General features: G+C 45.7%; 3 protein-coding genes across 3 annotated transcripts; all 3 read left to right on the forward strand.

Annotated features, from left to right (window-relative positions):
• Window positions 1-209: 209 nt before the first annotated feature.
• LOC104063941 (lymphocyte antigen 6E) lies at window positions 210-4,706 on the forward strand. The gene is made up of 3 exons (XM_009566222.2): window positions 210-347; window positions 3,664-3,783; window positions 4,223-4,706. Exons 1-3 carry the CDS (start codon window positions 296-298, stop codon window positions 4,429-4,431), a joined length of 381 nt encoding a protein of 126 aa, XP_009564517.1. The 5' UTR covers window positions 210-295; the 3' UTR covers window positions 4,432-4,706.
• Window positions 4,707-9,826: 5,120 nt separating this feature from the next.
• LOC104063940 (lymphocyte antigen 6E) lies at window positions 9,827-17,030 on the forward strand. The gene is made up of 3 exons (XM_009566221.2): window positions 9,827-10,033; window positions 14,591-14,710; window positions 16,410-17,030. Exons 1-3 carry the CDS (start codon window positions 9,982-9,984, stop codon window positions 16,616-16,618), a joined length of 381 nt encoding a protein of 126 aa, XP_009564516.1. The 5' UTR covers window positions 9,827-9,981; the 3' UTR covers window positions 16,619-17,030.
• A 29,592-nt stretch (window positions 17,031-46,622) lies between these two features.
• Window positions 46,623-57,366, forward strand: LOC104063938 (lymphocyte antigen 6E). The gene is made up of 3 exons (XM_009566218.2): window positions 46,623-46,779; window positions 51,682-51,801; window positions 52,938-57,366. Exons 1-3 carry the CDS (start codon window positions 46,728-46,730, stop codon window positions 53,144-53,146), a joined length of 381 nt encoding a protein of 126 aa, XP_009564513.1. The 5' UTR covers window positions 46,623-46,727; the 3' UTR covers window positions 53,147-57,366.
• Window positions 57,367-65,420: the final 8,054 nt, after the last annotated feature.

Genomic DNA, 65,420 nt, shown 5'->3' on the forward strand with positions numbered 1-65,420 from the left:
TCACATGTTTGAATCAGATAAATTGGTCCCCAAATTAACAACGCAAACATGATCAGCAGGACTAGGCCCTGGAAGAAAAGATTGGATCTGAACGAGACATAAAAAATTCTATCCAGAGCCTCGTAATAGGTTCCTACGCACAAACACACCCATCACTGATCACATCTTATGTGCTGTCACTCCCCAAACCTCAAATTACTGTAATCAAAGGAACTCAGAGTAAACGCTGTCCCAGTATAAAACCTTACCGTGGTGCACCTTTGCACACTGTTCAGGCTTTGAGGGCACAACAACCATGAAGGCTTTTCTGGTTGCCCTGCTGGTGGTAGTCCTGTGTGCTGAGCAAGGTAAGGAGATATGGAGAAGGGGAAAGCCAGATGGAGGGGATGAAAATACCAGAAAAGAAAATGGAGATAACGCATGGACAAGAAGGTTTGATGGTTCTTATTGCAGTAGGTGAGGTCTTGGTATTACAGTTTGGCATCACCTGCATCAAGCAATGTTTAGTGTGGTTGAGTCTTAGCTTTTGGGTGAGTTCTGCCTAGGTACCCATAACCCAAAGAAGATGAGCTCACCGCTTTGGTTTCTCATACCTTCAAGTATCAAGCTCCAACCACCCACATCTGAAGACAGACATGTGAACTGGAAAATGCTAATAGGAATGAATCTGGGCTCACAGTTTTGCATTTGGTTTTATTTGCGGTCCTGGATAAAACTTGAGGAGCTAGTGATAAAGATATTACTGCTGCCATTGGCACCACATCTTCTGCCAGCATTTCACTTTATTTCCTACAATATTACAATAAAGAACCTAGGTTGCTGGCAGATATTTGAAAGCCTAAGAGCTTTTTTCCTAGGTCTGAAGAGCTTTCTTAAGTGTCTGGGAGTGAGCATGTTTGTAATGAGGTCCACAATGCTCTGTGCTTGTCCTCTTTCAAAAGGAGGTGCAGATATAACTAGATAATTATGTAGACATGTCCAGTTGAGAAACATTGGCTATGTGAATCTGTTTGCAATCCTGAGGAGTCCTGCAAGCCTTTTTACACCGTTAGGGCTATTTCTGGCTGCATTGCAAAACCAGAGCTAATGGAGGGTGGAGGTCAGACGCAGGCAAGGATTTATAACAGCTATAATGGTTTAAGCTCTGATTGTTTCCTGACAACAAGGGATTTTCCTTGCATCAGTTAGTGAGCACGAGTGCATTTCAGTTGCTTTTGTGCACATGCTCGGGTCTCAGCTCCATCTGCAGCAGGAAGTTCTTTGAAGAACTTTGTGAGATTTGACAGAAAAGAGGCTCAGAGAGCACTACAGGGACTGTAAAATGCAGTAACATTTCCCAGGCAGTGTCTTGGGTTCAGGAAGGATGAAGAGGGGCTCTTGATGAGGGAGTGCAGGGATGAGGGGGAAGAGCTTTAAGCTGCAAGAGGGGAAATTTAGGTGAGATACTAAGAAGAAATGTTTTCCTGTGAGGGTGCTGAGGCTCTGGCACAGAGCTCGAGTTGGGGAACTTCCAGAGGAGAGCTGAAAGGCTTAACGTATCCAAGTTAACGTATCCAAGAAACAGCAAGTGCTGAACAGTCAGTTAAAGAAAAGTTAAAACCAGGGTGTAACAAGGGTGATTTTATCTGCTGTTGTGGAGAGCACCTGCGCTTGAAACACCTGGCAGTAGAAAAGAGCATCTGGGTAGGTTTCAGAGCAAGGTGGTAAGTCAGATGCTGAGACACCTAGAGCTGGCTCCAGAGCTGTACCAAAGGCACCTGAGCTCCCCTGCATCACAGAGTGGAGGCCCTTTCTTCTCCTACTTGGGGTAGTTTGGGCTAAAATGGCTTTTAATTCTCTTCCAAGACTGCTTTTGGAATTGTCTAATCAAGCGTCGAGGGCAGGTTCAGCCTTGGAGTTGAATTTGAACCAGGAGTTGCTGGGCTTTGAAAAGTCCCTGGGAGGAGTTCCCTTGTTAAAAATAGGTTCAAGTTCAATTGTAAGAGGTCGTTCTGTGCAGAAAGAAGAGCCTTCCTGAGCTGACAAAGCCAGGAAGAGCTGAACTAGGGAAATTTCAGCCTAATGGAGAACCCTCCCTGGTGTGCAATTTGGTCACTTTCAACCAAGAGATCTCCATCACTGGTGGCAGCGGAGCAGGGTTTCCTGAGATCAGTTCAACTGCCTCTGTCACCCCTGCTCAGAAACGAGGAGCATTTTATGGGATGCCAAACAGGAGGGAAAGTTTCCACCAGTTATGAACGCATCTCCAGGGAATGAGAGGACACGTGCCTGAGTCTCCAGCATGGACAGCTTGAAAGTTCAATTTGATTTACTTCGGTTTAACTCAGAAATATATATCCAATCTCCTTTGGGCTTTGTAATAGATCTGGCTCAGCCCTGCTGATAATATCTCTGAGAAGCTGTTGTTCCAGGCACTGGTAGAAATAATCTCTCTATTGTCCAGAGCAACCTATCCCAGGGAACTCCCTTTAATGTTGCACTGAGCTCAGTAATTTAACTCACGGGAGTGACATAGGCTTTAATTGATTCATGTTTGTACAGTGTTTTGCAGAGGCAGTCTGAAAATACTGAAAACTAAGCCTCCATTTGGGAACAGTGCTGGTTAATCCTCCCCTAGCTAGAACTATAAAGGATCTAGCTGGGCAGGTCGTGAGCTCTGCTGTTGCAGGTTGGCTGTCAACCAGGCCAATGTGGAACCAGAGGAGAAAGAAAGGTCACCTGAGAGCACTGCTCAGGCTGAAAAAATAGGTTCTCAGGTTTAATCACTGAAAATCTCAATTAAAGAGAGAAAACTGGTTTTGTTCTGTTTGTTTGCCTTTCCAGCTTCATTAATCAAACTCAATCTCTTATTTCGCTTGTCATGAAGACTTCGTCATAACATACTTTTCACCTTGTATTATATTTTCCAAGAAGGCACATGGGGGTGCTTATTGATGAGAAGCTCAACATGAGTTGGCAGTGCACGCTGACAGCCCAGAAGGCCAACCTTGTCCAGGGTTCGATCTAAAGAAGCGTGGCCAGCAGGGCAAGGGATGGGACTCTTACCCTCTAGTCCACTCTTGTGAGACTCCACCTGGAGTCCTGTGTCTAGTTCTGGAATCCTCAACATAAGAAAGATATGGAACTGTTGGAATGGTTCCAGAGGAGGGCTATGAATATGAACAGAGTTCTGTAGCACCTCTGCTATGAGGACAGGCTGAGAGAATTGGGGTTATTCAGCCTGGAGAAGAAAAAGCTGTGAGGAGACCTTATAGCTTCCTTCCAGTACCTGAAGGGGGCCTACAAGAAAGCTAGGGAGGGACTTTTCCCAAGGGCATTGAGTGATAGGATGAGGGGGAATGGCTTTAAATTGGAGGGGGGAAGATTCAGACTAGACATTAAGAAGAAATTCTTCATGATGAGGGTGGTGAGCCACTGCAACATATTGCCCAGGGAAGTTGTGGATGTCCCCTCCCTGGAAGTGTTCAAGAACAGGTTGGATGGGGCCTTAAGCAACCCAATCCAGTGGAAAGTGTTCCTGCCCACGGCAGGGTTTGGAACAGGATTATCTTTAATTTCTCTTCCAACCCAAACCATTCTATGATTCTATGATTCTTTTGACACTTCACTCCCAGGAGGGCATTGCTGGCAACCAATAATGTATGTCATGTGTGCTTTTTTCAGCTTCTTCCCTGTTTTGCTACATATGTGAAAACGAGCACTCCAACTGGAATTGTCTCAAAACCTACAAGTGTGAAGACCATGAGAAGTACTGTATAACCACATACACCACTGCTGGGCTTGGTGAGTAGTGGTGCTCTCTGAACAACTACCTATAGGTACATTCCTCACCACCTTGTGGCAGGGCTGGCTGGAGCACACAGGTATTCATGAGCAGACCCTGTTGCTTGTTCTGGGAGCTCATACCCGCTCTTTGTGATGGAGGATAAGTAGGGATTGGATGCAAGTAATGTGGTTTTAGAAACTGAAAATGCATTGTCAGTGATTTTTTGCTGTCCTATAGGTAGCATCGTGTGGATTTCTATCAAGGACATTCTAGTGTCATGCATTTGATCCAGGTTGTGTGGATACTCATCCGGCACTCATCAAATCTGCTAACACTACTTATTGTTCAATTGCAAATTAAACACAGTGCAATATACCTCCTCTTATCATCATCTAGTCAGCTCTTGCAGAATAATCTTAAATAAAAGCTCTCCTTTCTTGTCTGTTCTTCACCCAGCCAAGGATGGAGGACACCGCATCACCAAGAAATGTTCTGTAGACTGTCCTGAGACCAACGTGAACTTCGGTCTGGCGGCTTATTCCACCAAATGCTGTACAAACTCCCTGTGCAATTTCAGCGGTGCCAACAGCATAAAAATCAGCTACGTCGCTATGTTCCTGGGAATTGTGGCCAGTTTGATCTGTGTCATCAAGACAGGAGTGTGATGAGGAGTGGGAGAAGATGTGACAACCCAAGAACCTACAAGGTATTCCCCAGCTGAGAAACCAACATCCTCTGTCAAGTGTCTTCAGGAAGGTCTGTGCTACCCTGTTTTTTCCAAGACATCGCTTCAGATCCCATCCACAAAATGGATTGGCAGTGTAGCTCCTATTTTTTCCCATGTATCATTTGTTGTTTTGTACTAATTTTCCCTGGGAAAGCTCTTTTGATAGCATGTGTGTGACAATCATCAGACAAAATAAAGATTTATGTTATTCTAGAGTGTGTTTGCTATACCACACTAAGATCAGCCTGAGAAAACATCTCTGCCAGAAAGGGCTGTAATCTCTACTTCACGTTGAATTCCTCTTTTCAGCATCTAGGAGCCTTCTCCTGGCTGCCTTTCTCAAATGACTCAGTTGCATCCAACAGCTCAAGACATAAAGCAGAACACCTGATCACTGAGTGCTAACAAATGAAGATGTCAGTCTGGAAAGGTCAAAGATGCTTGTGTTGTTCCCACTACAAGTTTTGTAACTGCTAACACACAGGTCTAGGGGTTTGGCAGGTACTGGTTGTGCTCCTGGCTGTGCTGCGAAGTTCTTGTGTGATCTCTGCAGGGTGGATGGTTTCAGCTTTTAAAACAGGTAAAGGTCCCACACCAAGATGGTGGATATGTCCAAGATGAGGATGGTGCTTCTGGAACCTTTCTGCATAGAAAGGTTCTTCTCCCTGTCCCCTCGGAGAAGATGTTGTTGTCTGAGTGATTGCAGGGATGGGGAAATGGGCCGAAAGAGCCTAGCAGAGGCAATGGGGGTCTGATTTGGTGGGAAGAACTCTGATCCTTCTCTTTCCTCACTGCTGCATTGAAGGAGATGGGGTGGGTTTCCTGCAACTCTTGGGGTGGAGATGCCCTGCAGCTCTTGGAGGAGCAGAACTATAGCTAAGATGGGCAAAATACATGCACTTTTGGAGCTGGATGATGTGTAATCCCCAGCTAAGCACCTTACAAGTGCAGTACCGCATTACTTGCACCTTACAAGTGCAGTACCGCATTTGGGGAGGGCTTGCATAGGGGTGGCACCTGGAAAAAAAGCCCTGATGATTGCAGCCCAGCTGGATTTGAGGGAAGTTGTGCTCCATCAGTGCTCAAGACAGGCTGCGAAGTGCATGAATTTCTGTCTAATGGGGAGAAATCACAGCACTGGCCGAAGGCTGTGAAGATGGGATCATGCTAACTCATCCTATAAAGTTTTAATTTCTGGGCAAGGAGGGTGTTCTGGCATTTATTTAATGGGCTAATTGAAGTATGGTAGTGTTGTAGTGTTTCTGTGCTGAGAGACCCCAGTAACTTGTTTTTACTTACAATTCTTTTAAACCACATTTCGTATATGTTATTCACAATAATTTCTGAAATGATTTTCACAGCTTTTGGTAACTTGAAAATCTACATTTAGTAAAAACATCTGAATTTCACACTTATATTTAAATTTCAGCTTTTGTTTTATGAAAACTATATGTTTCCACCAAAACATACAAATTGTTTGCCCTTCTCACTTGAAAATTTCAACCAGGTTGAGAACAAGATCATAGAATCATAGAATCACTAGGTTGGAAAAGACCTTTGAGATCAGCAAGACCAACCGCACCTGCCCATTACGAAATCATATCCCTGAGCACTTCATCTACCTGTCTTTTAAATACCTCCAGGGATGGGGACTCAACCATGTCCCTGGGCAGCCTCTGCTGGCGCTTAAGAACGCTTTTGGTAAAGAAGTTTTTCCAGATGTTCAAGCTAAGCCTCCCCTGGTGGAACTTGAGGCCATTCCTTCTTGTCACACAGAATCACAGAATCACAAGGTTGGAAAGGACCCATTGGATCATCGAGTCCAACCATTCCTAACACTCCCTAAACCATGTCCCTCAGCACTTCATCCACCCGTTCCTTAAACACCTCCAGGGAAGGCGACTCGACCACCTCCCTGGGCAGCCTGTTCCAGTACCCAATGACTCTTACTGTGAAGAATTTTTTTCTGATATCCAACCTGAACCTCCCCTGATGGAGCTTCAGGCCACTCCCTCTTGTCCTGTCCCCTGTCACTTGGGAGAAGAGGCCAGCTCCCTCCCCTCCACAACCTCCTTTCAGGTTGTTGCAGACTGTGATAAGGTCTCCTCTCAGGCTTCTCTTCTCCAGACTAAACAACCCTAGGTCCCTCAGCCGCTCCTCACAAGACCTAAGCAAAATATTCTTCTTCCTTCTCCACTCAGCAACTGTATCAATGGAATTAAGTCTTTCCACCTCATCCTTCACCCCCAATTAAGTTCCCTGCTACTCCTTCCAAAACCTTCTTGAAGAGAACAACTCTTATGAGGAGCAGTTGATGGAAATGGGGTTGTTTAGCCTGGAAGAGGCTGAGGCGTGACCTTATTGCTTTCCACAGCTCCCAGAAAGGAGGCTGTACCGAGATGGGTGCTGGGCACTTCAATCAAATGACAGGATGAGAGGAAATGGCCTTAAGTTGCACCAGGGTAGGTTTAGATTTTATATTAGGAAAATATTCTTTACTGAAAAAGTGGTGAACCATTGGAAGAGGCTGCCCGGGGCAGTTGTGGAGTCATCATCCCTGAAGGTGTTCAAAAAATGTGTAGACATGGCTTTTTGGGACATGATTTAGTAGGCATGGTGTTACTGTGCTGATGTTTGGGCTTGATCTCAGAGATCTTTTCCAACGTTAACAATCCTGTGATTCTATGATTATAGCTCCTAAATACTTATAAGCAGTGATACTATGATCTCCTTTGCCTTGGTCCCTCTGATGTCCTAATCATCTGTGTCCTTTCTACTCCCATGGGGTCTTTTCAGTCACCACCTGACCACTGGTGAAGGATGAAGATAATATTAACATCAGGGGGACATATGGGACTGGTCATAAGTATGCAGGACTATTTATTGGAAAATCCTGACTGTCAGAAACTCTGCAATATGTCCTTTAAGAAATCTAGCCTTGACATCTCAAAATCTCAGCAGCTTGCAGGAGGCAAGAGATATTTTAGTTTTTACTTGGATGAGACTACAAGGCGGGGGATGGTGGAAAAAAGTGCCTGTCTGAGCTACTATTTCTGTACCTGTTAATGGATGCTGTTGGCTGAAATAAATGTGAGTGTGGGCTGCCTCTGCAGCACAATGTACGGGCTGCAGAATGGCATTGCCTTGTGACTAGGGCTCCCTTCTCTGCGGTTACCTCAAATCATCAGCAATAAAAGTTGATTTACCAATAAAGACTCAGGAAATCTCTTCTGGACTGAGGAAATAAAATATTTCAGAAGGAATTGAGGATTGTGCTGCCTTATATGCAAGATGCCAGCTTCTGTTTTCCTCCTGCCTGGTACCTGACAAAGGCATAGGTTTTATGAAGCCAAACAACGCCCCTCCTTTGAGCTTTCTTGGTTAATTGCCACCTCTGTTCCAACTGAGTTTCGCACTCTACCTATTGAGAAAGCAGAAATTTCCTCACCTTAGTCATGCAGGTCTCCATACTAATAATATTTTTATATGTAATTTAGAGGTGTTGGAAAGACTTACATCACCTCAAGATCTACGCATGCCTTTTTTGTGAGACAATGACTGTAGGTCGGTCATATTGGAAGGGCACATATTTAATAGGAGATGGAAAAATAAAAGGGGAAATAAAACAGATGGAGACCAGCAAGGGGCAGAGTCACTGGCACAGCACTGGGGCACACAGGTTTCTCCAGCGGCTTGGAGTGTCATGTGAAAGGGATCCAGCTGGACCATTTCTGGGACTCTTCTTCCATGCCCACGACTAGATGGCAGAAAGACAACTGTGGGAGGAAAAAACAACAGCAATCAGAAGAAGATAGGGAAGATTCTGATTTTATACAGGCAGCAGGATGAACCATGATAAAAAAGGAGAAAGAGCACCATATGGAAACCCAGTGGCATTTCACATAATTTTGGCTGGCTGTAATTTTTTTTCTGAAGGCTTAATGAAATAAGGTCCTTGATCAGGCAATCCCTCATTCTCTGTGTTTCAACTGGTTTGTTTTTTAATCCTTGACATTTCTTTTCCTTGCAAATTGTGAAAAAATATCATATTTTGCTCAATACAATGGGGGCGGATGTTATTTCTGGTTTTTCATTTGAGTGGCTATTTTCATTGCCCAATTGAATTTATTTTCTGATAAAATAAGAGAGGGATTATAATGGAGAGGAGTGGCTGGAGAGTTGTCTAGAGGACAAGTACCTGGGGGTGTTGGTTGATAGTCAGCTGAATATGAGCCAGCAGTGTGCCCAGGTGGCCAAGAAGGCCAATGACATCCTGGCCTGCATCAGAAATAGTGTTGCCAGCAGGACCGGAGAAGTAATCCTTCCTCTATACTCGGTGCTGGCGAGGCTGCACTTCAAATACTGGGTTTAGTTTTGGACTCCTTACTACAAGAAGGACATCAAGATGCTGGAGCATGTCCGGAGAAGTGCAACAAAGCTGGTGAAGGGTTTAGAGCACAAGTCTTATGACGAGCAGCTGAAGGAGCTGGGATTGTTTAGTTTGGAGAAAAGGAGACTGAGGGGAGGACTTGTCACTCTCTACAAGTCCCTGAAAGGATGTTATAATGAGGTAAGGGTTGGTCTCCTCTCCCTGGTAGCCTGTGACTGGACAGGGGAAACAGCCTCAAGATGCACCAAGGGAGATTTAGTTTGGATATTGGGAGGAAATTCTTTACTGAAAGGATTGCCAAGCATTGGAAGAGACTGCCCAAGGAGGTGATTGAGCCACTATCCCTGGGGGTGTTTAAAAGACAAGATGTTGCACTTGGGGACATGGTCTTGTGGTGGATTTAGTCAGGCTGGATTGATGGTTTGAATTGATGATCTTATATGTCTTTTCCAATGGAAACCATTCTATGATTCTAACAAGAGAACATTTTCCCTCAGATAAAATATCCAATTTTTTGAACAGAAACATTTTGAATTGCAGTCTTATAAAGGCCCACAGAAAATGATGTCTGGTCCCCTGTGAAATGCAGTGGAAGGATAGTGCTCTTGTGATCTAGCTGCGTTTACAGTCCTGGGAAACATTTTGTAGAAGTTTCAATCCCCATTTCCATTTCAAATTCAACGCATTTCCATATGAGCTAAAACAATGTGCAAGGATCTTCAAGGACACAGCCTGCTCTGAGACCCAAGCTGGCCTGGAAAAGAAGACACTCCTCTTCTCACATGGACACTGTTTTGGTTTAGTGTTTTGCTTTTCCTCCACTTCTCCAGAATTAGAAACTGTTGCATACTTAAGACCAGATGAACAAGCTGCATTGTGAAACAACTTGGAAAAGAACAAGGGGAGAATATACGCCCATTTACATTTCCAACTAAGCATACTTCCACATGCAGGCGCTGACACGCTACTCCCAGTTGTCTACCATCTGACACAGCAACCCTATAGTAATTATCTTAGCATCAAAGCAAACACTGCAGAGGTATAAAACCTGCCCTGGGTGAGTCCTGCTTGTTTTGGAGGCTGCGAGACCTATAAAGGATGAAGACTTCTCTCCTTGTCGTGTTCATCGTTGCCCTGTGCACAGAAAGTGGTGAGTCTCCAACAATTGCTTTGCATAAAAAAGACCCCAGAACTGGGGCATATGTTTAATACTGCAGGAGGACAAGGGGATTTGGCAGCATGAATGGTAAAGCTGAAGGGTCATTAGACTCCAGAGAACGTTCCAGTCCTCAGGATAAGAAACCAGGTGATGCATCCCCACAAGAATTTGGAAGGATGATGGAGGAGCTGAAGTCAGGGATGAGGTGCCCACCTCACCTGACTCGTGCAGTCCCAACCAAGTCCTTCAGTAGCTCAATGTAGTAAGCTGAGAGCCCTTGTTACAGCTCATAGAGAATGGGGCTTAGCTGACAGCTACAGAGAGATGGACAGGCAAAGGGCAAAGCGTACCATAAAGCTGCAAATTTGACCTATAACTACAGCTTGATTTTTATTTTCACTTCCTTGATTATTGGTTGTAATTACAAACCATCATTACCTAAATTAGTACAAATGGTCATGCCACGGGAAGATGCAATTCTGGCTCCCGTCACTTTCTGGCAGATGTGCAACTTTGCCGACATTTATCCCAGGTCTGGAATGGAGATGCAGAATCTCATTTTCATTCTGATAAATGGAGTCTGTTTCTTTTGGAACTGATGCACTGGGCACGTGTGCTTTAACTCTGTCTGTCTGGGCTCTGCCAAGGACCACGGGATGTGCCTCTGGAAGATGCTCTGTTTGCACAGGAGTGGGCTGTGCGTCAGGCAAGTAACAGAGGGTGCTGCCCTGAATATACCTTTGATTATTCCAGAAGAAATAGTTGATTTGCTCAGCTTGCATGGCTTTTGCCTTATTGCAAACTGAATTTTTCTCAGGCTCTGCTGTAGGACTTTACTTCAAATTACTGGCCATCCTGGTTCTGGTCTGGCAGAGCACTTAAATGCATACTGAATTTGAGGCTGTAAATGTTCTTACTGTGGGACTTCACAGGCTTTAAACTTGGCATGAGCTAAATCGTTGTGCTCAATGGGGTTGAGAAAGTTGAGGGCAATAAAAAGTTACTTTCCTGCAGCTTATCAACTGCAATCACATTTTTCAAAACGATCACGTAAGGAGACAGCAAACTTAGCAAAGGAGTTGGTGAAAATTAACACATACGCAGCACTACTTCACTGTGCAATCTAGCCAGACGGCTGGCTGCTCTTCCAATTAATCTCGAACCTGACTGATTTTAATGGTGTAAACTGCATCTGCGGGTACTTGCACTTCCTAATGTTTTACAGTTGTAAAGTGTTTATCTGAGTGGATCAAATTATTTCCATGAAAATCTTCCTTGAGGAATGTTTTCTTCAGTTAGAGCAGAGGTCTTTCTAGGTGCTGACAGCTCTCGAAGGCAGCCTGGTTTTACCCTAGGTTTGCATTCTGAGTGAGGCACATTTCTAATATTCTCCCTTTTCCCCATTCAACCCTCATTGCCATGGATATCATAGAATCATAGAATGGGTTGGGTTGCAAAGGACCTTAAAGATCATCCTGTTCCAAATCCCTACCACGGGCAGGGACACTTCCCACTGGAGGTTCTCATAGCCTCATTCAGCCTGGTCTTGAACACCTGAAGGGATGGGGCATCCATGTCTCTGGGAAACATCTTCCAGTGCCTCACCACCCTCACAGGAAAAAAAATTCTTCCTCATATGTAACCTAAATCTCCCTTCTTTCTGCTTAAAACAATTAACCTTTGTGCTGTCTCTGCACTCCTCTGATAAAGAGCCCCTCTCCTGCTTTGCTGGAGCCTCTTTCAGTACCTGAAGCTGCTCTAAGGTCTCCCCAGAGCCTTCTCCTCTCCAGGCTCAACAACCCCAACTCTCTCAGCCTGTCCTCAAAGGGATAGTGCTCCAGCCTTTGGATTATCTTCATGGCCCTCCACTACCTCAACACACATTAAAATCAGAATTTGTTTTCAGTATTATATGCAATTGTTCTACTTACCAGGACAGGGGATCAAAATTGTTCTATCTGACTTCAGGGCCTTACTAAGCCCCCTGGTTAGAAGCCCACATGCCTCTAAGAGTCCCCTATAGTAAATGCTGAGCGAGACTTAAACCTCCTGAACACAGATAGAAGTTGGCAAAATCACCCCTGAAGGTGCTTCCCCCCACTCTTAGGAGTCTCAGAACAACTGTACTCTTAAATTTGCAGCATTGGGAGGTTGGGGTGGAACAGGACTTGGGCACTCAACAAGATCCACTGTTTCCTGAACAGATTCAGGAAGCTTTTCTCGGAATCGTCTTGATGAAAGAAGCTGCATTAATTAATGAATAAAATGAGTTACATATCTGGAAAACCCAGTTGTGTTAATTAAGGGATAAAATCGGTTACACGTCTGGAAGACCCAGTTTGGGGACTCTTTTCTAGTGTGTGGTTATTCTGGGAGGGAAGGGTGGTTCCCAGTGGGGTGCAGCAGGAATGTAGGGTTTGCACAAGAAAAGAGAACAAAGCCCCACTGTTTTGAGTGCAGATAGTGTGAAGGAGGGTCCTCAACTTAAAATTATAGAATGATGTTTGTTGCAAGGGACATTAAAACACCTCCTGCTGGATCAGGTTGCTCAAAGCCTCATCCAACTTGGCCTTGAACATCTCCAGGGTGTTGAAGTAATAAATGTAGCCTGCAATGTTGGGAGAATACTGAATACAAGAGTGAGGCAGGACCGTCAAGAGATGGAAATGGCCATGACCAAGGCAGGACACAAATTGCAACAGTCTTGGTATCAAGTCAGAGTGAGCTGTGTGCCAGGTCTAAAGCTTTTGAAATTGTAAGGGTGTTGAGTATGGGAACTGAGAGAGATGGGATCTGATTTGGGGCAAGCCCAGTTTCCTCAGCCCTGCATCCTTTGCTAGCTGCTCTTCAGTGAGAGATCACAGAGGGAGGCTGTGATCTCTGAGAAATTCAGACCACAAGAAGAAATTGATGGTCAGTGCTGTGGGTCCATGGAAAGGGCAAAGGGGCTGTTAGCTGGAGTGGAGAGAGAAGATGGTTTCCACAGAGACAGAGTAGAATGAATAATGCCCTAAAAGGCATTTTTGTGTCTTCCTATGAGACACAACTGCACACAACCTGGTCACCTGGGTCATGGGCTAAGCTGGGGCCAGGTCTGGGCTAGTAGGGCTTGTAAGGCTTGTTTGGGCCAGATAAGCTTGCAGCAATGATGTTGGGACATTGCTAGCAAAGGCTCCAACAAGGGCAAAGGAGATACAGAGCAAGGAAGGCAAAGGACAGCGCTGTTACAAAACTAAGAAAAGTATTAACTAGCCATAGATAGGGATAGCCTAGAAATGAGAAGAATGAGCCTAATCCCCCATGGTGACATTACCGCAGGAGTGTTTGCTCCAGATAAACAGATGAGTAGAAAATTCCCCTTATCATGCAAAGAAACCTTCCCCAAGGATCTCTTTGCAATGAATGACTGCTTTAGCTTACTTGAGCACAAGCTGCTTTCATTCATTCCCATTAGCACAGCACTTTGCCGATGCACAGTGTTACAGATGTACACATTGTGTAGTGTCAGGCAGTCATCAGCCACGGATGGCTGTAAAAAGCATTCTGCTGCAGCCAAGGGGGTGGTTTGCTGAGTCCTGTCTTCTGCAGGTCCAGCACAGGAGAGCTCTGAAATCTAAACCGACAAATGCAAGCATCCATCTTTGCAGCAAACATTGAGATGCAGATCTAGGTCACTTGTTCCTAATTTGGGATACACTGTGGGGGCATGCAGCAAAGAAAACCATGCCCAGTGCAGCCAGGGATGTTACTCACAGATGCATCTCTTCATTTTTGTGTTTGAAAAGATTGTTAAAATAATTCACTGTTGGTGTTTGTGGTCTGAGAAAAGATGTGTAGGCCAGGACTCTTCAGATGACTTGAAGAGTGAAAGGATGAGAGGAAATGACCTCAAATTGCACCAGGGGAAGTTTAGATTGGATATTAGAAAAAAATTTCTTTACTGAAAGAGCGATCAAGCATTGGAAGAGGCTGGCCAAGGCAGTGGTGGAGTCACCATCCCTGGAGGGGTTAACAAAATCTGTAGACGTGGCACTTCGAGACATGATTTAGTAGGCACAGTGGTGTTGGGCTGATGGTTGGACTGGATGATCTTACAAGTCTTTTCCAACCTTAATTTTTCCATGCTTCTGAGTGGATGAATGTGGACAAGAATCAGCTGGTCTCTTTCCATGCAAGAACTAGTGGCCAGCAAAGAGGGCTTGGAGGAGCCAGGTTGGAAAGAAACCACAAGAGCTTCATGCTGCAAGTGGTAGTGGACTGGGGAGCTCTTTCCAAAAGCACACTTTGGATGCCAGATACTTAAATGGATTCAAGTACATATCCAGAAGACAGATACCTCAAGGGTTACTAAATGAGCAAACCACATCAATGTCAGGAATCAGAGTTTAAAGTAAGATACAAGAGAGTCATGGAGGCCAAGTTTCATACACGGAGGAGAGTGTCTGCTTGTGGCTGGGCTGACAGGTCCTCCATCTGGAGCAGCACAGTTTTGTGTTCCTATCAATACTTCTAGAGATGATTGATGGGTGTTGTGTGCTTCTTTTGCAGCTTTCTCCTTGACATGTTTCACATGCAAAGATGCTACTTCGAACTTGCAGTGTCTCAATACAGTGACATGCTCTGACCATGAGAAGTATTGCCTCACAACCTATTCTACCACAGGATACGGTAAGCGTGAAGCTTTTCTAAAGCTCTGATGACCAGAGGGGGTTCAGGTCAGACCGACTGCAGAACCTCCTCCCACTGTGAGGTGTGGTAGAAGAATTAGTGAGGATAATAGCACACAAAAAGCAAGTCTTGCAGCTTGTGGGAACTCAGCACAGCCTGTCTCTGTTGCAATATATTGTGAAAATATTGCACTGGTGATTCAACACACTCAGGAAAGGGAGACATCGGAAGAGAGAGGATTTCTCTGCACAAGCCCCTTATCTCATCTCCAAACTCAAATAAATCCTCCTAGAATCATACAATTATAGATTCATACAATGATAAAAGGGCTTGGGAGGAAGAGGCCTTAAAGATCATCTAGTTCCAACCCCACTGCCATAGACAGGGACACCTTCCACTGGATCAGGTTGCTCAAAGCCCCATCCAAGCTGGCCTTGAACACCTCCAGGGAAAGGGCATCCACAACTTCTCTGGGCAACCTGTGCCAGTGCCTCACCATCCTCATTGTGAATAATTTCTTCCTAATGTCTAATCTTAATCTTCCCCTTTCCAATTTGAAGCCATTCCCCCTTGTCCAATCACTCCATATCCTTGGAAATAAATCCCCTTCCAGCTTTCTTGTAGGCCCTTTTAAGTACTGAAAGGCTGATATAAGGTCTCCCTAGAGCCTTCTGCTCTCCTGTAGGTTGAATAACCCCAATCCTCTCAACCTGTTTTTGTAGCAGAAGTGTTCCACCCCTCTGACCATTTTTGTGGCCTCCTCTGGACCAAATCCAACAGATCCATGCCTTGTTTTGAGGGTTCCAGAGCTGGACAAAGAACTCCAAGTGTGGTCTCACAGACTAGAGGGGCAGAATCCCCTCCCTCAGCCTGTTAGAGCCTAGGTTATGGTTGGCTTTCTGGGCTGCAAATGTGCATTGATGGCTCATGTCATGCTTCTCATCAGCCAGTACCCCCAAGTCCTTCTCCATAGAGCTTATCTCAATTCCTTCATCCCTCAGCCTGTATTGATACTGAGGATTGCCCCTAATCATGTGCAGGACCTCACACTCGGCCCTGTTGAACTTCATGAGGTTTGCATGCGTTCTCAAGTCTGTTTGTGTCCCTCTGGATGGCATCCTTTCCCTCCAGCCAGTTGACCACACCACACAGATGGTGTCATCAGCAAAATTGCTGGTGCACTCAATCCCACTGTCCATGTCATCAACAAAGATGTTAAACAGTGCAGGTCCCAACCCCTGAGAAAGGCCACTCATCACTGGTCCCTGCTTGGGCACCAAGCTATTGACTGCAACTCTTTGAGTGTGAGCATCCAGCCAATGAGCTGCTCCAGCGTATGAAGTGGTGGGTTTGGAAAGGACCAGGTACTGTGGAAGAAGCAACCCCAAGGCACGGTGATGATGATGTCTTCCTCTGTGCAAACAAGCTAGTTCTCCAAATTCTTGCTCTAGGTTGCATTTGGCTATCCTGGAAAACAGCAGAGGAGTTTTAAGGCCTGGAGGTGGTCTCCACAGATCTCTAAGGTCACGTACACACAAATAATGATGCATTGCAATGAAGGGAAAACCAACAGCCTTAAGTACAGAACAACATATTTCCCACTGGATATTGCACAGCTAGTCTACCATTGAAGTCTGTCCAAACCATACAAGATAAAACCCATGACTTTTCTTCTTGTTTTTTCTCTCTCCCTCTTTAGGCAATGACCGTAACCAACGTATTTCTAAGAGATGTTCTGCATTTTGCCCATCGATTGACCTCAATATCGGCATAGCCGGTGTTGCCACTAACTGCTGCGAGACTTCCTTGTGCAACATCAGTGGTGCCAGCAGTGTGAAAACCAGCTACACTATGATAGCTCTGGGTGCCTTGGCCAGTCTTGCCTGTATCCTCCGGTTGGGTTTTTAAAGGGGCTGGGGTTGGAAAGGAGCTCCTTGGCCTTAAGCTCTCTGTACAGTGTGAATGCTGCCCTGTTTCTCCTACTTGGAAGATCACATCCCACCACCAAATATTTTTGCTCTTTCCATGCTCTGAGGCCAATATGGAAGAGCACAGCCCTACCTCAAAATGATGTTTGGAAGAGAAAGGCATGATGTGGAGCCCTGCACATGCAGAAGGGCACTGTATTGTCACCATCTCTCCTACTCTGCCTATGGAACTCCATGCATCTTTTTTCCCCCTTCATTTTGTCCATGCCATGCCCTCATGCCATTTTTCCTTTTATATCATTTTGCGTTCTCTATCATTCTGCTCTGAGGAAACCTTTAATATTAGAGCTGTTAAACAGAAGCTGGGCACAATAAAGTGTTATTTTATTCTATTGTGTGACTGCGTGGCACGGTATATTGGGCGTAGTGACTGGATGCATCCACCTTAGCAGGTTAGTCTGCAAAACAAATTGAAATAATGCTGAAATACATTGCAATTGCTTTGCATTTGAAATAATGCTAAAATACATTGCAATTGCTTTGCATTCACTTCAAGGAGCCTCTCCTCTGATTTTCTTTTCTTTTTCTGCATTGGCAGAAGTGTCATTTTGTGACTCCATCTCGGAGTAAACTGTATTCTATTTAACTAGCTTTCAATTTCTCTTCTGGGTCAGCTGGCTGTAAGGAGATGGCTGTTGAGCTCTCCAGCAGTCAGAGAGGACAAGGTGGGACCCAACATGAAGGTGTGATGAGCATTAAGTTTTCTTTAAAGTGATTTAAGACCTTCCAGTGGAAATTGCTTTATAAGCATTATGGACTATTTTGAAAGCGGAGAAAAGTATCCTGCTTGGTGCTTAAAGGAAAATCATCAAAAAAGACAGATGGTTTCTACTGTGTGCCTGCTGGAGCCTGGGAATTTCAGCTTCATTTATAAAAAAAATATTAATTTTGAAAATAAATCTTTTATTAGTTATTCAAGTTTTCTATTGGGGTTAAAACTGAAGGAAGTCATTCCCCTACTCTAACCTTCCTTGTGGATAATATTAGCTGGGAATGAGATTTGCTCATGTAAACCCTTCCAAAGTGAGTCACAGAAGGCTGAAATGCTTTCTCCTAAGATGAAGAAGCTCTCCACTAGGTTTACCCCAATGAAGATGTCCCAGGGTAATTAGTTGGGTGCAGCTCACCCAGCTGGTTTTCTTTCCATAGACTCATTGCACAGGAAGAGCAACTACACGCTTTGCGCACTCTGCTGGGTATTTGCTGAGAGCAGAGGAACAACAACAGTCAGAAAGAGCTGGACCTTTATTATAGGTTTGCAAAGGAAATGTGGTCTCATGGCTCCAGCTCACCCCAATCTGCTCCTATCCCTTCTTGTTCATGCTTATCATAGAATCATAGAATCATTTGGTAGGGAAAGACCTTTGAGATCATTGAATCCAACCGTACCTGTCCACTACTAATCTGTATCTCTGAGCACCTTGTCTACCCATGTTTTAATACCTCCAGGGGTGGGAATCCAACCACCACCCTGGGCAGCCTATTCCAGTGCTTGATAACCCTTTCAGTGAAGACATTTTTTCTAATATCTAATCTATACCTCCACTGGTGCAGCTGGAGGCCATGGACCCGATGATCTCAAAGGTCTTTTCCAATCAAACAGTTCTATGATTTTACGATTCCATGGTTTCCTCTCATCCTACCACTTTGTGACATGGGAGAAGAGACCAAAGCTCACCTGCTGCAACCTCCTTTCAAGGAGTTCTAAATCGTGATGAGGTCTCCCTTCAGTCACCTCTTCTTTAGGCTAAGCCACCTCAGTTCCCTCAGCTGCTCCTCCTTCCTCCCATCCACATCCAACCCCTAGCTATGAACTTCCTGGCTCTTTTCTCTCCCAGCCTTTCTTACTGGTTGCTTTATCCAGTCTTAGTCTGGGCTTTACCTCCAAGCTCTAATTTCTTGCTAGAGCCTCCGCTCATTTTTTCCTCAGCAGTGCAAAGGCAGGGTTGGCCAAGGATACCTCTCATTAGCCATGAGACTCTCCGTTGTCCCCACAGTTTCTATTGCACTGCCATCCCACAGCTCACAGCTGAGCTGGCTCCGTTCTTTTGTCCAATCTACTCTCTTCACCTTTCTTCTGCACCTGTGAGACATTCAAGCAGCACACACATCCCAGCATCTCAAGTGAGCCAAGGACTGTTCTGTGGCTTGGATGGCCATCGATCCTCTGTCCCACACAAAGATCAAAAGGTGGTAACAACCGAACTGTTTGAAGTTGTCTTCAGCCTTTGCTATCCACAGGTTTAGGATTTAGAATTATAGACTTATAGAAACATTAAGGTTGGGAAAGACCCCTAAAATCATCAAGTCCAACACGAACTTGTCTACTAAAGCATGTCACCGAGTGCCATGGCTATATGTTTTTTTAACACCCTCAGGGCACCACTTCCCTAGGCAGCCTCTTCCAATGCTCCACTACTCTTTCAGTAAAGAAATTCTTCCTAATATCCAATCTAAACCTCTCCTGATGCAACTTGAGGCCATTTGCTAGGGACAGTCCTGGTTGGCACAGACAAAGGCCAAGCTGGGGCTAGTTCTGCCCCAGGTCTTGTCCTGCTGATGTCTTGTCCTACTGAGCTTATTAATACAGACCTGCTCTTGGCATCCAGGTTTAAAATAGGGTCATGACTTGTGTTATCTGAACTTGGCAGGTGCCTCCATTTTGGGTTGGGTGGGAACCTGGCATGTGAAGAAAGGTATCAGAGGGCAAAGGCATGTGGTGGAGGTTGCTTCTTCCATGGAGGGTTTCATGGTCTGCTTATGGCTGTCACATGGAGAAGGTATGAACAGCACTGGGAAGCCAGGAATCCTGTCCCTAAGGAAGCAGCTCCATCTATGGGCCTCAGTCTTCTTTCCTCTCTCCTAGTTTCTCTCTGACCCTGTGGGCTTTACATTCCCATCTACTCAGCAACACACCCATGCGTGTGGTCCAAAGACTGATCCACATCTCAGTTTACATAAAAGGGTGCTTCTCTGCAAGTGGAGCAGAAATTGCCAAGAGGCAGGAGGCCTTATAACTATGAAAGCTCCCTTAGTGAACCCTTCCTTGGCCATAGGTGTTGTGTAAGAGGACACCTTTCTTCCAGCCTCTCTGAGAAATCCTGACATGACGTCTCCTAGGTAGATATTGCTGCCAAATTCCACATCTCTCTGCCCATGGTTTCTTATTTGTTGGGTCCCATGATTGCATACTCCTTGGATGAGAGTGCCAAGATGCCCTGCAGAGACATCTGGAATGCCTGAAGGGCTTTCAGGAGGAAGACAAATGCCTCACGCAAATTGTTGGAAATGCTCCTGGGAGGTAGCTGTCTCTCTCTGCATGGATTATGTAAGAAATCAGTTTTGGGTGCTCTGAGTCACCACACCAGGACTTGAATCAGCCAAGAAGGCCTTGCTCTGCCTACATTAGGCACCTGGAGGAGGTAGTTTAACTTTGGCTCTTCTTTTCCCTCACTCTGGGGCTTTATCACCATTGATTCTGAAGGACCTGTGCTGCCTTCTCCTCTCATTGAATAATTTGTCTGTCTTTTCCCTCACAACGTGACATTTCTTCCCTTTCTCTGTGCTTATTTATCCAGATCCGATTAACACACAGTGAATCGATGACAAAGCAAGAGACAAGACGGATCCGCAAGATCAAAGCAAGTTCTTCACCGGGTCTAAAAAGCTTTGGGAAGCCATGGAAAGGAAAAAAAGTATCCTTTTTTCAAAAGTAACTGCTGTTCTCTTGTCATATAGATAAACACATGGCTTCAGTTTGAGTCAGTTTTAGTTTTCCTGAACAGATAGCAATGAGATTACTCCACAGAGGTGATTCAGCTTCCTTGGGGTTTTTGTAGTCTTCCACAATCTTACTCCTCACTTGGTGTCCCTGGCTGGCTTACTCCAGACCCTCCTCCAGGCTGAAGGCTGTGATCACAGAATCATAGAATCATAGAAGAGTTTGGGTTTGAGGGGATCTTAAAGATCGTCTAGTTCCAACCCCCCTGACATGGGCAGGGACATCCCACTAAAGCGGGTTGCCCAAGGCCCCATCCAGCCTGGCCTTGAACATCTCCAGGGATGGGGCATCCACAGCTTCCCTGGGCAACCTGTTCCAGTGTCTCACCACTCTCATGGTGAAGAAATTCTTCGTAATGTCTAGTCTAAATCTGCTCCTATCCAGTTTATACGCATTCCCCCTTGTCCTATCCACACAAGCCTTTACAAATAGCCCCTCTCCAGCTTTCCTGTAGGCACCCTTCAGGTACTGGAAGGTCGCTATAAGATCTCCTTGGAGCCTTCTCTTCTTCAGGCTGAACAGGCCCAACTCTCTCAGCCTACCCTCTGATCATCTTTGTAGCCCTCCTCTGGACATGTTCCAACAGCTCCATATCCTTCTTATGTTGAGGATTCCAGAACTGGACACAGTATTCCACATGAGGTCTCACAAGAGAGGAATAGAGGGGCAGAATCACTTCCCTCGATCTGCTGGCCAGGCTTCTTTTGATGCAGCCCAGGATATGGTTGGCCGTCTGGGCTGCAAGCGCACATTACTGGCTCATGTCGAGCTTCTCATCAACAAGCACCCCCAAGTCCTTCTCTGCAGGGCTGCTCTCAAGCACATCATCCCCTATCGTGTACTGAAAATGGGGATTGCCCCAACCCAGCTGCAGGACCTTGCACTTGGCCTTATTGAACCTCATGAGGTTCTCAGAGGCCCACTTTTCCAGTCTGTCCAGGTCCCTCTGGATGACATCCTGTCCTTCCGGTGTGGCAACTACACCACTCAGCTTGGTGTCATTCACACTTGCTGACGGTGCACTCAATCTCGCTGTCAATATCATTGATAAAGATATTGAACAGCACCCATCCCAGTACACCACTGAGGCACACCACTTTTCACAGATCTCCCTTTGGACTTTGATCCGTTGACCACTACTCTTTGAATAAAACCTTCCAACCAATTTCTTATCCACCGTACTGTCCACCCATCAAATCCATATCTCTCCAATTTAGAGAGAAGGATGTTGTGGGGGACCATGTCAAAGGTTTTACAGAAGTCCAGATAAATCACATTCATCAGTTTACCCTTGTCCACTGCTGCAGTTACCCTATCATAGAAAGACACCAAGTTGGTCAGACAGGACCTTTCCCTGGTGAAGCCATCCTGGCTGCCTTTAATCACCTCCCTGTCCTCCATGTGCTTTAGCATAGCTTCTAGGAGTATCTGCTCCATGATCTTCCCAGGCACAGAGGTGAGGCTTACAGGTTGGTAGTTCTCAGGGTCGTCTTTTCTATCCTTTTTAAAAATGGGCACAACGTTACCCTTCTTCCAGTCACCAGAGACTTCTCCTGACTGCCATGACTTTTTGAACATCATGGACAGTGGCTTGGCAACCGCATCTGCCAGTTCCCTCAGGACTCTGGGATGCATCTCATCATGTCCCACAGACTTATATATGTTCAGGTTCCTCAGGTGTTCACAAACCTGATCCTCTTCTAGGATCAGGTTCGTGTGATGCTGGGCTGCGGAAGATACCTTTCCCATGCTGGGTGCTTAAGTGTTGCCTCTGACTGTGTTGAGTTTTGTAATCTGTACTCTTGAGAAAAAAGGAATCTCTGTGACCCAGTCAATGTCTTGAAAAATTATACGTCTCCAGATGCTGAGAAGAAGGCACACTCCAGCTTTGCAGTACACCCAGGGTCTAACAAAGGTGTAAATGTCCTGGGGACAGATTCCAGATAACTGTTTGACAACAAAAGAGCTTGGTTTCTACTCAATTTTCTCTCCTTAGTACACATCTGTTGGCAGTGTTTGTGATGAGAACATCTCCACAGGTGCCCACACTTTGATAGAATGAAGGGAAATTGCTTTAAATTGGAAGGGGAAGACTTAGAACGGAGATTAGGATGAAATTCTTCGCAATGAAGGTTGTGAGACACTGAAAAGGTTGCCCAGGGAAGTTGTGGATGCCCCCTCTCTGGAGGTGTTCAAAGCCAGGTTGGATGGGGCCTTGAGCAACCTTGTTTACTGGAAGGTGTTCCTGCCCACGGCAAGGTGGGTGAAATTGGGTGACCTTTAAGGTCTCTTCCAACCCAAACCATTCTATGATGTATTAGACTCACCAATCTTTTCCAAAGCTGACTTGAGGAGGCCTGATGAAAGGACTGAGCCAATATCCTATTGCATGAAGGTTCACGTAGGAACAAATGGATGTTGGCAAAGCCAGGATGAGGGGGGGGTATAGCAGTAATTAGAGTGCTTTTCCATCATGGAGGCAAGGAAAAAGAATATTTATAACAGAAGTCTATGCGATAATTAATAGGCTCAAAGAAAGGAAAAAATGGTTGCTTCCTTTACCCTCATTGCAAAATACCAGCCAGAAGACACACCCACTAATTATGAAGAACAACCTGTTTGTAACACACTTGGACATTAAACTGAAGTGCCCTGAAAGCAGAAGGCTCGATTTGGTCATCACGACCGTGTTCCCTGCTGACCTCACAAACTTCCAAAAACAAGAGCGTCAATGTCTATTTTGACATCAGGCTTGAACAACTCTGGAATTCACCACCTGATAATGTCATTCTAGTAGCATGTCATCAAGGTTTGACAAAGTGTGAGAAACTCACATGGATAAGAAAGTCATCCAGTGTTGGAATGATTAATATTAGAAACAGAAAAATATCCTAACGATGGCTTCTGCCAGGGAACTGACTGTTAAGTTATTCCTTATTTGCCTGCAAAAGCAGTGTTTGGCATTTTTTTTTTCTTGTGTACATTCTGTTTCCTGCTGTCCAGGACTAATCTCATGTTGGAAGAAGATCCATTGAAATGGCAACTCCAGCTCTAACAAGATGCATTTTATGTTAGGGTCTTAGACTAGACATAAGGCAGAATTTCTTCACCATGAGAGTGGGGGGGGAACTGGAACAGGTTGCCCTGGGAAGTTGCGGATGCCCCATCCCTGTAGGTGTTAAAGGCCAGGCTGTATGGGGCCTTGGGCAGCCTGATCTAGTGCGATGTGTCCCATGGCAGGGGGGCATTGGAACTGCCAAGATGATCTTTAAGGTCCCTTCAAACCCAACTATTCTATGATTCTATTTCCCAAAATGTCAGAAACAGTTGTTAAGGAATTCAGACGAGAGCAATGCAGAGGAATAGAAGAAAAGGAATTGATTTAAGAGGAGAGATTGAAAAAGGGAGAACTTGGAGAGATGGCTTTTTTTGCAAATCCAGCAATTCCAAGATGTCAATTTTCTTAAGCTGAAAGAGGGAGATATAGATTAGATGTTAGGAAGAAATCTGTTACTGTGAGAGTGGTGGGGCACTGGCAAAGGTGGCTCCCCCATTCCTGGAGGTGTTCGAGGCCAGGCTGGATGGGGCTTTGAGCAACCTGATCCAGTGGATTGTGTCTGTGCCCATGGCAGGGGGGGTTGGAACTGAATGGTCCTTGAGGTCCCTTGCAAATCAAACCATTCTATGACTCTAAGTTTCTAATTTATGGTATCATAAATGGAGGTATAATTTCCAGAAACTGCTGGAAGAAAAGCAGATTCTTTAAAGGACCCCTGAAACAGGAGCAAAACTTAATTAAATTAAAAAAGTGTATAAAGTATTTGAGAATTACAGCCAAGAGAGAAGCAAGCAGAAGGATCAGGGGGTTGGCACTGGATGATCTTTAAGGTCCCTTCCAAACCAAACCATTCTATGATTAAATACAGGTAATGGAAAATTGATAAAGAAATTAAGACTGACATGAAAATTTGAGGACATTCTTCTGTTTATTATCTAATTTAATTTATAATAAAATGCACTGATTTTGTTGTACACAAACCAGCACAGGCCAGTTGAGAGTCTGAGCTTCTGGTGCTGTGGAATACTTAAAAGTAAATGAACAGTATGAACCCCGGTACATTACTCGTTGACTATCCAAAAGCATTAGAAAAATGTACTGCTAGGACTATCTCCCCATGCTTCCAGCCTCTATTATTTCATTAGTGCAGCTGCTGCTTGTGCTGGAAGGTAGGAAGGAGGACAAAATAACTCCGAGGAGAAGAGAGCAGATCCTCACTTCCCATATCACTCATAGGACTGGAAGAGCAAGAAATGTGTTGCTCAAAGGATTTTTCCCCAAGGTGCCAGCCTGTTCCATGGGCACCAGCATGAGCAACTCCCACATGCACACCACACACCCTTGGGTTGATTTCATGTCCACCCGCGAGTCGTCTGGAACCTATAAAACTGCTGCTGTTCAAAAGATACGTAACCTGCCTTGCAAACATCTTTCCAGTCTGCCTGAGAGGATCTGGTGGAGATGAAGACTACTCTTGTCACCTTGCTGGCTGCTGTCCTGTGTGTAGAGCAAGGTGAGCCCCTAATGCTGCTACTAGTAAAGATAAGATTTATAGAGAAGATGGTGACAACTTTCCGAGTGGCAAAATTTGAGAGGGGTGTCACCAACTTTGCAATATGAGTGGCTGAGTATTTTATGGACTTTTCAGTGTTGCTGCTTCCTCCATTGTGGCAAGCCATGTGGTTTGCCATGTGTCTTGCTCCCTAGGAAATGCTGCAGTGAGAGTTTTGGCAGATTAAATCAGAGGAAGAGATGAAAGAGCTTTTCTGTGCATGTGTCATCTTCATAGAACCATAGAATCATTAAATGGTTTGGGTTGGAAAGGACCTTAAAGATCATCCAGTTCCAACCCGCCCTGCCATAAGCAGGGACATCTTCCACTGGACCAGGCTACTCAAAGCCTCATCCAACCTGGCCTTGAACATTTCCAGGAATAGGGGATCCACGACTTCACTGGGCAACCTATGCCAGTGCCTCAGTCTGTCATAGTCAAAAATTTCTTCCCGATATCTAGGCTAAATCTCTTTCAGCTTAAAATCATTCCCCCTCATCCTATCTCTATACTCCCTGATAAAGACCCTCTCCCCAGCTTTTCTGTAGCCCCCTTTAAGTACTGGAAGGCTGCTAGAAGGTCTTGCTGGAGTTTGCTCTAGGCTAAGCAATCCTAACTCTCTCAGCCTGTCCTCGTATGGGAAGTGCTCCAGCTCTTGGATCATCTTTATGGCCTCCTCTGGACTCACTCTAACAGATCCATGTCCTTCCTGTGCTGAGGACTCCACAACTGAAAGGTATCCGTCTCCCTAAGAGAAGCCTGAGGTACTCTGAATGTGAATCTTTCTTCTGGGACAGAGACCTGTTGCTACATCTCTGCTTGCACGTAGGAATAATGACCAGATTGCCAATATTTCCCCCACGCCTGGTGGTTTCCCAGAAACCATGATACATATCTAGCAGGAGTTGAGAAAGAGACAGCTAATTAATTCTTGCTCTCTGATGTACTAACCCCCTACTCCTACAATTTTTGAACAGATGATTCTGCAGCATGCCTGGAAGATCAGAAGCTTTGGCCACTTTTGGGGTGGGAAAAAAGGCATACAATTCTAAAAAATGAAAGCATTTTGTGCCTATAATTCCTGAATGCAGTAACACAACATAGGCAGAGAAGAGTAATTACCAATGACAAAGTCCTTAGTGTTACCCAGGATGAACTGGAAAGCTAAGAGATCCAAGGCTCTAGTAGCACACATTCATGGTGAGTTACCTTATTGCTGTAGTAGGCTGATGACATTTTATATCAGCATCAGCTTCCAAATGGACTTAAGGACAGTCTTGTATACAGCACCTTTCTGTAGCCCAGTCTAGACTGAAGAATGTTAGTAATTCTAGTATCAAGGTTTTCACATCCAAGAGTAAGAGACTGCAATTTTCTGACTGAATGTGGAGCCAGAAGAGGTTCAGATTAGATGTTGGGAAAAATTTTGTTACTGGAGGTGTTCAAAAAAATGTAGATGTAGCACTTGAGGACACAGTTTAGTAGGCCTAATATATCATTATAAAATTCTATGATTTTAGCCTAATACCGTTTGATCTCAAAGCCCACCAAAGAGGATCTGTTGCCATTTGCTTCCATGAACTCACTGCTATAGATGTATTAAGTCCAGAAGAAGCATTATTAGGTGATGATCCTTTTCCCTGTTCTAATGCTGGAACAAACCAGACAGATATTTGCCTAATGTGTTCTTGAAAGTTTTCAACAAAGATTCTAGAGGCTGGACTTGCTCAAATCCTCATCCCCTTAGGAAGTTAATTTTATTATCTCTTAACAACTCTTTTTGTACAGTTCCGTGTTTTCACCGTAGAATCAGAGAAGGGTTTGGGTTGGAAGGAACCTTAAAGATCATCCAGTTCCAACCCCCTTGCCATGGGCAGGGACACCTCCCATTGGATTAGATTGCTCATAGCTTCATCCAGCCTGCTCTTTAACATCTCCAGGAATAGGGCAACCATGAAATAGAATGTGTAGAACAGTTCATTACTTTCTTCTTTGCAGCTTCTTTTTGCTACCGTGAAGATGGCTACTGTGTCTTTCCTCAGCATTTTCTCATTTTAGTAACCGAAAGGCTTTTAACCTTGTCTAAGAGGTAACTTTCAAGTCATCTGACCATTTCTCCTCCTTCTCCTCTGGTCTTCAAATGTTTCGCATATTTTTTGAAGTGCCGCATACAGATATGGGCATCGGTGTTCCAGTTGAGGCCTTGCCAGAGTGGAAAGGCCACTTTGCATATCTTGCACATGACATTGCTGCCTGTGTTCCCTTGGGTGATGTTTGTTTTCATTGCTGTAGTGTGATACAGTTGACTCCTGAGGTTTACACTGCAGTTTTTAATTGTAACTCATCGAGTTGTTCCTCATCCTACATCGAAGTGGCTAATTTTTATCTTAGGATAATGTATTTCTCTTTTTTGAATGGAATCCACTCTTTTTTTTTCATTCTTTCATTACATTCATCTATCAAAATCACTCAGAACACCACTTACAGTATATTTTCAGTTATCTTCACTTTTCACACCTGAAAATGTGATGCGCATCCTCTATCCCATCCCTACTCTCACTAGTGATGATACTGTATAATCCTGAGCCCACAGCAAAACTCTGGAGAACTTTATGAGTTGCATTGTTCCAATCGGCGTGACCCATAACCATTGTGAACTATCCTGTGTGTGTGTTTTCACATTTGGCTTTGCACCTATTCTGTTGCATTCTAACTTGTTTGTTTTCCCTGGGCTTGCTTATAATGTCATTCAAGTTTGTCCCAAAAAACTGGTTGAATTTTATTGCATCTCCTCTATCTTTTAAATGAAGATATGACTTTTCTAATGATGAACAAAGCAAAAATCTACACAGTGTTATGGCACTCTTAGCATCAACTGTTCATAGCTTTTCCCTTCCCTTGCCTTTACTTCCCTTAATCAGGAACTTCTCACTTCATTGACTCTGACCTACACTGCACTTTCTTGCTGCCAACTTCTTATCGGTCAAAACTGCTTACACAGGAACGTGTCCTCAAGTTGTTTTTAGCCCGTTCCATACTGACAGACTTATCAGGAATTTAGCAAGCATTCTGTACAGTTTTTACTTCTCTTTCCAAAAATGTCTGTATTTTTAAAGTACCTCATCCCCTCTCCTACACACAAACCCACATACTTTGCTCTGGGTGATTTTGCAAGTTCAGAAACTAACCGCACCATAAAATCTACAAATCAACTAATCTGCCTAGGTGAGGAGTGTTCTGCAGACTCTCTGGTGTGGTTTCTCATCCAGATTGTGTTTTTGCTTTTCTCCCTTTTAATCATTACTTTCCAGAGGCTTTCTTAGAGGTTTGTCCTATCACCTTCTGGATCTGAGGGCAAGTGTTCACATCCTTGATAGACAAGAAAATTCATGGCTGTCTGCCCATGGTGCCGGCCACCATTGGTATCTGTATTAGAGATATATGAATTATCTCACCAAATCTGTGTTAAACCCTATTTTAAGTTAAGACTTCCCATTTATTCCCTAACTTAGAGCAGTGTGCAGAAGTTCAACAGAGCATCTGACTGCTCTCATCATACTTCCTAGGACTGTGGTTAGGGCAGTTCAGTCAGTGGCTTTTGACCACAAGAAAAAATATGTGACAGTACTCTCCAAGCCAGATGGAAGAGAAGTAGGACACTGAGCACTGTCCACCTCCTCAAAATGCTCCAGGCATCCTCAAGTTCTCCCTGGCAAGCCCTGTATAGGCTTGCTCAGGAGAAGTGACTGAGCAGTAATTGGCAATTCATGTGGCAAAGCTCTCAGGACAGAGAAGCTATTGCTCAGTAATAATCTCCATGATAAAAGACCCCAAATCCGTGAATTCCACTTACATCTACTGCTCCCAGAGATTGCAAACAGATCGATAATACTTCACAGTCTGAGATGTATGAGATGGAGAGGGATTTAACATTGCTGCCATGGGTCAAAGGATACAGAAAGGCACTGGACATTTGCACACAAGCATTCGTCAGGCTATAGCTAGGAAAATTGATCTGGGTGGTAGGTGTTTGGTTCCTAAATCATATAGTTTCTTTTTTTTCCATGTTTTTTCTTTTTTTCTTTTCCCTAGCTTACCAATTCATGTGCTATGTATGTCAAGAGCAGGAGTCCAACAAGAACTGTCTGACAATTTCCATGTGTTCAAAGGAAGACAAATACTGCATGACTGTCCACAACAACATCGGAACAAGTACGTTTCTGAATGACACCTTGTTTGTGCAGTAGAAGAGCGGTCCCAGGAACAGGGTTTCATCCCAGTCATAGCCACGTATGGAAGCAATAGCACCCAATCATCAGTTGTTAGGAAACTCTGACCTTGTTGCTTGACACTGCAGTGTCGACACATACTTGACAGGTTCAGGGAGGTGATTCTGCTCCTCTACTCTGCTCTTGTGAGACCTAATCTAGAGTACTGCATTAAGTTCTAGAGTCCTCACTACCAGAAAGACATAGATCTGTTGGTCAAAGTCCAGAGGAGGGCCATGAAGATGATCAGATGGCCAGAACACTTCCAGTACAAGGACAGGCTGAGAGAATTGGGATTGTGCAGCCTGGAGAAGAGAAGGCTCTAGAGAGACCTCAGAGCGTCTTTCAGTACTGAAAGGGAAGCTGGAGAGGGGCTCTTTATCACGGAGTGCAGGGATAGGATGAGGAGGAATGGTTTTAAGCTGAAAGAGGGGAGACAGACATGAGCTATAAGGAAGAAATCTTTTACTGTGACGGTGGTGAGGCACTGCGCCAGGCCACCCAGAGAAGTTATGAATGCTTCATCCCTGGAGATGTTCAAGGCCAGGCTGGATGTGGCTTTGAGCAACCTGTTCCAGTGGAAGGTGTCCCTGCCCATGACAGGGGGGTGGAACCGGATGGGCTTTAAATTTCCTTCCAACTCAAGTCATTCCATGATTCCATGGTTCTATATAGAAACTTTTTAACAAGGATTTTTACATTCCACACTTTCTATTTTTTCCCCTTCTCTTCTGCATTAGAGCCCAACAGACCTAAATACGTCATCTCAAAGATGTGTTCTTCAACCTGTCCAGCAACAGGTCAGCAAAAAAACCAAACCCATCAGAGAGTTTCTTGCTGTGAGAAACCATTATGCAATGTGAATGGTGTCAGCAGCAAGCAAAGCAGCTATGGAGTGATGTCCCTGGCTACCCTAGCCAGTATCACTTCCATCTTTGCACGTGGACTGTGAAGGGTTAGAAAAAACTCCCCATGATGGCATTGCTCACTGAAATAAAAGTGTGTTGTTCTGAGATACTTACTGCTCTCAAAGAGTCATGCTTTGTGGCTGAACTTCCCCTGGGATTTTCAAGAGGGTTTAAATAAGTCAGGTGCTGAACTCCCACTGATTTCCTAAGCCTGAATTCTAAGTGTCCCCAGACATTCAAGTCACTTAAGAAAACAAATAAAAGGTAGCCCTTCTGACACATTCAGGCTTCAAATCATTACAGCTCTGAAGAGGTCTTTGAAGATGTAATTTTGACTCTTTGACTTTCAAAACCCTGTGAGAAATAACAACCCACCCTGCCTAAAACACAGGTAAGAGCTCAATAGTCATGTCAGCACTGAAGTGTTGTTCAGTATCTTCTGTTCACACATCAATCAAGCAGCTTATAAGCAAGTACACAGATTTGAACCTTATTTCCAGCAGTATTTTGAACATCTCTCCAGCCTCGATGGGGAGCAATTTCTGGCTCCTCTAGCTCTTTGCTCTCATAAGGGTATCATATTTTGAAATGAGCATCCTTTGTCACCCAGTTCTGATGTATTGGCTGAGCCTGGGGAGAGAGGAGCAAATTTGCCAACCGTATCCTGGGCTGCATCAGAAGTGTAACCAGCAGGGCAAGAGATGACGTGATTCTCTTTCTCTACTCTGCTCTCTTGAGTCCTCACCTAGAGTTCTAGGTGTTCAGTTCTGGAGTATTCAGCACAGGAAGGACATGGGTCTGTTAGAGCAAGTCTAGAGGAGGGCCACAAAGATGACCAGAGGGCAGGAGCATCTCCCTTATGAGGACAGGCTGAGAGAGTTGGGGTTGTTCAGCCTAGAGAAGAGAAGGCTCCAAGGAGACCTTAGAGCAGCTTCCAGTACTTGATGGGGGCCTACAGGAAAGTTGGGGAGGAGACCTTTATCAGGTAGTACAGGGATAATGTGAGGGGAAATGGTTTTAAACTGGAAGAGGGGAGATTTAGATGAGATACTAGGAAGAAATTTTTTACTGTGAGGCTGGTGAAACACTGGACGAGTTTGTCCAGAGAAGTCATGGCTGCCCCATCACTGTAGGTGTTCAAGGCCAGGTTGGATTTGGATGGGACTTAGAGCAACAGGATCTAGTGGGAGGTGTCCCTGCTCCTGCCAGGGGGTGGTTGGGACCTTTAAGGTTCCTTCCAACCCAAACCATTCCATGATTCTGTGAACTGTGGCTGAGAGAGGAAAGGCAGCAGGAGGGTAGCAATGGGAAGATGGGAGGGAGAAGGGAAAGGGCAGTCAGGGCAACATGATGAGCGCTTCCCTGGGAATTGCCTGTACACTGCCTCCTCATGGACCTGATCCAGCTGCAAGAGAGGATGTCTTCATATCTATTTCCCTCTTTTATTTCAGGGCCCAAACAAACTGACAGCTCTTGCCAACCCCAGTCATTTAGAGATTATGAGATGGTTTCTACAAACAGTGTTCCTAGTGAAGAAACGATTGATTGTTTTAGGCTTTGTTTGGTTTTGCACTCTGAGCTGCAGCTGAGGGGAGACAGAAATGCTCTGTAGGAGGCCTCAGGGTGTCTACACAGAAGAAGAAGGGCAGGCAGCCAGAGGCTAACACAAACAGTCCATAGCATCTTGGTCATAGCAAGAGTTGGCAGCACCACCAGCTCAGCTGCATCCTGAGGGAAACCAGAGCTTGTCCAAACAATTGAAGGATTTTTTTTTTTTCTTTTTGGTTGAGATACTGTATTTGATCGCTAAATGAGATATTTGGGTATTCTGAAGCATTGCCTTGGAAGTGTGCTGTGTTTTGATTGTACATGTGGAAGGATGCATATTTTTGAGATGTTTCACACTGCCTGGATTCCAGAGCAACAGGTTTCTCAAGAGGGCAATCAGCCAAAAATGTCCCATCAGCTTCATGTGCTGTACTGTGAACCCTGAAGCCTGCTGCCTGGTTTTAAATATCTTGTTTAATGGAAAGGAGGGGAAAAAAACAAATGAAGGAGGTCACACAATGGTGCTGGGTAAGGACAAGAAGACACTGATGCTCATTGGTTTGAGCATACTGGTGAGCTGTGTCCAGGGACGACAGATGTCAATAGGGCCAAATGTGAAGTTGCCAGCAGAACATGCTGTTAGTTTTCTGTCATCAAAGAAAACCACAAGACAGAAGGAAAGCTAAGACAGAGAAGGGGAGGAGAAAGACTTTTCAGACCACAAGGAAGATGTCCAGCTGCTAAGGACAAGGGCTAGCAGGACTGATAGGGATGGTGATGGTCATGCTGAATCACAATTCCGTAAGCACATGCTCCATGAATACTCTACACAGAGGGGCGACACTTCTTCCCTGCAATATATTGGGTGCTTTCAAATAGCTCCAGGAAAGCTGGATTTCAGGTCAAAGCCATTATGGTCTCTATGGCCAGGCAAGCTGGCACAAGAAAGGGGAAGTAGAAGGAGCTATTTAGATCTCAATGAGTTTCACCGGATGTGAGAAGGCAACGACGTGGTGGGTGACAGCAGCTGGCGTGGAGGGGATGAGTCAAGGGTGAGATAAGTTCACTAAAGCTGGTGGAGCATGGGGGACCAGGATGGGCAAAGCGAAGGAGGGAGAGCAAGCCTCATCCTGATCTATTTTTAGAACAGTGGAGTGGGAGTTGCTGTAGGGTCTACAGGGGAGGTGATCCGCTCAGAGTCCATCTGAGCCCAGCAACCAGCACGGAAGCATCCCCTTTGTGGTCTTCCACTTCTGCACTGGGATCCTCAACAATCAGATGTTTTTTCAAACATCTGTTTGATTCTGCTTATGAGGACTTTCTTATGCTGGCAGATTTCTGCATACACCACACCCCCTTGCAGGCCTTTATCTCCTTCCTAGCTGTTCCCCTCCTCTTCACCACACTAGTTTAAATGCTGCCTGCTGATAGCACCCAAACAGATATTGCCTCCAACAAGTCAAAATGGACAGAGGGGTTCCTAGGTCTCCTTACCTATAAATTCAGAGGAACTCTTTCCTTTCTGGAAATTTCTGGATGCCAAAGCACCTGACCATACCAGGATTATGCTGATCCTTTGCAGGAGAAGTGCCTTAAGGTTTTCACTGTGTTTGAAAGGATTTGCTGGTTGCATTGCCAGTCATACTAGCACCCACCTGGTTCCTGGACTGAAAGCCCACAGTTGTGAAGGAGGAGCCGAAGGTCTCTGAAAAGTGAGTATGTGGGTAGGATTTATGAATAGACTTTGTCAGAGCTGATGCTCTGAGTGACTGTAACTCTTTCAAAGAAATAAAGAAGGAATGTGGACACTTAAAAGCTGTCCTTCTTGGTCGGGGTGAGAAATGGGGTACGTGTTTCTCTGGCTGATGTCAAGGTCTCAGCTCCATTTCCACACTGAGACTTACTTTCCCTGCACCAGAGGAAGGTTCAGGGGCTAGAGGAAGATCAGGATTCTTGCGTTTCAGGAGTCTACATACAGATGGCCAAGTCTCTTCTTCCTCTAAGGGAGGAATCTGTCACATTTGCCTTTTCAAATGAAGCTGCAGTGTGGTGTTTTGCTGATGGTGCTCTGCAGGCTTATCTGTGCTTGCTGGGAGAAGACATGCAGGTGGTGCTTGGAGGTGCCACTTCAGCGTAGAATTTGTTTTGCAATCTCACAACCACTTTGAGTTGCACACTCAGAGCCAGGAGATGTGTTTTTACTTCCAGCCTGCACAACATGTAGAGTAAAAGGGAAGACAGGTGTGGAGACAGTAACCACATCTAACATGAGAGTTACGGGACCATTTTTCTGTTGCAGATGTTCATGAGGTTAACATGGATTAGCCAACAAACACATCAAAAGCAAGAACATTGTAAGGAAGCACAGCACAGCTCTGAGTATATGAAATATGGTGTTTACAGTACGAATATCATAGATTCATAGAATTGTTTGGTTGGAAAAGACCTTTGAGATCATTGAGTCCAACCAAATATGCACATCACCGAGGGATATCAGCCAGATGAAGGTGTGTACAGGCACAGAGGGATTGGGAACAAGAGTTCTTTGGCATCCATCACAGCTACCAAACCCTTGTGAAGAAACAGGAGGGAAATCTGGGTATTTCAGAAGACTGGATACCACCAAATGCAGCATCCATCATCATAAAGGGAATGGGGAAGATTCTAGGGACCTACAGAATAGTTAATCCAGACCCCAGTCTTGGAAAAACCCTCTGAAATAAAACATCAAGCAATTTGGAGTCATGCAGGGGCTGTCAAGGAGATAGGGATAAAGAGCAAGAGCTTTGTGACAGATGAGTATTATTCCCACCTGTGACAAGACAGCAAAATCTATAGTTAAGGTAAAAGTGGTACCTGTCACATAACTCACTGTTAATAAAGCTTTTGGGGCTGTATCACATGATGTCTCATAAGCAAAACTAAGAAAACACTGTAGCTAAAATCATGAGCAAATTACTGTCAACAGATTGCTGTCAAACTGGAATGATCTATTCAAAGGGATCTGCTCTGGCTGTGGTATGATGCAATGTTTTAATCACTGGTTCAAATGATGGATTAGAGAAGTTCATTGAGCTTGCAGGTGACAAACTGAAAGAATCTACAAATAGGAAAATTCTGGGCCACTGTGATAAATGTAAGCAATAGCCTGAGAAAGAGGATGCAATATAAGAAGGACAAGCACAAAGCTCTACAGTTAGTGGTGCATTCATCATCTGCATAAACAAAGAATGAGGAAATCTCCCTTACAGTAATCTGGCAGAAAAAGAAGTTGTGATGGGTGTTATAACAGATCACAAGATTAACATGTGTCCAGCGTAAGGAGTAAATGATGAAAAAGAAGGCAGTCCTGTTGGAATTCTGCAATCCAGTGAAAAGCCTTACACATTGTACTGGGAAGCGCAAACTGGTGTGTGATGAGATCCTTCCAGTCTCTTCTCCAAAGGGAAGGTCTAAGGTGCTCCATTCTTCTTACTTTTTGCTTTAGGGTTCACATAGAAACATAGAGTCATTAAGGTTGGAAAAGGCCTCTAAGGTCATCAAGTTCAACTGTTAGCCCAATACAACATGCCTACTAAACCATGTCCCAAAGTGCCATGTCTACACATTTTCTGAACACCTACAGGGGATTCCACCACTTCCCTGGGCAGCCTCTTCCAATGCTTCACCACTCTTTCAGTAAAGAAATGTTTCCTAATGTCCAGTCTGAACCTCCTTGAGGCCATTCCCTCTCGTCCTATCACTTATCACATGGGTGAAGAGAGCAACACCCACCTCACTACAACCTCCTTTCAAGTAGTTGTAGAAAGCAATAAGGTCTTTCCTCAGCCTCCTCTTCTCCAGGCTAAACAATTCCAGTTTCCTCAGCCAGTCCTTATAAGACTTGTTCTCCACATCCTTCACCAGCTTCATTGTCCTCCTCTGGACATGCTCCAGTAATTTGATGTCCTTCTTGGAGTGAGGGGCCCAAAACTGAACACTGGATTCAAGGTGCAGCCCCATCAGCACTGAGTACAAGGACATGACCACTTCGCTACTCCTGCTGGCCACAGCATTGCTGATTCGAGCTAGAATGCTTTTGGCTTTTTTGGCCACATGAGCACACTGCCTGCTTGTATTCAACTGTCGTCAACCAGCACCCCAGGTCCTTTACTGTCAGGCAGCTTCCAGTCACACTTCCCCAAGCCCAGTAGCAAAGCAGAAAGGAGCTTTTAGATAGGATGAGAAAGGTTTCCTAGCATCTAATGTATAGTGAAGATCTGGAGAACTGCCTCCAGCATCAGCAGCTTGAACATCATTATCAAGGTGCATCAAAGCATGATCAAAAAATACTGTTCTCAGCATCTCACTTGTGTCTCCACTAGGACTGGAGAATTAACTCAGTTGCTTCTTCTGATCCTCTCAATTTTCTTTCTATCATTCCCATATACCTATTGTGTGTCCTGGCTCCCTACACTACTGCTGAATTGTAGTGTTCAGGGTTGACCTTGCTTTATCATAGAATCAAAGAATGCTTGGGTTAGAAATGATCTTAAATATCATCTAGTTCCAATATCCCTGCCATTAGTAGGTAGACCTTCCACTGGATCAGACTGCTCAAAGCCGAATTTATAGCAATGTCTAGTAGCAAAGGGGACTCTTCCACTGACATCATGTAGGAACTTTACTCCAAAGGATGTTCAATGCCATGAACACCTTTAGGTCTCCCAGAATCTCAGTGAATGCAATAGAACCATAGAATCATAGACTCATTAAGGTTGAAAAAGACCCCTAAGATCATCCAGTCCAATCATCAGCCCAACTGTTTTGACGATCATCACACCACCATGCCTGCTAAACCACGTCCCAAAGTGCCATGTCTACATGGTTTTTAACACCTCCAGGGAAGAAGACTCCACCACTTCCCTGGGCACCTTGTTCCAATGCTTGACCATGCTTGACTACCACTGCTGAGGCAGTTGAGTTGAGAGACAGCTCTGCATAATATGAATGACACTGGTGTTTCTCCTTTTTCAGTTGATATCTCTCCTAGGCAAATCTCTGAAGACCACACAAAGCATTGTCACCATGCATAGGGATAACAGGGGTTAAATCTTCCTTGGTCCATGAGGGCCAGGAAAGAGGCACTGGCTCTGTGCCCAGTGCTCAGGAAGGCTCAGCTGGGACCTGCCTTCAGCTCCAGGACCTGCTCCACCATTAGATGTAAACCAGCAATTAGATAACATGCAGACACTGCTCCTGGGAACACTAAACTCCATTTTGCAGTCTACAGGAAATTAATGTAATAAAACTTACTGCCAGATCTTCCGGGAGAGCAAAGTAATTTTATCATACCAAATCTCTAAGAAAGTTGATTTTGCCCTCTCACATTCATCCTTGCAGATCTAGTTTGTCTGCTGTCTCACAAATGCCAACATGTGTGTGCCCAGATGATCTGGCCAGCGTTATTTCTGGTAGCCACAGGTAGCCAAGAGAAGACAGCTATGCAGTTCTCATCATGCCGTTGAGGTTTTTGGTAGAGCACAACAAACTGATTTTGGACTTGCCTTTTAGAGCCTTTAGAGAGAGGATGCTGTTTTGGCTCCTTTTCCTTTTTATTTTGGCCCTCTTAGGTGAAATTCCCAAATTTACAAGTTCTTTTGTTTTCTTTATCTGAGTGCTTTATTTATTTTCCACCCTCTAGAAGCCTCTTATCTTAGGTCAGTTTGCTCCTCCTCTTCACTTGAATGAATGCAGGGGGTGTGCTCTACAGCAGTCAACACATGCCTTTCTTTTTTAACCCTTGCTCTGCTGTTTCTCCTAGGTGCTTTCACTCCCACATTTCTGTTGGCAAAAGCTATTGATTCATTTAATATAAAATATCTTAGGGTCATTAGACAGGCAGGAGAGTGCACCCTCAGCAAATCTGTGGATGACACCAAGCTGAGTGGGAGAATCGTCATGCCAGAAGGACAGGATGTCATCCAGAGGGACCTGGACAAGCCAGAGAAGTGGGTCTGTGTAAACTTCATGAGGTTTAGAAAGGCCAAGTGCAAGGTCCCACACCTGGGTCCCGGCAGTCCATGGTTTCAATACACGATTGGGGAACGATGCGACCGAGAGTAGCCCTGAGGAGAAGGACTTGTGGGTGCTGGTTGATGAGAAGCTCAACATGAGCCGTTAATGTGCACTCCCTGTCCAGAAGGCCAAGCATGTCCTGGGTTGCATTCAAAGCAGCGTGGCCAGCAGGACAAGGGAGGGGATTCTTGCTCTCTGCTCTGCTGTCTTGAGGCCCCACCTGGAGTCCTGTGTCCAGTTCTGCAATTCCCAGCATAAGAAGGATATGGAAATGTTGGAATGGGTCCAAAGGAAGCCACAAAGATGATCTGAGAGCACCTCCATATGAGGACAGGCTGAGAGAGTTGGGGTTCTTCAGCCTGGAGAAGAGAAGGCTCTGGGGAGACCTTATAGCAGCCTTCCAGTGCCTGAAGGGGGCTTACAAGATAGCTGGGGAGGGACTCTTTATCATGGAGTGCAGGGATAGGTTGAAGGGGCATGGTTTTAAATTGGAAGTGGAAGATTTAAACTAGATATTAGGAAGAAATTCTTCACAATGAGGGTGGTGAGTCACTGGCCCAGGTTGCCCAGAGAAGTTGTGGGTGCCCCATCCCTGGCGGTGTTCAAGGCCAGGTTGGATGGGATTTTGAGCAACCTGGTCCAGTGGGAGGTATCCCTGCCCATGGTAGGGGGGGTGGAACTGGATGATGCCCCTTCCAGCCCAAACCATTCTATGATTCTAGGATCTTTTGTAATTGTTGTGGTAGGGGATTAAAGTTTTTTTCAGCTGCATTGTTAGATAATAGTGCAATTTATTAGCAAAACTTTTGAATGAGGAGCTGAACATTTAATTAGATGAAGACATTCCAAACCACAGTATAGAGATACTGCCATTAACTGGGAGGAGACTAGCAGGAACTGAGGTATGGGTGAACTTGGTAGGTGATTTTTGTGGTACTGACCACCAGACACCCCTAAAGACCCGCTTGAAGCAGGCACAAAAGGTGCAAGGAATGACTTGTCATTTATTGTAATTACATGTAAATGTGTGATCACATGCCTGATGAATAATGTATGGTTTTGTGTAAGTTTATGTATAAATTAAGGCATTGAGTTGTGTTTGATTTCAGGGAAAAAAACCTCCAAAACCTCCCAGGATTTGTGCATACCTGAATAAAACAATGTCTCTCTCAGTGATGTTGTTATCGGCTTATTACACGCCAGGCAAAGGATCCATATTTTGGACATTTCCATTCATGTGTTTTTCATACCACCAAACATTTGGTGGTATGAAATCTCATTGGAGATTTACATTGGTATGGAATACCATTGACAGAGGCCAGAATTGGAAACAAGGCTACAACATGGGTCCAACATTCACCTAGGAGATGGGAGATAGGACTGGAGACAGGTACACCTACATAGGTCAAAGGCCATCCAGCAGACAAGGTTGGAGACAAGGTCAGAGCCTGAGTCCAGTGGCCACCACAAGGCCAGAAACAGAGCTGGAGACAAACTACCTACAGCACTGGTCTAGGGTCCATCTAGGAGATGGCTGGAAATTGGCACACTTACAGCATAGAATCATAGAATCCATAGGTTGGAAAAGACCTTTGAGATCATAAAGTCCAACTGTACTTGTCCACTACTAAATCCCATCCCTAAGCACTTAATCTACCCACCTTTTAAACACTTTTAAACAGAAATGTTTCCTAATGTCCAATCTGTCACTTGGGTGAAGAGACCAACACCCACCTCTCTATAGCCTCCTTTCAGAGAGTTGTAGACAGTGATAAGGTCTCACCTCAGCCTCCTCTAGACTAAACCACCCCAGTTCCTTCAGCTGCTCCTCATAAGACTTGTTCTCCAGTCCCTTCACCAGCTTCATTGCTCTTCTCTGGATGCACTCCAGGACCTCAATGTCTTTCTTGTAGTGAGGGTCTCAAAACTGAACACAGGATTCAAGGTACATAGCCCTGGCAAGGACAAAAGGATCAAGCTTGAGGTTATATGGGGCTCCTGAACCCATGGACACAGTCTGAAGAGAGGCCCCTGGTGAGACCTTTCAGGGTGATTAAGGCCTACAAATACACCCAGGGCATGATAGCACTTGTAAAGATGTCAGTTTAAAATGCTGCAGAACTCTATAGCAACATTTCTTCAGTGGTAGCCTGGTCACTCCAGACATGGACATATCTTGCAGCACACTTCCAGCAGCCTAGAGAGATCACAGCAGCAATTGGAATGTAACTTTTTGTCTGAGCAATGACCCCTGATTAAAGCTTCACAGCTGTTTTCCCGGCAAAAGCTAGAACAAACAAGCAGAGGATGAGTCACACAGACTGTGGAAGGAGGAGGTATGAGAATACCGATTTCTCCAATACTGACTGAGAAGGCACTAGCTAGAGAACCACCTTCACCTTAATAGCTCTGGAAGAAAAGGACAATGGAAACATTGACATCAACCATGATCAAAAGTTCGTACATCTGACAGCTTGGTTGTGACTTCAGGTTATGGTCTGAGTGGGCAGAAGGTTCTATTCCAGTAAAAAGTGCAGCCCAAAGATTTACCTGGTTATGCACCCACATTTTCAGGAACCTCAGTAGCTAGCCAAGAGCTATCTCAGGTCTGTCCCCATGGGCTGCAGCAGAGAGTGGCCTGTCAAGGTGACAAGAGGACAGTGAGCTGTTTGGCACTGTAGAATGCAAGAAGGCTCAAAGAAACACCTGTGGCTTGGCTCGCCCATGAAAAACTTTTTTTCTGGAGCATCTTTGAATGATCTAAGAATGTTCCTTAAGGTCTTCTGAGCAACTCTGATCCAGAGCAACCAGAAGAGGCTTCAGGAGGAGAAACATCCAGGAGTGGGATGATGGGGAATGTCTAGCCCTCTCATTCAGCTGTGTGGAACAGGAGGGTGTAAGCAGGAGTCTCAAGAATGGTGCATCAGGGCTCCAGCACTCTTTGCAGTGTCGGATGCGAAGCCAGCACCCAGGGCACTGAGGAACTTTATGCCACGAGTATGGTGCAGCAGACTGCTCTGGGCAAAGTGATATGTCTGTCTGAGAGGAAACACACATTGCATCAAGGATGGAGATTCTGGGCTATAGCTCTTTCAGGCTAGAGGACAGATCATGTCCTCCCTGTCTGCTGCTCTGTCAAACTCGTACTCCATGTTCTACAGTGACATAGCTTTGTCAGATGGGACAGAACTATTCCACAGAACAGTCATAGAATAATAGAATTGCAAGAATTGGAAAAGACTTTTGAGATTATCAAGCTTAACTATACCTACCCATTTCTAAATCCTTATCCTCTCCAGCAGAAGTCTAAACACTTCTCATCTCTGGATAAAGATGTAACTATTGAAAAGAAAGGACTTCATCCCCTTTCTGTGGCATCTATGCAAGGTGGTGTCAGCAAGTTTGCTCCACAAATCAATATTGCTCCATTAACCAGGTAAATACCTCATTTGCAAACTTGACTGGGGTTTAAATGACTCACAGGAGACACGTGCACAGCCCTGGCCAGGCTGAGGAAGTCTCACAAAACTCTCTGACAAAAACATGATGGTGAAGGAAACTCTGCATGCCACTTAGCTCCACAGAAGCTGAGCAAGCTCTTAGTGGGTCCACGTTTCCACCTCAAATTCCCAAAGTGCCAGATCAGCACTGAAGCCTTGCAGACTCAGTGTTTCCAGTTTTAACTGGTGCACCTACCTCTACTAATCTGCTTCCTTGACCCATGCTGTAGTCATAATATCCTGATTTTAAGACTAGCCATTCCTCCCCATTATGCAAGCAGACCTTGAAATATTTACTGCAGCACCACTTTTTTTATGATTCAGCTGCTTCCTCACCTCCTTTTCCCTAAAGCACCTGTGTCCACCTTCCCTTAGTACAGAGCACATTCCTGCTGCTGGACTCTAACCCTGCTGCCTTTCTTACTGCTTCCTTCTTCTTGTGAGAAGGCATTTTTTGCCTTTCATTCACAGTATGAACTCAATGGCTCAATGAAGTTCTCCAACAATCCCCAAACTTGCAAGAGGGCTGCATTATTCCTGCTATCAGACAGAAGCAAAAGAAGGGCAACAAAGCCCTTAGCATGTGCGAAGAAGGGCAATGAAGCTGGTGAAGGGTCTGGAGCACAAATCTAACGAGGAGCACCTGAGGGAAATAGGGTGGTTTAGTCTGGAGAAGACGAGGCTGAAGGGACTTATTCTCTCTACAACTCCCCAAAAGGAGGTTATAGTGAGGCAAGTATTGGTCTCTTCTTCCAAGTACCCAGTGACAGGATGAGAGGAAACAGCCTCAGGTTGCACCAGGGGAGGTTTAGATCGGATATTAGGAAATATTGCTTCACTGAAAGGGTTTTCAAGCATTGGAAGGTTGCTGCCCAGGTAAGTGGTTGAGTCACCACCCCTGGAGGCATTTAAAAGATGTGTAGATATGGCACTTAAGGGACATAGTTTAGTGGTGGAGTTGGCAGTGCTAGGTTTACGGTTAGAATTGATGATCTTGAAGGTTTTTTCCAACCTAAATTATTATGTGATTCTGGGATTTTGTTGCTGTGTGGAGCTTTGCAGTCTGCTCTCCCACACTGTAGCCTTGGAAAGGAGGTGGGAGATACGGACTAGTGAGCTTTCAGAAGGGCTTACTTAAGTACACATCTTCCTCTACAGTAAACTTGTCCCCAGTGACTCTGCTCACCTCTTCCACTTGCAGTATCCTGTAAGTAATGCTGTCCCTGCCCAGCCATTTCAGTAGTATCAGGGTGACTCCAGATCCTGTGGTGGGTTGTATCCCATGTGACTCAGGTCCTCTCTTCCTTCCAAGCATCAGACAGGTCCTCTCCAGGAAACAATACAAATGATAATGTTAAATTGGTGTGGAGGAGAAAACCAAAAAGCTGAAGGCCCTTGTACACTTCTTGTGGGAATGGGGAGAATTATAGAACGGTTTGAGTTGGAAGGGACTTTAAAGACCATGTAATTCCAACCCCCCTGACATGGACAGGGACATCTCCCACTAGACCAGGCTGCTCAAGGCCACATCCAACCTGGCCTTGAGCCCCTCCGTGGAGGGGACATCCACAACTTCCCTGGGCAACCTGTGCCAGTGCCTCGAAGAATTTCTTCCTAATGTCTAGTCTAAATCTCCTCCCCTCCAATTTAAAGCCATTAAATGTACAAGATCTTGAAGGAACATGAAAACTGAAAGAACAGGAAAGCTGAAGGAACATGCTATTCCTTACTGCCACCTAGAAATTAAATCTCAGGTGCTGCACCTCAAAGCTGAGACAAATGCTGTGAGATTGCTCAAATGTAGGCTACAAAAAAACATACCAACTCTTATGGGCACAACTTGAAGTTGGTGTGTATGAGAGACAGGCCTTGTGAGTATATCTGAATTATGGTTGCTCAGGCTACCGTAAAGCTGAAACTTCTCACTTTTTTTAGTATTTGATTTGTAAACCAGAGAATGAAACAGTTCCAGCAGCCCATTCCAGTAGAAGATATTAAACCACAAAAACACACTGCTGGCAGTCAGTTCCTGCTAGAATAACTGGCAATGACAAATAAAAATGAACCATAGGAGAGAAAAGGGAAGTGAGGGTTTGCAGGCATGGATTTGTTTTCCAAATAGAGGACTCTATTCCATTCTGGCAAGACAGGAGTTGGAATTTCTTCTGACAGATGCATTTCCCAGAAAATGCTGATTCTGCAGAATTAAACCCATCTGTGGCATACAGACGTTGTCAAAGCTCCTTGTTCCTTGCTGGCTCACAAGTCATCTCCTCCATTCCCAGGCTTTCCTGACAGCCAGCTTCACAGTGTCCCTCCCCCAAAGCCCTCCCTGCAGCTCATTTCCTAGAGGACTTAACTACTGCTGTGGGATCAGTTGAACCTGGGTAACTCCAACAAGCCTGACTGTCCTACTTTCTGAAGACTCATCCTGCCAAGCATTCCATGCCACCCCAGCTGCTGGGCCCTTGTACCTTCAAGTTTCCCAGCCTTTTATGTCTAACCCAGTTTAGGGTCTGGTAAATGGCCAAGGAGACTGGTCCTCTGTGCGCTGGCATCTTACATGGGGACTGTGCATGCAGAGAGAATTATAGATGAAGAAGGGGTGTTGTGCATGCAGGGGTCTTGTGCATTCAGGGGGTCTTGTTTGCAGGACATCCAAGCATGAAGGAAGTCTTGCACACAGGTGTTTGCACATGCAGGGCATGTGTGCATATACGGTAGTTGTGAATATATGGGGGGGTTGTGTGCTCAGGGGATCCACGAATGAAGATACACAGAGGAGGGGAGAAAGGAATGAAAGCAGCAGGTGAAGGAATCTGTGGATGTAGGGTGTTGCACTTGAAAGACCTCATCGCTCTCCACAGCTCCCTAACAGGAGCTTGTAGCTAGGTGGGTGCTGGTCTCGTCTCCCAAGTAACAAGTGATAGGATGAGAGTAAATGGCCTCAAGTTGCACCAGGGGAGGTTTAGGTTGGATATTAGGAAAATTTCTTTACTGAGAGAATGGTGAAGCATTGGAAGAGGCTGCCCAGGGCAGTGGTGGAGTCCCCATCCCTGGAGGGGTTCAAAGCACATGTAGAGATGGCACTTTTGGACATGGTTTAGAAGGCATGTTGGTGTTGTATTGATGGTTAGATTTGATGATCTTAGAGGTCTTTCCCAACCTTAACAGTTCTATGATTCTGTGCATGAAGGGTGCACGGATTTACACATGCAGAACATGTGTGTGTTAGAGTGACTGTGAATATATGGGTGTGTTGTGTGCTCAGGGGATCCATAAATTAAGATGCATGGAGGAAATGAGAAAGGAATGAAAGCAGTAGGTCGTAGTGGGTGAAGTGAGGTTGTGGATGCAAGGGATTTCACTTGAAAAGGGCTGCGCCTGAGTGGGGTCTGGAATGCAGGGAGACCTCCTACTCCTGTGTCTCCTGCTGACAGCTGGCTGAATATGAGTGAGCAGCGGCCCAGGTGGCCAAGAAGGCCAATGGCATCTTGGCCTGTATCAGAAACAGCATGGCTAGCAGGACCACAGAAGAGACTGTCCCGCTCTATTTGGCATTAGTGAGGCCGTACCTCAAATCCTGTGTTCAGTTTTGGGCCCCTCACTACAGGAAAGACACCAAGGTCCTAGAGCATGACCAGAGAAGAGGAACAAAGATGGTGAAGGCGTTGGAGAGCAAGTCTTATGAGGAGCAGCTAAGGGAATTTGAGTTGTTTAGACTGGAGGATAGGAGGCTGAGGGGGAGACTGTCTACACTCTTTGAAAGGAGGTTGTAGAGGTGTGGGTGTTGGTCTCTTCACCCATGTGATAGGTGATAGGATGAGAGCGAATGGCCTCAGGGAGGTTCAGATTGGACATTAGGAAACATTTCTTTACTGAAAGAGTGGTGAAGCACTGGAAGATTGCCCACTGCTGTAGTGGAGTCTCCACCCCTGGAGGAATTTAAAAGATGGGTAGATGAGGTGCTCAGGAACATGACTTTGTAGTGGAGAGGAATAGTTCAACTTGATGATCTCAAAGGTCTTTCCTAAACTAGTGATTCTATGATTCTCTCAGGGAAATAGAGAGGACCCAAAAGGGGGATGGAAAAAGCCCTTGGTGCAGGGCCAAGGGCTCTGAGATCCCTCATAGAATCATAGAATCACCAGGTTGAAAAAGACCTCTTGGATCATCAAGTCCAACCATTCCTATCTGCCACTAGACCATGTCCTTGAGCACTTCGTCCACCCATCTTTTAAATACCTCCAGGGATGGGGACTCAACCACCTCCCTGGGCAGCCTCTGCCGGTGCCTGATGACATCTTCTGTGAAAAATTTTTTTCTGATATCCAACAATAACCTCCCCCGGTGCAGCTTGAGGCAATTCCCTCTTGTCCTGTCCTCTGTCACGTGGGAGAAGAGGCCAGCACGGTCCTCTCTACAGCCTCCTTTCAGGTAGTTATAGAGAGCCATAAGGTCTCCCCTCAGCCTCCTCTTCTCAAGGCTAAACAACCCCAGTTCCCTCAGCTGCTCCTCACAAGACTTGTTCTCCAGTCCCCTCACCAGCTTTGTTGCTCTTCTCTGGACAGGTTCCAGAGCCTCAACATCCTTCTTGTAGTGAGGGGCCCAGAACTGAACACAGGATTTAAGGTGTGGTCTCACCAGTGCCAAGCCCAGGGGCAGAATAACTCCTCTGGACCTGCTGGTCACGCCGTTTCTGATCCAAGCCAAGATGCCATTGGCCTTCTTGGCCACCTGGGCACACTGCTGGCTCATTGTCAGTCGGCTGTCAATCAACACCCCCAGGTCCTTCTCCTCCGGGCAGCTTTCTAGCCACTCTTCCTCTAGTCTGTAGCGCTGCATAGGGTTGTTGTGCCCCAAGTGCAGGACCCGGCATTTGGCCTTGTTGAACCTCACGCCATTGGTCTCAGACCATTGGTCCAGCCTGTTCAGATCTCTTTGCAGCCTCCCTACCCTCCAGCAGATCCACACTTCCTCCCAGCTTAGTGTTGTTTGCAAACTTGCTAAGGTTACATTCAATGCCTTCATCCAGGTCATTAATAAAGATATTGAACAGGACTGGACCCAGCAATGAGCCCTGGGGGACACCACTTTTGACTGCTCCCCAGCTGGAGTTAACTCCATTTATATCGGCCATAGGCAGCACGCGCTTTCCAGTCCCCGATTCTCCGGAGCGGGGAAACGAAACCGGGCGTGGCCGCCAGCTCCTCGCAGGCGGGAGGTGGCGGGGCCCTCAGCCCGGCCCGCTGGGCGGGGCCGCTGCCCTTTTCCCCACCCCCGTCGCCTGGCCCCTGCCTCCATCCCTGCGCTCTGCCCGTCGTCCCTGCGCATCTCGCTCGTCCCACCGCCGCACCATGAAGGCGCTCCTGCTCGCTGCGCTGGCTGCGGTGCTGTGCGTTGAGAGAGGTGAGGACGCGGAGGGGAGGGATGCCTCTGCCATCCAGACGCCACGTCCTCTTCCTTAAGCTCCCCCACTGCCCCCCCCCCCCCCGCTCTGGCTTTAGGAACAAATTGGTGTGGGTGTGCTGCGTCTTGCAGGGTGGGCTTTGGAAGTTGGAGGTTTGTAGAGGGGTGAGGGTTGCAAAGGGTTTTGAGGGGGACGCAACTGAGGCGTTCCAGGGGTTGGGGTGGCTTTCCAAGATCTGCCTCGCAGCAGTGTCCCTTCTGAAGCAGGAACTTCAGGGTTTCCGTGCCTCTGTGTTGAGGTGTGCGTCTCCAGCTGTGCACGTCGATATTTTGGCGCTTTTCCCAGTTGCGGCTCGAACAAAGACCAGGGCCGGCTCCGCTCCCCTTTTTCGGTGCAGCGAGCTGGGATAACGGCGCCGAAATGGGCCGAGATGCAAAGAAGGAGGGAGGGAAGGTGGGTGGAGGGGGAGATGGAGCCCAGCCCTGGCAATGGCTGATGGAGCAAAGTCTGGGCAGAGCCACTCGTGATTCTGGCTCCTGCTGCCCCCTCCCAGCAACCTTCGGGGCTGTCTGCAGTGGTCAACGTGTGAGGCGATGACTCCCAAGGAACCATACCCTGTGGAGCATGTGGGGTGATGACCCTCAAGGGACCATGCCTTGTGGAGCATGTGGGGCGATGACCCTCAAGGGACTGTGGCTTGTATTGTGTGTGGGGCGATGACTCTCAAGGGACCATGCCTTGTGGAGCGTGTGGCGCAATGATCCTCAAGGGACCATACCCTGGGGAGCACATGGGGTGATGGCCCTCAAGGGACTGTACCCTGTGGAGTGTGTGGGGCGATGACCCTCAAGGGACCATGTCTTGTGGATCATGTGGGGTGATGACTGTCAAGGGACCGTGCCCTGTGGAGCACATCTTGGAGATTCCATGGAAGCTGGGAATAACATGCTTCCTGTTGCTGGGTGTTAAACTGCAAGTTGTCCAAGTTGTAGGGTCTGGAATCTGTGCCTTCCCGTCGACTCCATTTCTGACTACCCAAACTCCATGGGGCCCTGCAAATCTCATTATTGTTTCCGTATGTCGCTCCTTGGCAGTGCCAAACAAAGAGCAAACAGGAGAATTCTGGGCCCTCTGAGCACCCAGTCAGGAATCATCAACCCTTTTTTTCTCCTGAGGACACTGGTGAGAAGAAACTAGTTGTTTGCTGCCCTTCCCATGGGGTCTGGGAAGCAATTCAAGTGTTGGGTCTCCATGAGAGCCTAGTTGACATGTGCTGAGTTCCAGCTGGGAAGATGGGCCAGGGCCAAGGCCAACGCCAACGCAGTAAGGGGTTTCACTTCCCCCTCACCTTAGAAAAACTGTTCATCTTTAAAGTAAGTTCTTCACCAAAGTCTTCGTTGCAGATAGCTTTACCCCCATGCGCGTCCAATACAGCCGGGGAGTCTTTGGGAGAAAAGCTTCACCCCTGCTCCAAGTGCCCTGACCATCATATGGGTTGTAAGGGCAATGGAAAAGGAAAGAGTGTTTGGCATAGGGATCGAACGGAAGAGCTGCCAAAGCAACAGCATTTTTCACTAGTGCTGCTGAGCTTCGGGGCTTTTAAAGCCTTCCCCCCCCCCCCCCCCCCCCCCCCGTATTGCTCTCTGCGAGAATGGATTCAACCTCTTCTCTAAGAAATTCTTCCAAATGCTTTGCTCCGTTTTGGGAGCTCTTTGTTCCTCTTGAGGAGTGGAGCAGCAAACAAACACATAAATTCTTCCCGTGGAAGAATGCTGCATTTTCTAGTTGGTGAAAACGAGGCTTTCCTTTTGCGTTGTTCAGTCTTGGGCTTTTTTTTTTTTCTTTCAGCCTTGAGCTCCGACTCTTTGCTCTGTCTCCATCTGCGTAAAATTTTGCCAGCCCTCTTGTGCTCCTTGTCTAAAACACTCAGCCTGCTTGGTCTCTTAACTCTGCAGAGGGTTATGTAGTTATCTGTTTTGCTGGGGCAGAAAGTGGCACTTAGTTATGACTGCATATTTCCTCTCTTAAACTACGTTGAAAGTGCGCCTCTTTTGGAAAGATTTTGTCTGTACTAAGACAAGGTAGTTGTTAAAAATAAAAACATGGGGGCAAGTAGGAGATACTGTGGTAGAAGCCTAGATTTAGTTGTGTGGGGAAGAATTTGATACCTAAAGGTACTTTTGTACCTTTACAAAGGTACAAATATTTCTGGTGTGTTTTGTATTTGGAACCTCTAAGCCTTAAGGAATAGCACTGCACTGCTCGACTTGTGTGCTCCGTGTAGTGAGCCAATGCATATGCGGACATATGTTCTACCATAATGCCCACAGGAAGCCTATAATCCACTTCATTCCTGGCTGCAGATGGTTCATGTGAAATAGGATGAGTCAATTTGTTTCCTTACTTTACCCTCAGGGTGGTTGCAAGTATGGTTTGGAACAGTTCACCTGAGACCTAGGAGCAGAAATATGCTGAGGACAAGGGAGTAGGAGACCTGGGCTCTACTTTGAGATTCCTGGCTGACTTCTGGCCAAAAATGCCACCCATGGAAACACTCTGAGGGCTCAGCAGGGGCCAATGACAGGCTGTAGACTCATTGACTAGTGTCATTCCCTATTCTCCTAGATCCAGAGGCAAGGTCCATGATTTATCTCTCCTAGGGCTTTTGACTCAACCAGTGGTCCTGTAATCCTGGGTGCTGTGTGTAGGTTGTAGATGTTGTTGGCATGCTTAGATATTTGGGGTTTTTTTGCAAGGATCGTTGGCAGATAGTTGGGATCGTTGGCAGATAATTGGAGGGGGGTTGTGGCTTTGTCTTTGTCTCCAAAGCAGTCATCTGGCTGCCCTGATGTGACATTCAGAATCTCCCCTTAACCCATTTTAATCTATCTCCCTGAGATTATGCTTTTGTCTTCTTCCCCTGCCTTGGCCGAGGCTGCTCAAAAGTCATTCCTCGGAGCACAATTGTTATTTTTATCTCAATTTTCCCATAAAAAGCTTTTCTTTTCCTGAGAGAAACAGGATCGAGAAGAAACTCGGGAGGTCAGGCAGTCCTGCAGCAGTGGGACACCTGCTGACTGACATTTGTCCAACTTGTTCTTCAAAATACTCCGTGACAGGGACTACTGAGCGTCTCCCAGGGCTTCACTGACTTTGCCTCCTTAGCATAAGCTGTTTGTGGTGGGGCTGAAAAGGGTAGAAACAAGAATGACTGCTTTGCACTTCCTGAATCAGCCCCCACTCCATTTTGCATCCTGTAAACGCAGAAGAGAAAGGCAGTGCCTGGTGGAAGGGCTTGCTGTCTGAATGCTCAAAAATCAGAGCCCTGGAAGCCTGGGAGGAGACCTGATCTGTCTGCCTATGTAGGTCAACAGTTGCAATGTGGATGTGATGTTCTTACATGTAAAATACAGAGAAGATCATCCATCCACTACAAAATGCCTGTATCCCTGCTGAGTCACTGGTCCAGGCTGTTTCTGCAACCACTTCCCGGCACTGAATGCTGTTTTCCAATCTTTCCTCTTTCTTGGGCAGATCTGAAGGATGAGTGATGGGAGCCAGCTGGTGTAGTCCATCCTGCTGGTGCAGGCCTTCCCGTATCTGTAGGGAGCCTACAAGAAAGCTGGGGAAGGACTTTTTTCAAGAGCTTGTAGTGAGAGAGCAAGGGGGAATGGCTTTAAATTGGAAGGGGGAAGTTTTAGAATGGACGTTAAGAAGAAATTCTTCATGATGAGGGTGGTGACACACTAGAACAGGTTGCTCAGAGAAGATGTGGATGACCCCTCCCTGGAAGTGTTAAAGGCCAGGTTGGATGGGGCCTTGAGCAGTCTTGGTCTAGTGGTAGGTGTCCTTGCCCATGGCAGGGGAGTTGGAACTTGATGATCTTGAAGATCCTTTCCAACCCAAAGATTCTAGGATTCTGTGATTTTAGGGGATCTGCCATGGAAGAAAGCATGCTTTCTTTGCTATCTTCCTGCTCCAAATGAAAAATATTGATTGCATATGGTGCCTTCTTAATGTTATGACTCCCTGGGTAGCCGGACAGTGCATGTCCTTGCAGGTCTTGCTGCAATGCTAGGCTTCCTTTAGCTGAGAATCATTTCCACAACGTGCCCTAGCTCAAGTGTAGCCTGAGCTTTTCTGCTGCCAAAAGCAGGTCACAAAAAGTTTGAACTCATGGTCACAGCTGAAGCGTTTCCCATCAGCGCCTAAGGTAGCTGAGCTAAATAAGCCCAAATCTCAGGCTCCAGGTTGCAGGCCTGAACTTGCCTCTGCTGTTTACTATCAAGTTGAAAGCTGGAGCTTGAACCAGCTTTTGAGGCAAACAGGAGCATGTCATGAAGTACCAGGCAAACCTGTGGTTTTATCGAGGCTTTAGAATCATAGAATCATTAAGGTTGAACAAGTCCAATCATCAGCCCACCACCACCATGTCTATTAAACCATGTCCCAAAGTGTCATGGCTACACATTTTTTGAACATCTCCAGGGATGGTGACTCCACCACTTCCCTGGGCAGGTTTTTCCAATGCTTCACCACTCATTCAGTGGAGTAATATTTCATTATCTCCAATGTAAACCTCTTCTGGTGCAGCTTGAGGCCATTTCCTCTCATCCTATCAGTAGTTATTTGGGAGAAGAGCCAACACTCACCTCTCTACAACTTCTTTTCACATTGAGAGCTGGCAGCTGATCCTGTCAACAGCTTAAAATGTATCCCCTATACTTGAACTCTTGACTTGGCCAATTGTTTGGGGGTAAAACCTTATTGCAGATCAATACAGCTGAAATAGCATAGTGTGTCTGTGGCCAGATGTGGTGCGTGGCATGTGTCAGAGGTGGGGAACCACCAAACAAAGTCTTTCCGCCAGTCCTTAATCCACATGTGCCTTCCCTTTGCAGCCCACACACTCGTCTGCTTTTCGTGCTCAGATGCATCCTCCAACTGGGCCTGCCTGACGCCTGTCAAGTGTGGGGAGAACGAAAACCACTGTGTGACAACGTATGTCGGAGTGGGAATCGGTGAGTGGTGACAGAACTTTCTTTACCCTTCTTGGCTGCTCTCCTGGGTCACCTGCTGAGCTGCAGGAGGACTTTCCTTCCTTTGGCAGTAAAAAGGGGAAAGTTCTTAGCAGCTGAGTGTTGGACCATCCCAAGGGAGTTTGTGTGAGGGATGTGCTGCCAGGTGGAGTCACATTAAAGCCCACGTGCCTGCACCAATGCCAGGAGTCCGAGGGGAGTTTTGGAGTGGGGGTGGGGATGTTGCTGATGAATAAGTGAAAGGGTGGAGGTTGCTGCAGCGTTCCTCTACAGGAAGTCCCAGGGTTACCCTTTGTGCTTTTGCCCTGTGTTCGGTTGTTCATCCCCAAGTCCCACCTTTGCTTTTTTGCTCTCTGTGGGTGAGATGGGGTTTCCAGGAAGGGATATTTGCAGGTTTTCTCCCTAAGTGCCAGGAAAGATCTGGGAAGGTCTGTGTTTCCCAGGTCACGCTGCTATGGAAGCAGGCTGCTCTAACAGTTCTCCTGGCATGACTGCAGAGCCCAGAGCCCAGCCTGGCTTCCTTTGCTCTGCCTTGCAGGAGGGAGGGGTGTAGTATGCTTCGGTTGTACAGTCCACAACATGGGCAGGTTGTGCATGCACAAATGGAGGCTGGGAGCTTCTATGAACTTTAGCACAGTGCTAATGGGTTCCTTTTTCCTGCTGCTAAATGTGTGCTGTGCCTCGCTCACAGCCAATGCTCAAAATGCAGCCTTCGCTCATGAGCGCCTTCCAGGTGCTCTGTATGCCCCGTGCTCCCTGTCTTGCATGAGGAGTCCCAGGATCAAGCTTAAGTGGGATTTTTGGGATTCTTCACTGGAGCCGTAGCAGCCAAACTTTGGCCAACAGCCTGGAAGAGATGTCCCTGGGGTGTTGCACGATCTCTAGAGTCTGTGTAGGAGGTTGTCATGGGTGTTCCTTGAGATGTGTGGGCTGGCTGAGATTACTGTCATAGCCTAATGCTAAGAAGCTCTTCGTCCTCTGTGCGACACCTGTGACACTTCGGCTATTTCAGTGCTGTTACTTCCTTTGCAGAACAGGTGATCAAAAAGCCGAGAAATGTTATAAACCCGTCTCCTTTTTGATTTTCTTCCTTTCCTTCCTCCCTAACCCAAATGCAGGTGGCAAGTCTGGCCAGTCTATCTCCAAAGGATGCTCTCCCATTTGCCCCAGCGCCGGGATTAACCTTGGCATAGCGGCTGCCTCTGTCTACTGCTGTGACTCCTTCCTCTGCAACATCAGTGGTTCCAGCAGCGTGAAAGCCAGCTATGCGGTCCTGGCCTTGGGGGTCCTCGTTAGCTTCATCTACGTTCTCAGAGCTCGCGAGTGATGGGGCTGGCTGAGGAAGACTCGTCTTCCATTGGCTGTCACAGGTCTCATTAGCCAATATCTTCTCTGTTACTATGTGCAAGGAGATCTCTACTTCTCAGCAGGCTTCCAAGGTGGTTGTTTCCCAGACTTTATGCTCTTCCAGCGTCGGAGACCTGGGCGATTCAGCCAAGCTGTTCTTCTCCTTCCGTGGACATAACCCCACTGCACTCTCACACCTCCTTGGCAAAGGTGGATTGTTTTGGAAGAGTTTCTGCTTTTATACCTAGTACTCCCCTCGTTTTTAAGGTTGGTTAAAACAAGGCTGGGACTCGCTGAAAACCAATTAACCCCAGACATCACCTGGTCAAGTGTTGAGACATTCCTGCCTCTCGCCTCCATGGAGGTGCCTGGTACCGGTGTGTTCCAGGCACTGGGAATGCATGACCTGAAGGGAAACACATTCCCCCCTTGCAGCTGCAGTCTCTTTTTATAAAATGGTTTCATTTTTTCCGATCCTGGGCTGACTTTTCTGGAAAACAAATGACGTGTACCTTGTCCTTCCAAGTTCTGTAAGTGCCAGACCTGAATAAACATGCTCCTGTTGTTACCTGAAGTGGGACGTGTTCTATGTGTGTTTGCTTACTCCAGATAGAGAGATAAGGAACGCTCTTAGAAGAAACCCAAATATGCCCGGCACAAGGGCCTCTTACCCTCTCAAGTGAATTTTGAGTGCTTCATCTCAGCATTCCTACCAGTTCACCTGCCAGCAAGTCCATCTTCTTCCTGTCCTTTCTGATAAATGCCCCCGGGCCAGCTTGTTTCGCCTCTCTTGGGAATCATGTTTTCCAGGTGTATTTTGTGAAAAAATGACAGTTATTGCGGTCTGAGTCCATTACTTTTAATGGAGCGAGCGCGCTGGGAACAGGACCTCTAAAAATTAGTCTGCATATTACAAAGATTTGGTGCCTCAATTCCCTCAGTTTGGACATGTGATGATGATAGACAATAACAATGAGACCTAAATGATCCAGGACAACAGGTCTGTTTGCAAAGTTTGGTGAAGCCAGAGGCAAAGATATCACTACTCAGATCTTTAGGTTCAACCTGCAATCCCTGGCTGATGGTGCACGTGGACTGCAGAAGGTGACACCACCAAACCTGCCACTCCTGCTTTCCCAGGATCTTCCCAGGTGTTTCAGCAGCGTTGCTCCTGGAAATTCTCAGCAGTCCCATCGGAGATATATCTTCCAACCATCTGGGCTCATGCTGGTTTTCTACCTGCTTTGCCTACCTTTGGACCTGCTAGACACAAAACAAGCCAAAATTGAGCCTTAAATTGCCAGGCAAAAACTTGCTGTTGCTTCCACTGATTGATCAGGGGTGCACTAGGTTTTTTTTGATTCTTCTAGCAGCAAAAAGTCAGGTGTAGCATTGGTTCTCTTTAGCCATGCCCTCCTCATAAGTGATTCAAACGAACCTCTCAAGCTGCACACTAATTACACCTCTATCCCCATTTAAATGAGTGATAAACAGATTCTTTGGAAAGGTGGTATGCAGATGTGCAGAAATGTTTTCAACAAAAACAGTTAACGTGGTTTTTTTCCTCCTTCTCCCTGTCTTTTAATTAAAATAACGCAGGCTAATGACAGCATTTACAACAGGAGGGACTGGTCATCGTGATGTGACCCACAATTAGATGATGAGTTTGGGAAGAACGCATCGCTGGTCTCAGTCCTCAGATGTGCCTTCCTCTGGTTAACGCATCCTCCCTCGCCTGCTGGGACCACAGGGCTCGAGGTGTGATGTAAAATTCTGCTATGCAGCTATATAGCACGGGGAAAAAATTACTAGAAATGGAGTGAATAGTCCCTAGCTTCCCTGTGCCTGAGCCTTCCTCCCAAGAGGGCTACAAACCTCATTTGCAGGGTCAATTCGTTACTTACAGTGAGTAGATGCTGTAGTAAGACCCAGGCAGCACCCAGAGTACTCTTACCTTGCAAGTAATGGGACTGTTAACTCTTTTCTATCCACCTGGTAAAAGGTATCTTGGTTTGGGACTGTATTACCCTCACAACATCTCTGCTGTGAGAAAAGAACTGAACTTAAAAGTCATCAGCATAGCTGTCTCCTAATGCCTGTTCATGACTTTATGAGGCTTTGGAGGATGCCACATTGGACAGCCTATGAGCTTAAGCTACAAGCAGGGTCCTGAGATCTGGTTTTCTCCTCCCATGGCCACTTCCTTCCTATGTCAACATTTCAGAGGTTGCTCGTGCCAAGGTTATGAAAGGGAGCAAGGGCTGGCAGGAAGAGCATTCAGCAGGCTGCTTACCCTGTATGAATAACAAGTTATATCAATGGTATTGCCAGGGGACAGATGAAGGTCAGTTCACACATCTTCTTGAGGCTATAGATGATGAATCGATTGCATATGGAGATTTTTTTCCCTCTTTACTCTCATTTTCTCTTTCTCTCCTCCTCATGTGCTTTATTCCTGTATGCTCAGCGTATGGAAGAAGAGATATTTGCAGCTTTTCCTACCAAACACGCGGCAAGGGTCTCTTTGATAGATGTATGTGTATTTGAGAGAGAGGGAGGGTACGACAGCTTGTCAAAAGCAAGAGGTGCTACTCAACAGTTTAATCCTAAGCATCACATCATCAGTTTTGCCCACTCATAATTTGTGGTCCTTCTACAGGTGTCTTTTTGCTCCCAAATCCCCAGCACCAGAAATCATGTGAGAACCTCAGCTATTGTAAAGCCCAGGAGGGAAGGGCCTGAAAATATACAGCTGTAGTAATTTAAAACATTAATAATAATAAAAAAAGTAAATAGCAAGAGCCCAGCATTTATAAAACATTAAAACTGGAGGCTTGCTACATGAAACACCTGATTTGGAACTTGAGGGCCACAGTGGGACAGCTTGAAGAGCTTTGAATGTGTTTACTTGGACTGTGAAATTAGACATTGAAGTTGCAGCAGAAAACTCAGATCTTCACATTTTCTGATAGGATGAGAGGTTATGAGGCAGCTTTGCTCTGTGCAGGCACAAAATATCCCAGAACAGTTTTCACTGGGTGTCATGGTTTAACCCTAGCTGGTAAGTAAGCATCACGCAGCATGCGCTCACTCTACTGCAGTGGGATGGGGAGAGCATTGGAAAGGTAAAAAGTGAGCAAACTCGTGGGTTGAGATAATGATAGTTTAACAGGTAAAGCAAAACAAGGAATTCATTCACTGCTTCCCATCACCAGGCAGATGTTCAGCAATGTCCAGGAAAGCAGGGCTCCATCATGTGTTGCTTGGGAAGACAAACATTATCACTCTGAATATCCCTCGCTTCCTTCTTCCCCCTCCCCTTTATATGCTGGTGGACATCATATGGCATGGATTATCCCTTTGGTGATTTGAGATCAGCTGTTCTGGCTGTGACCCCTCCTAGCTCCTTGTGTACGTACCTTCAGCCTACTCACTGGTGGGTGGTGTGAGGGGGGGAAATGGCCTCAAATCTCTGTAAGGACTGCTTAGCAATAACAAAAACATTCCTCTGTTATCAACACTGATTTCAGTACAAATCCAAGATGTAGCCCCATGCCAATTACTATAAAGAAAATTAACTCTATCCCAGCCAAAACCTGCACACTGGAAAATAAGAACTTAAACCAAATAATTACGTATTTTGGTGCATGCAAATGAGAAAATGATTTCTGCGCTTCCACCCTGGAAATGGTTGTATTTCAATGGCAGCTGCTGCTGTCTACCACTACCCCAACATCGCAAGGGCTCTGATTTTTGTGTATTGTCTGTACATGCTGAAAACTTACTGCAGCACTAGCCCTTTCCACCCAGGTTCACTGGATAAGCTGTTTGCTGAAAAACAGGACCTAAAAATGAACAAAGTTCTTCCAACTCTCTCTGAGATTTTTTTTTTTCTTTGCAAAAGGGCAAAATTTCTTCTTTTGAAAATCGGAACCCTGATGTGACCTCATTGCACAAATAGCCTGAACAAGTAAGGCCAGTTGCTTAATCATTACTCAAAAGTTCTACATCGTTACTCAAAGAATGTGATGGCTTGGTATTGATGTACTTAAGTGGGAATTACTTGCCTCCCAGAGACTCCATTTGCCATGAAGGAGATCTGCGGTCTCACCACCGCTCTGGGAAGCCTGGTAGCTCTGGTCCAGCTGGCTGTGCCTCCATACTGGAATAAGGTACAGGCATCCATGGTCTTCTGTCTCTGGGAAAGGCAGATGTGACATCAGGATTGTTGGAGGTTTAGAGTCCTGTCACAAGCCCCTTGCTCCTATGATGTCAGTGCTTTTGCGTCCTGAGGCTTTCACTGTCATCCTCAGAGATGAAGTGCTGGAAGTCTAAGCTGTTTGGGATAACCCATCCCTAGAGGTGTTCAAGGCCAGGCTGCATGAGGCTTTGAGCAACCTGGTCTAGTTGAAAGTGTCCCTGCCTCTGGCAGGGAGGTTGAACTGAGTGGGGTTTAAGGTCCCTTCCAACCCAAACCATTCTATGATTCTGTGGAGATAGTTCATAATCCTTCCTTGGACCTGAAGCAGTTATTTCGCACCTGGAAAACTGCTGTTTGAAGCTATCAGACTGGAATGGGGTTAGACACACCCAATTCTACATTTTTAGGAGTGCCCATGGTGCCTAGGGAAGTGAAGCCCTGGGTCAGTCCTGCCATCTACTGGCTTTTGCCAGACTTAGTAAAGATTCTTTGAAGCTGCAAGTCAAGGAGTAACCCTTAACAAATGAAATCAGGAGTAGGGCGCCAAGGGCGAGCTAACTTTATCCAGATAATTGCATGCAAAGAGGAGAATCAGAACCATCAGAGACAGGATGAGCATTTTAATTTGTCTAACTTTGCTCTGATAGTGTAAATTGAGAAATGGAATGCTTAACAGGCTTCCCAGGTCCAACATTTTCTGAGGCAACACTTCTTTTCTAGCCCAAACCCTACTGTTTCATCAGAACTAAAACACTTCATGAAAATATAATAAGGGCAATAAAGTGTTGCAGAAAAAATATTGTCACTTTTTACTTCAGCATTGTTGGATAGTTTCATTTCACCGAGATGGTTACACTGAAAAATTGATTTTACTGAAACCTGTATGTGAGATTTGTAATTGTGTATTACCTTTCTTGTAACAGAATAAGCAGAATGAAGAAACATTGATTCCTTTAAATATACTAGCATAAGTATAAGTGAAGTGTATCTTATATATTGTTTCTTATACTCTAATAAATATATATGGAATTAATAAAAAAGATTCACTTGGAACAAAATGTTTGGATGTTTTTTAAGATGTTACAGATACTGCCTCTCGCTTTGTGTGAAAAGAAACTACTTGGGTTGGATTCAAAGCCCAGGACTAGGGGTTGCAGGCTGGTCAAAAGGAGGCTGAGCCTATAGACTATAGGGAGCAATAAATCAATACATGCCATCTCAAGGCCACCGGAGTTTCTTCCTGGTGAAGGATAAAGAACAAGTATTGTCTTTGCCTTCAATAGTCCTGCTCATAAATATCGTTGACTTGCCCTTGACCCTGCTGGGAATGGAGATGGGATTTGTACTTTGACACTGGGTTCTTTCTTGTTGGAGAGGGCGGCTATTTTGGGCACATAGTGACCACTGTGTGGGTGTCTGTGGGCAGCTGCTCCTCTTCCTGAGCTCTGGCCTCTCTCCTGCTCTCAGACAGATGCACACACAGTTGTGGGGTGGGTTGCCCTGGAGATTCCCCCTTGCTCTCCTGAACCGAGGAGCATTCACACTGCTTTGCAAAGTTGTGGCATTCTAATTTTTGCTTAAAGCTTCATTACCTTGGGGAGCCCAGTTAGATCCCATGGGAAAAGGAGATTATGCTCTCTGGGGAATGTAAGATAAACACAGAATAATAGGAATGGGCTCTCCAGATTAAGAACAGCCACAGGCTGTTTGAAACAAAGACATAAATATATGTTCCTTTTCTCCTGAGATAACCCCAGCCTGGACTATCTTCTTCCTAGGAAAGGGTCTTCTCCATTGCTTTCCCTCCTTACAATCTGTATTTTTCTGCCTCACCTATAAATGGGTTTGGGATGGGAGGATATCAATGGTGACAGGGAGTATTTTGGGGACTGGAGAGCATTGTGCAGCATACAGTGATGGAAGAAACTTGCTCCTAGGAGGCTACACTCCTTTACTGCTGGACCTTCCCATCATCCCTACTCCTGCTGCTCTGTGGGGACCTATCTTGTCTCTTGACAGGCCCAATGTGAGTTCTCCAACACCTCAGGTGTTCAGAAAGTTCAGGGAAATGGTTCCATTTCTCCAAATCTAAAAGGGACACCACTAATCTTTTGATCCAGAGGTAATAGAGCTGCTTCATTATGATCCATGTTTCCAAGTGAGCCTCGTTAGGAGATGTAGTAATACCTATGCCTGAAAGTACTTCTGGAAACTAAACAACACGAGCTGTTGCCAGTGTTTCTGTTTCAGTTGGCTCTGCAAACCTTTCTCACTGCCATCCCAAGGTCATGTTGATCATCTCAAGGTATGAGACACCATGTGCTAGCAAATAGGCTTGAGGCAGGAGAATTCCTGCCTCCCCATCCCTGCCCTTTTCTGTACCTCTGGATGTGCCTCCACTCTTGCTGTGACAAACATATGTTCTAGAGGAAGGAATAGCTCTGGGGATGGAGGGGGGGTCTCCAGAAAATGGGCTCATTTGCTAGTTTTGATGTGGAGGGGTCAAGAAAAGTGGCTAAGTAGGTAAGTTTGCAAGTGAAAATTTGAGTGGTGCTGAAGGATGAGAATAAATGATCGAATCAAGAGCTCCGCCTTCCTGCTGGTGTTAACTCCACTTCAGAATCATAGAAGAGTTTGGGTTGGAAGGGACCTTAAAGATCATCTAGTTCCAATCCCCCTGCCATGGGCATGGACATCCCACTAAATCAGGCTGCCCAAGGCCCTGTCCAACCTGGCCTTGAACTCATCTCCAGGGATGGGGCAGCCGCAAATTCCCTGGGCAACTTGGTACAGTGCCTCACCACTTTCATCATGAAGAAATTCCTCCTTATGTCTACTCTAAATCTGCCCCTCTTCAGTTTATAGCCATTGCCCCTAGTCCTATCACTACAAGCCTTTCTTTGCCCCAGTTCCTTTTCTCCCCAGCTCATGAGTATTGAGATCCACATGAGAAGCCTTGAGGAACAAAGATGTAGCATGTCCAGGTTGCAATGCTGACCTGAGAAGCAGCTGAGATGGGAGAAGGCTGGAAAGATGGGAGGTTCTTTGTGTGGCTGTGGAAATGTTCCTGACTTCCTGCTTATCATCTCCCAAGAAAAAGAGATTTAAGACACAAAGGGTGCCTTGGTCTCTTTGGCTTTGGTGATGTGGCCCTTCCTGTGACACAGGGATACTTAGCCATCCAAGCTGCCATTAGGTTAATAATTCTTGTCCTTCGTGTAGAAATAATTAAGCTATCATATAAATGTAACATATACAGCATCAAATCCATGGGTGATGAGGTGTGAGTAGCGTGTCTTGCTCTCCTTCTCCATGCCAATTATCACAAGCAACAACTGGGTGTATTGTGTTTCACATGGATTCCAGTCATGCCTGCATCACCAAAAGTAGTGTTGTCCCTGAAAGCCAGGTGCTTCTGGCTCTGATCCTGTCTTCTCATTGCTAAAATTGCAGGGATGCGGTCACCCATTCTCGCACCAGAGTCTGAGTTTCTCTCCAGGACCCCTTCCTGTGCTCAGACCAGTTAAACCTGCTCTTTCCAGGAAGGGCATCCGTTCAGTATCCGAGCTATGAGAAGAAAGATGATAAAAAGCAAACATGAGCAATCAATAGATGTGGGGCCACACCAACTGTTATGTTTTCTACCTTTTTTATTTTCAAATGGAGATATCTCATCCTAAGCTCGTTGGAACCAAATAATTATGAAACCTGAATTTTGGAAACAATGAAAATTAAAACCTAAAAAAATAATCCTAAAAATTTCTCCCTCCCTTCCTTGAGAAATGGGCTGGGACCAGGCATTTGCATTTTCTTCTCTTGCCAGAAGGTGGCAGTGGCAGGCCCCAGATCTGGCAGCAGCAGTAGGGTGTCCTGGGATGGATGTGTTGATATATCAGGACCACAAGTCCCTTCTACTAAGAAACATGATGCAGAAAGAAGTATGTATGGAGGCTGGAGGTGAGGAAAAAGTGCATTAGCTCAGCAAGCCCTCATTGTCTTGGTGGGCTTTTACCACCCCCAAATCTGCTGGAGGAACAAGACAGAAGGTTGCTAGCAATCTATGAGGTGCCTGGAATGCTGTGGTGACAACTTCCTGATGGAGGTGATTGAGGAACCAACAAGGAGAGGTGTTCTGATAGACCTCATATTTGCAGGTAAGGAAGGATCTGTTGGGGATCACAGAATCATAAAATCGTAGAAACATTGAGGTTGGAAAAGACCTCTAGGATCATCAAGTCCAGCTGTCAGTCCTACACCACTGTGCCTACTAAACCATGTCCCAAAGTGGTATGTCTGCACACTTTTTGAACCCCTCCAGGGATGGGGACTCTACCACTTCCCTGGGCAGCCTCTTCCATCGCTTCTCTACTCTTTTGGAAAAGAAATTTTTCCTAATATCCAACCTAAAACTCCCATGGTGCAATTGAGGACATTTCCTCTTGTCCTGTCACTTGTTACTTGGAAGAAGAGACCTGTACCCACTTCTCTAAAACGTCCTTTCAGGCAGTTGTAGAGAGTGATGATGTCTCTTTTTGGCCTCCTCTTCTCCATGATAAACAATCCCAGTTCCCCCAGCCTCTCCTCATAAGACTTGTTCTCTAGACCCTTCACCAGCTTTGTTGCCCTCCTCTAGACATGCTCCAGCAACTCGATAGCCTTCTTCTGTGCCCAAAACCAAGCACAGAATGTGAGGTGTGGCCCCACCAGCATGGAGTAGAGGGGCACAATCCCTTCCCTGCTCCTGCTGGCCATATCATTTCTGATACAAGTCAGGATGCTGTTGACCTTCCTGATACCAACACTGAGCACACTGCTGGCTCACGTTCAGCCGGCTGTTGACCAACACCTCATGGGTCCTTTTCTGCTGGAAAAGGTTATGTGAATTCTGCTGCTGGTGTATCTGGGGGGGAGTTGAGCTCCTCTGCCCACGCACCTCTGAATTGGTCTTGCCTCCCACAGACCTTACTTCACCTGTTTGCTGCGACCTTCTAACAGGCTGAACTGCTCACCTGGCTGGGAAACATTAATGCAGGGCTGCTTCACTCACTTTTACCAAGGAGAAATGCTCTGGGAGCCATAAGCTTTTGGGCCAGAAGTATTTTCCTGAAATCTTCAAGTATCTGGAAGCCAAACCTGGGACATTTCTTGCTAAGACTGTCACCTAAGCAGTGAATATATTATAAAATCCTAGAATCATAGAATAGTTTGAGTTGGAAGGGACTTTAAAGATCATCTAGTTCCCAACCCAGCTGCCATAGGGAGGAACACATCTCCCACTGGATCAGGTTGCTCAAAGCCTCATTCAACCTGGCCTTGAACACCTCCAATGATGGGGCATCCATGACTTCTCTGTCAACCTGGTCCAGTGCCTCACCCACCTCATAATAAAATATTTCTTCGTAATGTCTATTCTAAATCTCCTCTCTTTTAGCTTAGAACTGTTCCCTCATGTCTTATCACTGCACTCCATGATAAAGAGCCCCTCCCCAGCTTTCCCGAAGGCTCCTTTTAAGTACCGGAAGGCTGCTCTAAGGTCTCCCTGGAGCCGTCTCTCATATCTTCAAAACTCTTAGGTTTTCTACTGGTTTATTCAGACTGAAACTCAAGACACACTCCTGTGAGTTCTCTGTAAAAACGTGGATATTTCCAGCTTCAATGCCAAGTATTGCAGTATTAGAATGAGATGAAAAGGGCCTGGAGGCAGAGCTGCTTTCTTCCAGTCAGGTCATTTACTGCTTTACATGAGTTGTCCTTGTTCTACCCTTCTGGGTCAATGAGAAGTGACTCAGATAGGAAAGTATCTCTTGTTCATTGGATTAAGTCTGGAAGGAATGGAGGGGATAATTACAGCAGGTGACAGCTAAGCTGAGCAAGTGATTTGCATTCCTGCATCACTAACAATGTCTTGGAAATCTGGACAAAGCAAATAATCTCAAAACAAGTGATTACTTCTCAGTCAGTCGGGATTGATAGGAGGGGAGAAGATACCAACTTGAAAGCAAAATGTAAAAAAAGGAAACTAGAAAAAATTGTTAGGAAGGGAGGAGAAATTCACACTAGTTATAATTCATAGGATGGTTTGTGTTGGAAGGGACCTTAAAGATCATCCAGTTTCAATCCTCTGCCATGGGCGGGAACACCTCCCACTAGATCAGGTTGCTCAAAGCCTCATCCATCCTGACTTTGAATGCCTTCAGAGATGTGGCATTCACCACTTCTCTGGGGAACATCTTTCAGTGCCTCACAACCCTTTTAGTAAAAACACATCTTCCTAATACCTAGTCTGAATCTCCCCCTTTTCAGCTTAAAACCATATAATCATAGAATCATTAGGTTGGAAAAGACCTTTGAAGTCATCAAGCCCAATTGTCGCCTCACATCCTATCACTGCACTCCCAGATAAAGAGGGAGTGTAGTGACATATATGATCAGTCCTTTACGTGTACATTATGAACAGAAAGAAAGAACATGCTTTGGTAGTTATTCTCTTCTTTAAGATTCCCCTGTAAGACTACTGTACCTGGGGTTGTTCAGAGTAGAGAATAGAAGACTGAGGGGAGACTTTATCACTGTATAACTTCCTGAAAGGAGGTTGTAGAGAATTGGGTGTTGGTCTCTTCACCCTAGTGATGGATGATAGGACAAGAAGGAATGGCCTTAAGCTGCACCACAGAAGTTTGAGATTGGACATTAGGAAAAACTTCTTCATGGAAGGGTTTATCAAGCACTGGAAGAGGCTGCCCAAAGAGGTGATTGAGTCCCCATCCCTGGAGGTATTTAAAAGATGAGATGCTTAGGGATATGATTTAGTAGTGGATGGGTAAGGTTGGACTTGATGATCTCAAAGGCCTTTTTTAACCAAGGGATTCTATGATTCTATCTGTATGCTGGCCACTGGACGGGCAGGTGATAAATTTGAAGGTCTCACTCAGAAAGACTTAAGTGCTACACAAAGGTTAATCTAAATAATAACGTAGAGATAAGAGATGCATTGAATTCAAAGGGGAAAAAAACAGGTTGGGAAAAAAGGCAGATGAATCATCACTTACAGGGAACAGGACTCCCTATAGAAATAAATCATCTTGTCCCCTACCTTCCTTTCCTGGTGAATAAAAAAAGCATCACTAATTCTCAGGCAGAGCATACAACACATGCCTGGGGCAGAGGGGACAGTTATAGTGAAGTCTGATGGGAATTTGGGAAGAACAGCAGAGTTAAGGAAATACTTCATTCCTGTGGTTCACTCTGATCTGTTTGCCCCGGGTCCTGCACTACTCAGCATCCCACCAGTCTAGTATTAAGGTGGAAATCTGTGTGGAGAGAGCTGCCAAGCTTTTCATACCCATCTGTACCTCCAATCTAGAGCAAACTGACCTGTTACCAGGTATAAAAGTCACAACTCTCTGCTCAGCTGGGTGCTTTGAGCCTACAGCTTGTCAGATTGAGGGGATAGATCCCTTTCCCCAAGGGAAACAACTCAGTTCTAGGGGTCACTCGATCTTTCCTTGCTCAGTAGGCTTGACAGAGGGCTGAAGTGTCCTGCAAGGATAATGGTCTTAATGCCAGGCAGAGACATGTTGGATCTTGGCCATACATAGTAGGGAATTGTTGTAAAATCAATTAGTAGGAATAAGGCTGCTGTGACTAATGAGCTCATGAATGATGCCTGAGTGGAAATGGCTCCGAGAGAGCTGCAGGGTTGGATTCCTGATGCATTATTCATAGGGATAGGCCAGAGTAAGCCTTGACACTGTTTGTTTCTTACTTTGCTTTTCCAGGTTTCCTTTGACTTGTAAAGACATTCCTCAGCAATGCAGGAGGGCAAAGATATCTGTTTAATTCCTCTCTTCAGTGCAAAGTTGCCCTTATCTCTGCAGAACATGGTTTCTGTGACAGATATATGGGGAACATGATGAATCAGAGGTGAAGTTCATGGTAATTTAATCCTTGGCACTCTGCACACCAGCAGATTTACTGATCAGTCTACCCTATCCTTGCTGCTGGCTTCCTTAAATGACTTTCATCACTGGCACTGTTTTGAAGCTTCTAGGAG

This window comes from Cuculus canorus, chromosome 2 (genome assembly GCF_017976375.1).
Source record: "Cuculus canorus isolate bCucCan1 chromosome 2, bCucCan1.pri, whole genome shotgun sequence".
Classification (NCBI taxonomy): Eukaryota; Metazoa; Chordata; class Aves; order Cuculiformes; family Cuculidae; genus Cuculus; species Cuculus canorus.

What these genes read in the sequence shown, in the direction of transcription:
- LOC104063938 (XM_009566218.2), top strand. Translation starts at nt 46,728, where the DNA reads ATGAAGGCGCTCCTGCTCGCTGCGCTGGCTGCGGTGCTGTGCGTTGAG. An exon ending in GGTGCTGTGCGTTGAGAGAG is followed by an intron (nt 46,780 to 51,681) that starts GTGAGGACGCGG and finishes TTCCCTTTGCAG; the next exon opens with CCCACACACTCGTCTGCTTT. An exon ending in GTATGTCGGAGTGGGAATCG is followed by an intron (nt 51,802 to 52,937) that starts GTGAGTGGTGAC and finishes ACCCAAATGCAG; the next exon opens with GTGGCAAGTCTGGCCAGTCT.
- LOC104063941 (XM_009566222.2), top strand. Translation starts at nt 296, where the DNA reads ATGAAGGCTTTTCTGGTTGCCCTGCTGGTGGTAGTCCTGTGTGCTGAG. An exon ending in AGTCCTGTGTGCTGAGCAAG is followed by an intron (nt 348 to 3,663) that starts GTAAGGAGATAT and finishes TGCTTTTTTCAG; the next exon opens with CTTCTTCCCTGTTTTGCTAC. An exon ending in ATACACCACTGCTGGGCTTG is followed by an intron (nt 3,784 to 4,222) that starts GTGAGTAGTGGT and finishes TTCTTCACCCAG; the next exon opens with CCAAGGATGGAGGACACCGC.
- LOC104063940 (XM_009566221.2), top strand. Translation starts at nt 9,982, where the DNA reads ATGAAGACTTCTCTCCTTGTCGTGTTCATCGTTGCCCTGTGCACAGAA. An exon ending in TGCCCTGTGCACAGAAAGTG is followed by an intron (nt 10,034 to 14,590) that starts GTGAGTCTCCAA and finishes CTTCTTTTGCAG; the next exon opens with CTTTCTCCTTGACATGTTTC. An exon ending in CTATTCTACCACAGGATACG is followed by an intron (nt 14,711 to 16,409) that starts GTAAGCGTGAAG and finishes CTCCCTCTTTAG; the next exon opens with GCAATGACCGTAACCAACGT.